The sequence below is a fragment of the Quercus suber genome, unplaced genomic scaffold, assembly GCF_002906115.3.
Source record: "Quercus suber isolate HL8 unplaced genomic scaffold, Cork oak 2.0 scaffold_270, whole genome shotgun sequence".
Lineage (NCBI taxonomy): Eukaryota > Viridiplantae > Streptophyta > Magnoliopsida > Fagales > Fagaceae > Quercus > Quercus suber.
Window position 1 is genome coordinate 500,576 of NW_027069726.1, and position 72,089 is coordinate 572,664.

Below are 72,089 nucleotides of genomic sequence, written 5' to 3' on the forward strand. Positions count from 1 at the left end.
TGTTTTATGAGTTTGAATTTGGTAAAAATGAGATGTAAAAAATAAAAAATAAAAATAAAAAAAAACATATGTTTTACAACATCCAATAAGTAATTACCACATCAGCATTTTGCTTTAAATCCAATACATCATACCACATCTAATAACATCTTAATAAACTCCTAATTTGGTTGGATTTATATATGAGTATTAAAATTGATTGGGTGTGGTTGTGCTTATTCTTAAATATGTGATAAGATGATGTGGCATATTGGAATTAGAGGGGTAAAACATAGGTTTTACACCACATCCTTATATAATTTAATCTCATATTTTTATTACATAAAATAGTCATTTCTTATGAATAGCTATTCTTTAAAATTAGGGAAAATTATTCATCTCTAGAAATGTTGTAATAGTTATTTCTTAGTAGGTGTATTAATTTATAAAATTAATATATATATCCAAATAGCCAAACTTTCTATATGCACATAACAATTATGAAAAAAATTATTTTATGCAATATAATTGTATGAGTAAAATATATCCTAAAATAAAGGGCATATTATAGTAAACCCACAAAAGTTAAGTTCGTTTTCACCTTGCCTAATTCAAAACTTGACACTATATGTCTTTGCCCACCTGAGATTAAATATGGAAGAGCTTTCGTAACCCACCTATGTTAAAAACAAGGGTAAATATGTATTTTCACCCCTTTTATATCACTCTCCTCCCAAAACAAATAAAAAGCATACTAGCCTCATCACATGCATTTCGCGTGTGCAATGAAGCTTTTTTTGTAGCAAAAAAAAAAAACTTGTGTTTTTATTTTATATATATAATTTTTATTTTGAGAATCTAATTTATAAGTAAATAAAGTAATTTGAAAATAAACAGGAGAGCGACCCTATTTTTTAGGCAATGTTTTAGTGGGATTTATAGTTGTATTTTTATCGGATTATCCTTTAGTTTTGTCTTACTTAAACATAGGGGTGTAGGAGCTTTTTTGAAAGGCAAAAAAAAAAAAAAAAATGAGGATCTGAAATAAGGGAAACCCTTAGAGGCTCTTCTTCTTTCTTTCTTTTCTTTTTCTTTTTTTTTTTTAAAAAAAGTTAATAATCTATTATAATTTTAGATTACTATATCTTCCAATCATAAAATACTTAGAGGTGTGATGACTACTAGGCTCCACGTTTCTTTAATTTTTGGTGTTGTTGTCATTTTTTATATTTTATTTATGGCAGTTATCAATTTTTGTTTAATCATAAAATTTAGTTCTTTTATCCTAAAATTTACAACTTACTACACATCTATGACAAAAGTTAATAACAAAACAAAATACAAAAGTTTAATAGTTTTTTTTTTTGGTTACGAGAAAAGGCTCACATTTTTTTTTTGTTTTAGATTTTTTTTTTTTTTTTTGGGTTAAAGGAAATGCTCCAAGCTCCATGTTTCTTTATTTTGTGGTGTTTTTTTTTTTTTTTTAATTTTATTTATGGCAGTTATCAAATTTTTTTAATCCTAAATTTTAGTTTTTTAATTTTAAAATTTAGCCGCTTAGAGCACTCACAATAAAGATGCTAAATAACTCAAAAGTTATTTTAGCATCCCAACCATACAAAAAACGCTCCAATAAAGTTGCTATAGCTAAAATATTTAGCTATATTTTACCTTCATGCTATAGTGAGCTGTTATCAGTAACAGGTCACTATAGCATGAGGGTAAACATAAAAATCCTTTTTTTTTTCTTCCTCTCTCTCCTCTTCTAGTTATCTGTTCTTTGTTCTCTCTTCTCTCTTCTCTCTCTCCTAGTAGTTTGTGGGTCTGATTGTGGACATTAGAGTGGCTAGATTTGTTCATGGGTCAGAGTGGTTCAAGGGTCGATTTGTTCATGGGTCGGAGTGGTTCTTGGGTTTGATTGGTTCGTATCGGTGTGGGTCCAATTTGTGGGTCGATTTGTTTGTGCTATGTTGGTGGTGGCTGTGGGTTTGTTTTGTTTTGTTTTTTTGTTTTTTGTTTTTTTTTCTTTTTTTGCTGTGGTTGGTGGTTGAGAAGTAGAAGAAGAAGGTGGGGCAATGGTGGAGGTAGTTTTGCTTTTTTTTTTTTGCTAGGCTGGATTGTGTCATTTTTTTGGCTATTGTGGTTTGTGGTTGTGGCCGATGGGGCGACGGTGGAGGTGGTTGTTGCTGTTGTGTTGGTTTAATAGTGGTAATGGGTTGCTGTGGGTGTTTGTGGGTTATGGTGGTTGATGGAGGTAGTGGTTTGCAGTGGTTGATGGTGGCAGTGGGTTGCGGTGGGTGTTTGTGGGTTGTAGTGGTTAATGGTGGCAGTGGTTTGCAGTGGGTGATGGTGGCAATGGGTTGCAATGGGTGTTTGTAGGTTGTGGTTGATGGTGGCAGTGGGTTGTTAAGGATGATGGTGGCTCTAAATTATGGTTTATTTTATTTATTTTATTAGTTTGTTTATATTATTTTAATGTGATATACTTTAAAATAGAAGTTTTAATATTGGGTGTATTGTAAAACATGTGTTAAAATAGATAAAGTAGGTTTTTAAATTGAAAGTTATTTTTTTCTCTCTCTTACTGTGAATGCTCTTACTACACATCCATAACAAAAGTTAAAAAGAGTTTAAATTTAAAATTTAGCAACTACCTTTAAAATCAAGAGAAGGTACCTAACAATTTTTTTTTTATGGAGTAGTAAATTAGTAATTAATCAAAAAACTATTTAAAGTACGTGCAAACTCTCATCGTTCCCTCTCTCTCTCTCTCTCTCTTCGCTAGTGGTGTTGAGAAGGCCGATCGGCCACCACAGCAAAAACCCAGCAATATCTAGATTAACCACTACTGTTTTTGTGAGGAATCCATGCCTTTTGTTGGAAGTTAGGTTCGAAATGTTGGTTAAGTTCAAAGGGTTTACTTCTAATATTTTGGGTTTGAATGGCTGGGTTTATAGTGTTTGAATGGTTTTCACTGTTTTTTTTTTTTTTTTATTTTTTTATTTTTTTTATTTTTTAATGTTTGTTGATATGAATGGCTAGGTTTGCTTTGAAGTGTTTGAATGGTAGGCTTTTTATGTTTCTTTTGCTTTTTTGCCATTTGAGTTCATGCAATTTTATAGGATTTTGGGGTGGCCGTATGGTGTGGGTCTTCCTTTTTCACATTTTAATCTTTCACCTCCAAATAAAAAGTGCTCAAATTATGGTCACAAACACTTTTGTAAATCTTTGAATTTCAAAGGTTACCTTCGGTACCAAAGGTGAATTTCACCAAGAAAAGAAATGTAGAGAATAATAAAAAGTAAAAGGAAGAGAGAGTGATGGGCTTTGGGTTCTCTATAATTTATATCTTAGTTTCTTCAACCCCTATTACAATTTGGAGAGTTTATGAGGAGGCCAAGTTTTGGGTTTAATTCCTTTTGTTCTTCTTTCACATTTTTTATAAATGCCACTTTTTGATCTCGTTTGTTTTTTTTTTTTTTTTTTTTTTTTTTTTTTTTTTTTTTTTTTTTTTTTTTTTTTAAATAGAAAAGTGAGTTACAAAAGCCTAATGAAGCTAATCCTAGGTGGACGAAGAGTCAAGTTTTGAATCACGAGTAGGCAAGATGAAAACGGATCTAACCTCAGGTGGGTTTACTACAGTTTGCCCAAAAATATATCTTAAGTTTTATTCCAATATCACAACTTAGACAATTTGATTTAAAATGCTTTCACTCCATTGTTTTCAAGGTTCTATTATTGAATTGTCACAAAAAAAATAAATAATAATAAGTATTAGGGGGTAATTGCAGCTAATCCACTTGTATTTGGCTGGTTTTAACTAAAACTATCCATGGTTTAAAAAGTGTAATTTAACCCACTTGAGGTGCCTTTCATTAGACATCCATAACCCACCTTACCATTTCCATTAGAAAAACAGGGGTAAAAATGTCTTTCAATAGTATTTATTGTCTCTCCTCCTTTGAATCCAGAACTTCAAAATAAAAACCATTTATGCCAAAAATCTCAGGATCAAAATTTTGCCAACTCATCTATTACTATGAATGATCCCCTAGCATCATTTGAAGTTTTGTTCTAGCATGTGCTAGTGGAAAAATTCCTATCTACCTCAATGGCAAGATGATTGACTTTTAAAGCAGGACTCACAACCCTTATTGCTCTTGTACTAATCCATCAAATTTACAATGTGCTACTGCTATGTCCTTCTTCCTATGGCAATATCCACAATATAAGATATCTATTTCAATTGAAGATCGAACCAAAAAATTTATGGGGACCCAAGATATGAACTGTCATGTGAAAAGTGAGAGCAATCAAAGGTGTTATACTTATTTGCTGGAAAATATTATGTAGAGGATGACAATAATTACCCAATCTAAGGTCATGGACTCAAGTATACTAAAGGACAATTACTTCTGCACCTCAATATAACCACACCACAACAAATCCCACATCAAAGCCCATTTTTTAAAAACCATATCCCGTTAACCACAAAACCCAAAAATCTAAATAACCATATCTACAAAACCCAGAAATCAAAAAATGGAAACATCACAGGTGCAACATCAAACACGTAAACTATTACAGAAAACCCAAAAATCTAATGACAATTTATACAAATAGATAGCCATATATATTTCAAATCAACCAAAACACAAAACCCATAAATCTAACAACAATTCCTACAAAACCCAACCAAACCTAGGGTGCCACTACTAATATCTCGTCAGATACACACCAAATTGTACAACTACGAGACTACTATGGTGCTGATCTATCAAAGTCTCCATCGTTTTTGTTCTCTCCTTCCTTACCGAAAACCCAAATTCCAAAACCTACTTTTTGACCTCTCAAATCGGTGATTTTTTTTTTTTTTTTTTTTTAACTTTTTGTAACCAAAGATCAATGATGTTAAGAATGATGGGGCACGAAGGTATGATTTGTGAAGAAGAATTTCCAAGTCTCACAGATAGGGTAAATTTTAGATCTCTAACATCCTTTCCCTCTCTTTCATTGCCCCAAAACTTAATTTTAGATCTTAATTTGTTTGTTTTTGTTATGTTTTTTCTATTTTAAACAGTGAAAACGATAAGGTGAGTTACGTATGTCTAACGAATGGCACTTCAAAAGGGTTAAGTGATACTTTTTAAATCACGGGTAAGTTTATGCTCTATTTGTTTCGATGAAAAACTTTATGTTAATATATTTTTCCAAAGTTTGGTAACATCATAAAAAAATGAGTCAAAGGAAAACTATCTTAAGTCAACCAAAAAAAAAAATATGACATTTTTTTTTTGCTCAAAAATATGACTTATTTTTAAAGATTGTTTTTCATTAATTTATTTTTTGAAAAACAACTCTATCTCATAGCAACCTAAATAAGGAAAATTAGGAGATTGATTTTCAACTCATTTAAGGTTACTACCAAACATAGGAAAACAAGATAGTTGTATAGAAAATATTTTTTGAAAAATATGACTCATTTTCTAGAAAATGTTATTAATAAAACAAACGAAGCGTTAGTTAAAATTGGCCAAACCACATATGTGTTAACTGCAATTACCCTTAAGTATTACATTACAAACTTTTGTATTTTTTGTAATACCTATTCTTATTCCTATGCAATCACCATTAAAGTCTACCAAATTTGTCCTTACTGTATTATACTCATACTATATTTTACTAACTATGCTCTATAATTATCATTTTTAAGGAAAAAAAAAAGCGTACACATGAACGTAAGTATAAACTTATGTTATACAATTTAACTTAGAGACAAATAAATAAATTTTTTTTTTGTTTATTCAATATAAGCATATTTTTAATTTTGTGTTATTTGATTAAAAACAATGATTTTATATAGTTTTGTATGCAAGGGTGCTCACACAAGTAATGTCATAACTTTCAAGTGTAGTTATGATTTCATATTGCAAGATAACCTGTGTGACTGACTTTGACTACATTTGCCAAAGCTATAGAGATCAACACAATGCACCAACTAATTTGTTAGAGATTGAAAAAATAAAAATAAATTTATAATAGAAAAATAAGTGAGACAAAAGACGTTTAATTGTAAGTAACTTCGCTAGACTAGTGTTATTCAATGAGCATACTATTAATGCTAAACCAGATATAATTCACAAAACTGAAGGTGGACATGGTTCCATAGAAGCGGCCGAAGGTCATATGTAAGTGTTTTCTTCATCACAGTGACCTTTCCCAACTTAATTGCATCTAAACCAACTATTATATAATTCTCGAGACTGAAATTCATCTTAACTTACATTTAACATTTAAAGATTTTCTAGTATAATGCTATGAAATCCTCATTTGGACTAGAATGATGTAGTAAATATTTTTGTCTTCATAGAATGATGATGGTCCTATTGTCTTTTCCTTATTTTAAGGAAAAGAAAGTTGTTTGGAAAGTAAGTTCATTGTTGAGATTACGCATACATTTGGTTTGCGCGTTGCGACTGGCGTTTGCATTTTCAGCTTTTTTTTTTTTTTTTTTTTTCCACGTGTTTTCAGCTTTTTAGAGACAATTTTTACTGTAGCAGTACAGTAGTGGCTACTGTTTATGTATTGTTCATGTATAGTATTCGTAAAGTTTGACTTTTCAGCACAAATTTTACTGTTTATGAACCCACAAATTTCACTTTTCAGCAACTTTTTCATTAAAAATGGGTCCCACGATACTATTCATACATTTAAAAATTATTTTGCTACAGTGTTTTTCAGTTTTCAGTTTCAAACTTTTAGAATATAAATGTATAATACTTGTATTATACTCGTATGATTTTTTCTCCATTTCTATATTTTTCTTCCAAAATTTGAACACATACTTTTCTTGAAATATGTCAAATCATATCCACCAAATACATGTACCATATTTTACTAACTATACTTTATTAATTATCTATTCAAAAATATAAAATATAAATATAACCTTAAACATAAACATAAACTTGTTCTGCGTTTTAAAAGAAATAAATAGTGAAACCTAGCTTAAGGAAGATGCCAATTTATGATAAAATCCTAAACAAATCACGATCTCAAAATCTATGTGGGGTTTATGTTGCTAAGGTCAGATTGCCGATGGTGAAGGGAACGTAGGGAAAATTTTGGGATTTATTGTTGTTATTATTATTTTGTTATAGATTTGGTGAACAAGTTGGATTTGATTGCAAGGTTTGGGACGAAAGAATTCATGGAGGTATAAGGAATTACAAGCCAGGGCAGATGTGAGAATGATTTGGTCAATTCGGTGCTGGGTTTTACTCAGTTTACCTTAACAACAAGGTGATTGTAACAACAAGGCACAATGACAATGAATAGTATATCTCCAAGCTAGTGGTTCATTCACTGTGACAAGGGTTGTTAATGGAGAGCAACTTGGTAGGGGTAATATAAAATTAGTTATGACTTATGAGTCAGGGCAAGTGCTTCAACGGTAGTCAATCAGTTTCTTTCTTTCTCAGTATTTTTTCCTTGTTTCATAGTGTGTCTCTGAGATATTACTTCCCAGCCATTTGATTCGAAGTACTGCGAAAGCAACGTTATTTCGAGTTCCAAGGCTTACTTATAACTAATTATGCTATTTTCTTTAATTGATCGATTTAGGATTTTGATCCCAATTAGGTGTCTTCATTAAGCTCGGTCTTATTTTTATTTCTTATGTTTAATCCAAATCGGCAGTACACGTGGCATCTGAGTTGACATAATATTTTTTTTTTTTTTTTTGCTATTAGTCAAATCAGCATTTTTTATTTATTACTTAACAATTAGTACTAGTTTGACACATTATCAAAAGATTAAAGACTAAATTGACACATTTGAAATATTAATGACTAAATTAAAAAAAAAAAACACAAGCGTCAATGACTAAATTCGTAGTTTAACTTATTTTGTTTCTAATACCATTTTATTATTTAAACTTTCAGGCTAACATAGCATTATAAATTTCGTTGACGGGCCTCCTCTTTAAAGGGAATAAAGTGCGTGTATATTAATTTTGGAAAAACTGCACTCATTTGTGAGTGTAAATGTGATTTATAAATATTTTTTTCCCTAAAAAAAAACATGATTTATAAGTAAAGTAATGTTACAAAATTTAACTAAAATGTAATTACATAGTAGGGTTTTTTAAAATATATATATATATATATATATATAATTCTATATTTACATTAATGGGGGGGGGGGGGGAGATTTGAACCCGGATTCCATGTTAGCTTTTCATCTTGTGTAAATTCCTATTCTCATTCCCTCATTAATTACTACTAGCCAATGTCTCGCACGAATTGATATTTTGTAATTTCATTTTGAAATAATTTTAACTATTTTAATTGCCCATAGACAATACCGATAATATAATATTTAGGGAGTTATCTATAGTTATAGTATGTCACTAAGAGGAGGAAAAAAATAACAAAATTAAGAATATGAGTATGAGTATGAGTCCAAATCTTCTATCCCACTATTCTTGGTCCACTATATACTCCACAAATAAAAACATGCCACATGCCCATCTAATTTATTAAATGCTAAATTTATGCCTTCTATTATTTCAATTGCCTAAAATAAATAAATAAATAACTCATCATATTTAAGTAATTGAAATAATAAAATGTATAAATTTAGCATTTAATAAATTAGATAAACATGTGGCATGTTTTTATTTGTGGAGTATATAATGGAGCAGAAAGAGTGGAACAGAGGATTTGAACTCAGTATGAGTATATCCCCCGAGTGAATTAACAATTATTTAACTCGGTAAGATAAATAATATCATCCATCACAATAGAAGGTACACATAAAAACAAACATATCTGGTTAGCCAAAAAAAAAACATAAAAACAAACATATCTAAACCTTAAGTAGTAAAAATACAAATATATATGAAAAATCAAAGAATCTTAATTATACAAGCAGCAAAAACTTACCTAGCAATCAAACAATAAAATTACAAACAAATATATGTCTGAAAAATCAAAGAATGTCAATTATATGAGCAACAAAATCGTACTTAGTGTGAACGATCTAGATGCTGGTTTTAATAGTTGGTGACCAATTGTAGGCAATTGAACTCGCTATTCCACTAAGCCATAGACAACCTTTTTTTCTCAAGTTACCATGAAAGCATATAAAGACAAAAATTGGGGCCTTTTTATTTTCTAAAGAAGTTTTCCTAAGATTAAACAGTTTGAAATTAATAATTTTTTTGCTGGTTTTTTATTAGACACCCAAAAAATTAGGAAGAAAACGAACTTTTAACACCAATAATATAATCTGTAAATCCTATAAAACCGAAGATATGCCACATAAGCTTTGGAGCCTCCACAATACTCTTTTACATCTCTCCCAACTCTCCCTCTTTCAATCTCAACTTCCTTTCTTTTGATTCTTCCTAAACAAAAGAAATTTAAGTTGCGTTTGTATAAACTGTTGAAAAACTGTATTTTGAGTTTAATATAAGTTTTTGTATATATAGAGAAAGAAAGAGAGAGAAAGATAGGTTCAAGTTACACTTGGTGTAACTCTACAAAAGTTATACATTTTTTAAACCGTAGATTTATAAAAAAATCTAATGGTTAGAAAATCACTATAATCAATGTCACCTTTAAAATTAATTACTTTCCATATTAGCTAACCTAATTAATTTGAGAGAATATTATATTATATTTTTTAACTTTCTTTCTCTCTCTTAATCAATTCATCCCTAACCTTACACAAAAGCATACTCTCAACATTCTTGGGCATGGAGGCAGTTGATCCTTAAAATATTTTTTTTTTTACATTTTTTTGTTGTGTTACTTTTTTTTTTTTCCCCCTTTTTGTGGGACATTGTTTCAATTGTTGCAAGAACAACTAAATTTGATCAAGAATACCATATTTCAAATTAAAATTTTCTCACATAAAAAAAAAAAAAAAAACAATTTAAGCATATACCTTATTATTTTTTTAGTAAAAGCTGTAACACGTCAAATGAGGTCCTAGAAAGTTCATCCAACCAAAAGTAAATTTTTGTTTATTCTCATTTTACCACGCTTGGAAGATGGTGATATTCAACTGCTTACATTGATTGGTCACAAGATTTTGATATTTCCCTAAGTGTTTGTATATTATAACAAATAATAATAAATAAATAAAAATTGTCTTTGAGGGAAACCAGGCCAAGACTCCTAGTGAGGGAAATAATGGTGGTAATGGGTCAGAAGACAACCAAAACTAGTTTCTTGTCCTATTTCTTATTATGAAAGAGTGTTGTTGCAGTGCTGCTAAGACATTGCAACACATACAAGACGTGTTTTTTTCACATCTCAGAATACAAGTACCATTCAGCAAAAATACATGTATGCGGGACAATTGCCTCCATGCCCAAGAACATTGAGAATATGGTTTTGTTTTGTCTAAGGTTAGGGATGAATGGATTAGGAGAGAGAAAGAAAATTAAAAAGAAAATAATATAATATTCTCTCAAATTAATTAGGTTAGCTAATATGGAAAGCAATTAATTTTAAAGATGACATTGATAGAGTGATTTTCTAACCATCGGTTTAAAAAATGCGTAACTTTTGTAAAGTTACACCATGTGTAACTTGAACCCATCTCATATATAGAGATATATATATATATATATCTCTATATATGAGATGGGTTCAAGTTACACATGGTGTAACTCTTGTAAAGTTACACATTTTTTATACCGTAGATTTGTAAGTGATCTAACGGCTAAAAAAATATCATTAAATGCTATTACTTTCCATCTCATTCATAATTAATACTAGTATTTTCTCTCTCTCCTTACTTATTGTTTTTTGCTTCATTAAAGGGCCCACTGCCATTTTTAACAACTTGCATTTCTATACTTAAAAAAAAAAAAAAAACTATACGAAACAAAAAACTGAAGTGGTGGCTTGAGTGAAGTTAATGACTCGCTGAAGTGGGTTCTTGCTTGAGCGAGCCACAATCAACCAAGGAGTGAAATCTCGAGTTGAAGGAAAAAACGTAACTTATAATGTAGCTTGGTTGAACAGAATTACTTTTTGCTTGAACGAGATTCTTCCAACGGAATACCATGGAGAAGCTTCAAGACAATTTTTGGACCAAGAATTCAAATTGCAATGTTACGGATATTTGCCAGTCCAAATTCTATCAGTTTCAAATTAAACCATATATAGATTCAAAAGTTTAAAATTAAACCCTGATGTTCATGATTGTTACAAATTAAAACTTATAGATTTTTTAGTTTCAAATTGAACCTGTACTCTTAAAATTTATTAATAGGTACTTAACTCCTATAAAATCAACTCTTTCAAGAACTACACTCAATTTTTACTCCCTTGGCATGTCAAATTGTCAACCTCTAGCACAGGTAACAAAAGAAATAAGGAGAGAGTTAGTTCTAGTCTAATTGAAAATGAACTTGTTCGTCTCAATCGATCATATAAAAAATGAACTACTATTTCCAAGGACTTAGTTGAAGTTACTTGACCATTCTATTTCTCAATGATTATCTATCTTAGATATTTTTCTTGTATATTTCTTTTTTTCAAGTATATAAATGTAAGTTGTTAAAAATGGCAGTGTGCCCTTTAATCAAGAAAAAAAAACAATAAATAAGGAGAGAGAGAGAGAGAAAATACTAGTATTAATTATAAATGAGATGAAAAGTAATAGCATTTAATGATATTTTTTTAGTCGCTAGATCACTTAAAAATCTAGGATGTAAAAAAGATGTAACTTTACAAGAATTACACTAAGTGTAACTTGAACTCATCTATATATGTGTGTGTGTGTGTGAGAATAAGTTCTTTTAATCTCCCAAAATGCCTAACCAAACAGACCTTAGTCCCACAAGCCCCAAACTAAAACCATCAAAACCCCAACACAGAAGACAATTTCCACTTGAACGATGCCTTAGTGCCACTGCCAAGCCAATCCTACTCCCACCCTCAGACCCTAGATAAAAACCCTATGCAAAAACCCAAAGACCCAAAAAAACATACGCCTTTTCAACAACTTCTTCTTCTTCAGCACTGGCTTTGCTGTCCTTCTCTCTCCTTCTGTAAGATGTGTTTATTTACTTTTAGCTTTAGTGTATGTTTGATTACTGAGAAAAATTTTGAAGGAGGAAGATCGGAATTTTGAGGGTCAAAAATCTTATTTAAACTATTGGCTTTATGGGTTTGAAATTTGGAGTTATTACGGTTGATTTATGGGTAGGTGAAGTCTTATTCGTTGGTTTTTAGACATTTTTTTATATTGAGATTTATTTGATCTTATTCTTAGGTACCCAATCAACTATAAAGATCAAGATGTAATCATCACTCTACAATATCTAAAACTGATTGACATTTATAATCACTTAGAATAGCATAATTATTCTTATATATAAAAAAGAAGATCGTGTGATTATTTTTCTTCTTTAATACCTTTTTATGTGGAGAAAATTGGCAAATGCCCCTTTCACACAAACTTTCTAGCATTTTGCCATATTTCCCAAACTAATTATGGAAATGTCCCTTTTTTTAAGTCGATTGGATCAAAATCGAGTTAAAAAAAAAAAAATTCAAGAGCCCTATAGTGGCGTTTTAAGAAGTTTATAGTGACGTTTTAAGGACCTGTATATAAAAAAGAGGATAATGTGATTATTTTTCTTCTTTAATACCTTTTATGCGGAGAAAATTGGCAAATGCCCCTTTCACACAAACTTTCTAGCATTTTGCCCAATTTCTCAAACTAATTAGAGAAATGTCATTCTTTTAAAACTCGATTGGATCAAAATCGAGTTAAAAAAAAAAAAAAAATTCTAGAGCCCTATAGTGTCATTTTAAAGAGTCTATAGTGACATTTTAAGAACCTATAGTGACGTTTTGTAACTCGACCTCCATGAACTCGAGTTATAGGCAATTTTTTTTTTTTTACCTATAACTCGAGTTCATGGAGGTCGAGTTACAAAATGCTACTATAGGTCCTTAAAACGTCACTATAGACTCCTTAAAAACGCTACTATATGGCTTAACTTAATTTATCTCAAATCGAGTTTCAAAAGAGTGGCATTTCCCTAATTAGTTTGAGAAATGGGGCAAAATACTACATAATTTGCACGAAAAGGGCATTTGCCCATTTTCTCCCCTTTTGTGCAATAAATTGTTTATATCAATCCAAATTTGACCAGATTGCTGTTCGCTTTAACCTTTACAACGGTTGCTTATACCTTTTAGTTTTACTTTTGATTAAAGACTATTAATTACTTATACACTAAAAAAAATGACTATTAATTATATAGGCAAAAACAACACCCCAGATGTATGTAAATTATTATTCGACAATGATTATGACATGAATATTGTGATATGCAACCAAAAACATACAGAAAATTGAAATATTAACATTTAAATCTTTCATTGTTTTACGCCTTTTGGCTAAATTTATGTTTGAGCATTTTAATTTTTTAAATTAACCTGTAAATGACATGTTTTTAAGATAATGTCATCCAAAATATCAATTTCCTCTCCAAAAAATAAAAGGAATAGTTCAAATATTGCATGGGTTAGCGATTAGTATTTATGTAATGTTAGAACTCCTATTTATGCCTTTCACGAATGGGCATGAGTGAAGCACTTACAGATTGGAACAGTACATATCTGGCAACTGGCAAGGTATGAGTGATCCACACCATTGTACTTGTACTTGTCAAGAGCCAAAATCGTTTTAGAATCACCCGCTAAGCCTGAACAATGGATTTCAAATTAATGGATGAGGATGATGCCAATTATGTTAATGCAAATAAAATATTAAAAAAAAAAAAATCAAAGTCACAGATCATGCATGGAATAGATGTAAATAAATATGAAGAGATAAAAATTAGATTAGACAAATGAAGAAGAACAAACATTGGAATGGGAAAAAGATAGAGGAACTTCACTTCTTGGAAATTGGAATTGTGAACACATAGAAAAATCGAGTGAGGTTTGAGAGTGAGAGAGAAGTTTTTGTGAATGTGGAGGCAATTTCAATGATGAAGTTGAGGGCCTTTGATCTTTGAAGTCATTACTATGTGTGCGTTTGAGATGAGCTGAATTTTTTGAATGTGGCTTCTGTTTAGTGTCCTATGACACTGGACTCTCTATGATCATGGCACGTCTCCGAAAATGGACACGTGTCATGATCGTAGCGGTCCAGTGCCTAGTGCACTAGATAGACGCTACGCCTGAATTTTTTAGCTTAACTCCACTTTCGACTTATTTTTGCTACTATTCATGGGTCCCACTGTACTTTTTGGTATTATTCATTGATCTCGCTGCACTATTCAGCTAATTTTTACCTTTATCCACGATACTTTTAATAAAAAAAATTCAATTTTAATTAAATAAGTTATTTCCAAATGAACACTATATAAGTAAATGTATGGGAAAGAGAGGAGACAAGAAATGGCAAAATTGTAAGAGTTGAACACACAAAAGAGCTAAAATCAAAATTATAGGCAAAGCAGAGAGTGAAGTCTTAAAAACTAGGTCTCGTAATATCTCCAAATAAGACAAATTGTTTTTACTTATTTACAGTCACTCTCTTTATCCGGAGGTTACTGTAGATGATCAAAGCAATTTGTCGTCTTAAAGTTTATAAAGACAAACTAAAATACTAATATTTTCTCTTTCCTCTCTTCAAGTCTTTGTATTTTTTAATTTTTTTTTATATAATGGTTGGGAATGAATAAAAAAAAAATAAAGAAATAATATTCAAATATGATTAAAAAAATGTATAGAAAGTTGCTCAAAAAATGAATTTAAAAAAAATGTCGGCAAATTTTAAAATAATTGTTTACTCTTCAATACGGAAGATAGAGGGACCATCCTCAAGGAAAATGCCACTTGCAAAATGAGGTACTTGGTTTTGTGTGTGTGTGTGTGTTTGTGTGTGTGTGTGTATGTTTTGATTGATTGATGGATCCGATTTTCCCATCCTGCTTGCATTTTTCCGTCTGTCATTTCATGGGTCTTCTTGGCCACTGTCAAGGTTAACACACTTGAGAATCCTCTCATTATGCCTGCCAGTGTTGTGTCAAAATACAAGTCATTAGTTCATCATAAGGATTTGGAATATTACCTTCAAATATCAACTAATTTCTGCTGTCCCATAAGGACCATAGTGTTGCATCCATGGTGCTTTTAAACAGCGGATTTATGCTCCTGTACTGCTCTATTCCTTGTAGCCACTTCCCAATCCAATGTTGGATAGAGCAAGGTTGCAAAAGAATTGAGGTTTGATCTTTGATCACAACCGCATGGCTTTTGCATGAGGAGTAAGGACAGGATTAAAAAAAAGGTGTTAACAATCTCTTCGCCAGACTGACACACATCACACATACTTTATCAGTCACTATGTTCCTTTGAGCTAAACAGGATTTCACAGAAAAAAAAAAAAAGCATTATTCAACAGTTTCCGCAGGAAGATTGTAAGTCTGTAAGGGATCTTAAATTTCCGTAACTGTTTCAAACCTCACCATCCATGCTCCTCCAATTTTTACCCTGCTGTGACGGCTGGATAATGGATTTGTATTCTTTTTTAACTTCATAGTTTCTACTGATGGATAGAGGCCAAATGAGGTTGTCCTCCCTCTTTGTTCTTGAAATGGGAATTTCGCTCATGGTTTTTTTAACTACTTCAAAATTATAAACTTCGGTTTGGTGATTCCTTGTTCCAAAGTTCTGATGTATGAGGTCAGCTAGTCTATTAATTTAACACCCAACCCTTCCAGCTGAGTGTTATCAATTTTAGGAGTGAACCAGGTTGCATGATTTATCTCAATGCTTTTGCCTATGCCTATCCTCCATTTGGCAAGAGTTAAGAGGGGAATTTGTGTTGAGCATAGACTTTTCCAGAACTAGAAATCCTAAGTTTTTAGTTTCCCATCAATGGGGGAACTATTAGGGAAGTATTTGGCCTTCACAGTTTTAGACAGAACAGAATTGGGTTGGCTGGATAGTCTCCAACCTGTTTGGCTAACATAACTTTTTTCAACCAAGATGCCTTCCTTATGCCTAGTCCTCCATCCCTTTTGGCTGACACAAAGCTTCTAACTCAGTAGGTGAAGTTTACTTTTGTCATTTTAATGCTCCTATCAAAAGTTACAAAAAGGGTTCTATCCAAAGCTCTTCAAACAAACTCAGGGACCTTAAAACATGAAAAGATGTACAGGGTAAGGGAATTTAGGACAGATTTTATTAAGGTTAATCTACTCGCTTGAGAAAGGAGCTTAGTTTTCCATCCTTGGAGCTTCAAGTTCACTTTATCTAAGAGAGTTTGAAATTGGAAAGATGTATTCCTGCTTTAGTTGAAATTAAATCCTCGGTATTTCCCTGGTTGATTGACACTCACTATATTTAGAGCTTTTTCCAACATGGAGATAAAATTGTTTTATGGTTATAGATATACATAAAGTAGAAATAAACATGATTAGTTTCTTATGTGTTGTATCTTGGATTTTCCAAATAAATTCAACCATGTATAGTTATATTGACCAATGAACCATATGATTGAATTTAATTATATGTAAAAAGATAACAATATTTATGTAAAATGATTAATATAACTATGTGGGTGAATTTTATTAAAAAACATAATATAAAACACCAAATAAACTATAATTTTGAGTTTGAAATATGTTGATACCCTTTATGCTAGGAAAAATACCCAATCCAGGACTTGGAAAGCAATAAAAAAAAAGAACTTATTTGTGACAAAGTTTCTAGATGGCTAAAATAGGTAACAACGGTGGTCTTTCCTTTTGGCATGATAAATGGCTAAAAGAAGGGTCATTCAGAAGCTTCATCCATGGCCCTTTAAATAGAGAGGGCCAGCTACAAATTTCCAATATCTGTTTTATTGGGGATTGGAATTTTAATTTCATTTCCATGACTTTGCCCCCTCCCATCTCTCTTATAATTAAAGCCACTCCCATTAGAAAAGTCTCTGCTTAGTGCTACCATTGACAAGTTGAGTTGGATCTCCTCTGCAGCTTTGACCCTCAAAAATTGGCTTTTGATGACATGGATGCCACCTCTGACTCCAATGGCAAATGGATTATGAAACTTTCCACTTGACAAAATTCAAATATTTCTATGGAAATGCTTACATGACAGCCTGCCTATTAAACAAATTTTAATGAGCAGGGGCTTCTTAAGCTCCAGTATTTGTGATCTATTCAATGAGGAAAAATTTAAGTATAGCGCTCATGTTCTCGGAGACTGCGCAATTGCCAAGGAGCTCTGGTTAATGCTGGAGTATCTCCTGCAAATAACTCCTTTAACTCAAATATTTTGGAATGGTTTTAGTCCAATGCCCTTAGCAAAAAGACTAGTGTTCCTAATCAGGTTCAGTGGTGCAATTACTTCTTATTTGGAATTTGGTGCCTTTGGCTTCAACAAAAGAAATTTACTTTCAACAATCAAACCGTCAATCCTTCCTTACCTGCTGAAGTTGATAAGCATATGCTGGAATTTACTTTCTGCATTCAAGATTCTGGTCTTGTTAGAGAAAGAAACACCAAGCTCGTCAGATGGGAAAAAAAAAAAACTGGGCCTAATTGTGTTAAACTCATCTATGATGACTCATTTGGAAACTTTGCAATGGCTGGTTGTGGGGGCATCATTAAAGATAGCTAAGGGAGTTGAGTAAAAGGCTATTCTAGAGAAGTGAACATTGCCTCTAACATTGAACTCTGGGGTCGCAGAGATGGGCTGCTATTAGGATCCTAACTCAACTTTAGTGCCATAGAATTAGAGGTAGAGGGTGTTAGACAGTCCCAAGATTTTGTTGTTTTTTACACCCCCTTCTTATGTTGCTCTTAGTTATATTTAGACCATTTGGGAATGCATTATGATAGACATGGTGTGTCTTGTATCCAAATTATTTAGTTTTTCATGCAATTCCTTTATTACCAAAAAAAAAAATGTAACTAAGTTATAGGTAGTGTTGTTGTTGTACATGTTGCCACATTTTAGATCTTTTTGGTTGTTTTTTGCTAAGTAAGATGTAAGAGAGGATGAATTTTAGATGCATAATCTTGGAAATGAGTATTTTAACTTTTGAGGTTGCAACATCCACCAAAAAATCTACATTTCTCTCTCACAATTTTTTAATGTGAGAAGCTTATGGGGTTGTTTGAAGGATTTTTTTTAATTATTAAAAAAGTAAGAGGAATGAGACTATGAGAGGATAACAAAAACAATTTAAATCACTTAAGATATAAGTTTGACCCAAAAAGAAAATTAGTGTTGGACCAACCAAAATATAGGAACTGTGTCAACCAAATACATTGGAACAACCTAATCAAGTTCATGGCAAAAGGTGAACTTATCATTAGCTATTGTTTAATGGTTCAATGAACTTCTGTCCATCCACAGATTGCCACCTATTATTCAAAGCCTTTCAAATCAAATAATATAGAAAGATTAGGTGGGAGGGTATTCAGCATTGACCAATCCAATAACCTTAACAGGAAGTCACCACTTCATTTCAGTGGGAGCACGTTTAAAAAAAGGAAAAGGAGTGTAGAATATGCTTATGTCTCTATAGTAATATCTCTTTTGCTTTTGATTAAAAAAAAAAAAATTTATTTTGACAATTTTTTATATTTTCTTAAAATAATTTATTAACAAATAATCTTAAAATACCCGTTAACTGAACTCTTTTATAAATACAATTTCTAATTTAAGACATCCACGACAAAATAATTATTTTTTATTCTTAAATTTTGACACTAATTAGTTCTTAGTTTAGATGGGTTCAAACCCACGATGATTGACGGTTCTTTATCATATTCTATTCAGGCGGAAAGAGACTTCACGAGTGAGTTAATTAAAGCAATCTTTTATCACCAAAGGCTATATGGGTCCATTCGTAATAGCGGCGGCGAGAGTGCTGCACTTGTACATCAAAAGTCTTTATTTGCAACAGTGTCATCAACAACCGACATGCATTCACAAGACAGACACGTGTCTCATTGGCACTATCATTGTGGACAAGAACAGTGCCCATTCATCAAGCACTCTAAGCTACGTGTCACTCCCACACATGATAATTCCAAAACACATACGTTGACATCTCAATCCGAAAACATCAAAAACAATCTCTGAAGCAGAGTCAGCAAAAAAACATAATAGTAACTAGGGTCCCATATCTCTCATGGCATACTTTAGTGGGTGCAACTTGCAATTAATGTTTGTGTGCAACAACAACCTCTCTCTCTCTCTCTCTCTCTCTCTCTCTCTCTCTCTCTCTGGCTTTGGCTTTGGCTTTGGCTTTCACTACTTATAAGTACCAAAGTGTGTTTTGGTTTACACCACTTACATAATCACATTTAGTCTTATGCTATGGCTCGGACCATAGAGCCACTGATAGTTGGAAAAGTGATTGGAGAAGTGCTTGACATGTTCACTCCAGCTACCAATTTTACAGTCCATTATGGGTCCAAACAGGTTGCTAATGGTTGTGATATCAAGCCCTCTATGGCTGTGGATAGGCCCAAAGTTCAAATTCTTGGTCCTCGTGTCTCTACCAATCTCTATACTCTTGTATGTAACTCTTTCTATTTTCTTCATTTTAAAGTACCTTGTGAAAATTTGCATGTTTTTGTATGTGAAACTATAATGATTTTGTCTAATAGATAATGGTCGATCCTGATGCTCCTAGCCCTAGTGAACCATCATTGAGAGAGTGGCTCCATTGGTGATAATTTTCTTTTACCCTTTCTTTAATAGAGAAAAAATGTGAATTATTGTTCATTGCAAGGATACAATTTTTAAATATGCTTCTACATGTTGCTTCATTATTCAGGATTGTTGTAGATATCCCAGAAGGGTCTGATGCCACCAAAGGTTTAATTTTGTTCACCATTTTATTTGAAGTATGAATTTTAGTTATCTTAAGGTATAATGTTGTAAGAAAATTTATCTATATGGTTTGGATTGTAGGAAAAGAATTGGTACCTTACATGGGACCAAAGCCACCAACAGGAATTCATCGATATATTTTTGTGCTGTTTAAGCAGAAAAGTGAAATGATGGTGGGCTGTCCACCTCCAGATGCCCGTGGAAATTTTAGAACTCGACAATTTGCTGCTCAATATGAACTTGGCCTTCCAGTTGCCGCGGTGTATTTTAATTCACAGAAGGAACCTGCAACTAAGAAACGTTGATCAATATGTTAGTAGTTTGATGGTGTGTATGCTATTCGATCTTGTATGAACAATTATCCCGTATGTCCGATATACTATACATCTATCTCTCATAAATATGGGTCTCATGCACGAATCTACGTGTGGAGTCCATTTTCTCGTGAGTTATATGGAGAAAGTGTAGTATACTGGCTACGATGAATAATTTCACATTTTGGTATAGCTTTGGCTAGCAAAAGGGTAGAATTTAGATTTGCATGGTTACTTGTATGCTGGTTTGGTTTGTGTAAGTTTCTTACTTGTCTTGGATTTTTAAAGTTGATGAAAAAGTACCCCCTTCCCTTCTTGTTGGAATTGCCAGGAAATTATAGGATAATGTTTTTTTTTTTTTTTTTTTTTAGTTCTTGGGTGATAATTGATTGCCATGATGACATAATTAAGAACTTCCAATTAGTTATCGGGGACTAAAATAGTAAAATGAGCACAACTTTTTGGAACATAGTCCCAAGACTCGTGAGCAACTTCGATTTTGCAGTGCACCATGGCAATTGACAATTGGTTGATGCTCCTTTTGATTATCGCATGATAGCAATGTGTGCTTTTTTGGTTCTTGAAAAATCAAAAGGTGCTATGTGCCGCAGAAAGAATGGCTACACTAAAATAGATTGGGCAGTTTCGTATCGCTTCAATTAACTCTAGTTGGCCGAAAATCTGTGAGGCCTAAAGTTCATTACTAAGCCCAACTGCGAAGTAAGGATTTACCATACATAGCGTGTACTTCAAATGCAACCCTGGTGACCATGCTTAGTTGGGTTACCTTTGCCCAAAACTCATTGAAGTGAAATGATTTCCAACCTAGATGTGGAGTAGTTTGGGCCAAATCAAGCATTGGATTGAGATTGTGGATGGGCGCCTAATGTACCAATACATGCATTTTAAATAAAGTGAAATGATGTCCAACCTTGGTTGTGGAGTAGTTTGGGCCAAATCAAGCTTTGGATTGAAATTGTGGATGGACTCCTAACGTACCAAGACATGTATTTATCTTCTTTCATTGTCCATCTATATATCTTCTCTTTTTTTCTTCTTCTAATAATTGCCATGGCACCTATGTACTCCATGACTATTTAAGTTTTTGTATTTTTTGCGTCTCTCTTTTGGTATAAAAGAGATGCCATTCTTTGTAAATAAACTAATGAATGTAAATATAATCTTTTTTCTTCCCTATGGTCTCTCTTTCAAGCAATCTCTCCTTTTGTATTTGTGTTATTGGAATCAGAGTCAAGGTTTCTTCATTGTTGGAATTTTCACATGTGAAAGGATAATTTGAAGTCCAACATTGGATACTGATAACAATAATGAGTGATTGATATAACATAATTGAATAGGTTTCAATCTTTCAATCAACTTAATAAGTAAAGTTTCTTGTCGTTAAATAAAAAATCTAAGATTTGAATGTTGCATACACCAAAAATCAATTGGTATTTTGCTCCTGTATGATATATTAGTTTCTCAATTGAAGTGTTGTATCATAAATTCAATTTTTTCCACTATATTGCATATCATGTAAGTTTGTATTATCTATAAAATTTATTTAAAAAATTATATATATTAAAACGTTACGTGGGACATATTCCATTAATAATTATGTGTGCCGTGATCTCTATTAAATCTAACTACATATATCAATCAAAAAAATAAATTCACAATATCTACAATGAAATTGATTGCACTTAAAAATTATATTTTGTTTGTATTATTGTGGTTCTATGAATTTCATAGAATAAAATTAATGAAAACAAAAGGGGGAAAGAGAATAGATAATCAAATGAAAGAGATTAATATATTTAAATAATAAAAAAAAGATAAGAACTATTTATAAATAAGGGAAAAAAAAGTATATATGTATCATAAGCCTATTTTACTAGAAATGCCAATTAAAAAGTTACATTTAATTGGGATCAACCAATCAATATTGTCACATATGCAAATCTATCTACTCATATCTAGGCCTGTTCAAGATCTGATTGGTGTCGATGAAACCGATTGGGGCCAAACTGTTTCGACCGCTTCAAAGACCCACTGTAGGTGTTTGGCACGATGATTTGCGTCAATCTAGGCAAATCGAAGACTGCCGGTGTAGCACGTGGTGTGGCTATTTTGCACTTTAACGAAAAACCACACTGCACCGGTATATATATATACACACACACACAAAATAATTTAACATATATCATATATTAGTGCATATAGTTTTATGTTTCAGTAGAGAGAAGAAAACTTAGACAAGGCATGAAAGTAAAAGACACAAAGTAGAAGAAGAAGAAAACGGTGTTGTGTGTTGGGTTAAGAAAAATATTAAGGTTTTTTTTTAATTTCTTTTTTAAATTATAAAATATGGTACTAAAACAACGTCATTTCAGTATTTGATATTAATTTTAATATCAATTCCAAAATGACATCATTTTACAATCAAATTTAGAAATTTAAAATTTAAACGACTTTGTTTTGGTTGGCTTAATTTTAAACCTTAGGTTTATTTACGTTGCCCACCTCTCTCTTTCTATCTCTCGTCAGTCTCCCCCAATCGCCTCTTCTCTTTATCTCTCTTCTCAACCTTTGCCGCTTGGTATCACCACAATCTATAGCTCGATGCCACGTTTCTTGTAGTTTCACCGTCTCCACTCTTCTTTTTGTCACAACATTCTCGGGAATTTTTAGTAATGCTTTTGACTTTAGATGCTCCTACTAGATTTGTTTATGTATTTTATTTTCAATAGTTTTGTTTGATCTTTTATGGGTTTGGTTTGGTTTTTTTATTTATTTATTTTTATTTGGATTTTTTGTGATTTTAAATGGGAGTAAGTTTGACAGAAAGATTGTGAATCTGTTTGTACTTAATTGTTTGTTTTCTTTTGTTCTTTTTTTTTGTTCTTTTTTTTTTTTTTGGTGTGGAATATTTGGATTTTTAAATGATCATGTTGTGGTCTGGGGTTGTTAATTGCATTGTGTTTGGTTCTGGAGAGAATGAGGAATTAATCGAACTAACTGCACTGAACTGATATCTTGCACCTCACCTTGTGTAGTCCGATTACCACTTACCAATCCTTCACAGATGAGGTGCAGTTAGGGATGAGGGGAAACCACCCCTGTAGGTGCAGTGCAAAAAAGCCCCCCAAAACTAATTGCACTGCACCGTGTACAACCCTACCCATATCCATGTTTATAGCGACATAAAGAAGCAAAAGGGAGTTACATGAATATAATGAGTAAGAATCAATATTAGTTTGGTAAGGTTTTACCCACACATTGACTCCCATCAAGAGAGTTTGAATGTTTAGACTCAATCTCACAATTATTTCACTTTCAATCACTTTGTTTATCATTCCATGAGATGTGGCAGGTCCTCCAAGTGGGAGTGCCAACTGTGTGTCTAAGTATCTGTTTGGATAGTGCTGAAAAGCACTATGTCTACATTTTTTTTTTTTTTTGAAAAATGCGTTTTAGCAAAATTTATGTTTTTCTAGTGGGTTCCGTGCACTGTTCATGAGACCTACAAATCTCTTTTTTTAGCAAAATTTTTATTAAAAATGGGTTCCACGACATTGTTGATACGTTTAAAAATTATTTTATTGCAGTGTTTTCTGTTTTCAATTTTCAATAATAAGTAGTATTCGAACACACTTTAAGTATACGTTCTACTTGATTGCAAATGCATGTCACATTTGTTGAAAGAATACAAAAAAAAATGATGAGATAGACAACCACAAGTGCAAACTAAGAGTATAAAATATAAATGCCTTCCTCCTCACTTGACATAGGTATGCAATTACTAATATTATCACTAGTGCCAACTAAATCGTTGGAGTGCTCACCCTTAGCTAGATTTCCTTCAATTGTATTCTATTTTTAGTTGGATTTGCAACACTCGTTTCTTAACTAAATTCCCTCCAATTGAATCCTATTTTTAGCTAGATCCACCACTATTTATTTATTTGATTTTTAAATATCACATATCTTACATCTAAATAAAAATTAAAGTCAATTAGCCTAAGGGATATATGTGTTCATCATGTACCGGAGTTTGCTGAAGATACCTACCTCATTTGTGAGAGGGTACACTGTATATCTTAAATTCCATCAAAGATCTTTCAACCCACCTAGAGGGCGATTGATGACCTCATACTAAAATTTTGGCAAAGATTATATGTGAATTTTATGAACCAAAACTTGCTAAAAAACCTTATGAATTTAAATAATAATAAAAATACCATTTGTATATTAATATCTCGGATTGGGGCAAAATCAAGCATAGTCTCTAAATCAAATTCGTCACTGCTGCTATCATTCATATTCATTGTTTCGTGTCTATTGAAGTTTTCCCAAAATAAGAGTCAATTGACTTTCCAATGAGCTTTTTTAATTGTTAGTTTTGGGTGCATGAAAATCATTCAAAATTGAAAAAGTATAATAAGATTAAGAGAAAAAAAAAAAAAAAAAAAAAAAGGAAAAAATCTTCCATCTCTCAACAACTTCGCTGGGGTCCTTCTCAATTCTCCCCTTCATTCCATAAATTATGTTAGGGCACAACTTTTGATACAATTTTGGGCTATAATTCGCCACATTGCAAGTTGTAATTGATAATAATATGTTAATGAGTTACATAAAGATACATTCTTACCAATCACAACTTACTATATAGAGAATTGTGATACAAATTGTACTAGAAGTTATACCCTTGCATAATTTTCATTACATAAAGTTCGCCACCAACTTTCTCCATTTACTTTATTTCCATGTATCCCAACCTTTTTGGTATTGTCTATTTATTAAATTTCTAATTCAAAATTATTAATATTATTTGGGGTCTAAGATGAAGCGCTTGGCGTGAGGTCCACGTGAAACCAAAGGTTTAAGCAAGGCCAGCACTACCAGCACGCACCGCCATAAACTACTGTGGGTCCCAACGGCGAATCCCTCGTCCCAAAAAAAAAAAAAAAAAGAGAGGAGAAAAGAGAAGACCCCAAAAACTAAAATCGCACCGTTTCTGCCATCAAATTCTCTCTCTCTTTCTCTTTCTCTCTCTCCTATGGTGGCTGAAAGCTAAACCCTAGACGATGAACAAGGCTGAGTCTCCGACGAAAAAATGCTTTCAACAACAATAGCAACAGCAACAGCTACAACCATTCACCACCTGCGCACGTTAGCACGGACCACTCCTTTTAAGATTCTCATTCTCGTTCTCTCTCTCACGCGGCCGCCATGTCTAGGTTCGGCTTTCTCTCTCTCTCTCTCTCTAGCTCGAGATTTTAGGGTTTATTCCTCAAATTTCGGATTTTTATTTTTCCGAGTTCGCGGTACTTTGCTGACTCGTTCCTCCTTTTTTCTTGGAATCTTGGGAAACTCGGTGCAAATATCAGTATTTGTATTTTGCAGTTCGTTGCATAGTTTTCTCATTCCACAATGTTGAGGGATTGACTAAATTTTGTATATGAATGTAATTTTTTTTTTTCTCTGGGTAGTGTTTGATTTATGGTTTATCTTTGCTATTTTAATGCAATTTTAGCTGATTTCCTTTGTGTTAATTGAAAATATTTTAGTGTTTTACTTTTCGATTATGGTAACCCCATTTTGTTGAATCTTAATGTATTTTAGTTTATTTGAAATAGTTCATAATGGGGTTGAACCAAGGCAACAAATTAAGTGTATAATTTTTGTTTTTTTCTTGGTGGATAAGTTAGACATGCACCCAGTAGGTCTTGAAACCAAAATCTCACTCTTCAATTCTATTATTATGGTAGGTGGAAGTGCGATTTGGGCTAGAGCTTATTGGCAAATTTTAAGATTTGAATTGAGGAGGTAGAGTGCATCAGTAGAAGTAGTCATTGGCGAATTGAGGGAACAAGAGAAGGTTGAGAAAGACCAGAAATAATATTATTAGTAGTTTAAAAGGACATGTTATGTTAATTAAGGTAGCAAGTAACAGAGATTATGACTTTAGATAGAATAGAATAGACGAAAGAAAACATGTGGTCGACCCAAACTAATGTTGTTGAGGACCTATAGCCGACCCCAAAATTTTGGGACTAAGGCTTTGTTGTTGTTGTTGTTGTAATCTAAGAAAGTCTTTTAAGCTTCATGGGTTACTAGATATTTCAAATTTTGAGGTTACTATTATTTTTTGTATTGGTAAATTACACATGCACCTGATTGGTCTCAAACTCTTGATCTCACCCTCTACCTAGCACTTAAAAGGGAGGAGGTGCTACTTGAGCTAGTGCTCATTGGCATTTTGGAGGTACTATTATTTTTTGTGACAGTTTTAGTATTTCGAATGAAAGGGCCCTTGCCATTAGCCAAGGGCTGAAGTTATGGCGAAAGAGAGATTAATATGCTGAAGCGTGCATTCTCATTTTGACCTATCCAAAAAAAAAGAAAAAAAAGAAACATGTATTCTCATTTTGGAATGGTTCTAATGTTGTACTTATTTTGAATCGTAAAAGGCAATAAGGTGTGTTATTAACTGAATAATGAAGATATGTTAATTTGTTTACTTATTTTAATGATTTTTTTATAAGTAAAATAATTGGGATTGTAGGGATATACAATTTATTTTATTGATTATAATTAGTTTAAAAAGATTTATGATTATGTTAGCTGTTTTGTAAAATTTTGCAAAATGTTTGTGGCGCTAAGTAACATAATTCTGAAAACTGCAGACTTTTGATGTTTCGAAATATAAAGAAAGTTGCGAATTCGGTTTTTAGAAACCTAGGGAGGAATTATCCTGAAGTAACTAAGCACACGGGTATTTCTACAGTTGGGCTGCATCTACCACAATACAATTTATACTCGTATAATAGGTTTTCAAGTAGGGGGAATGCTTCATTATCATTGTATAACACCAACAAGAGTTTTGGCCACAGTTGTTTACACAGGAATTACTCTGCCGTCTCTGGAAGTAGGATAGTAACAAATCACGCCCAGGTTGCTTGGAAAAGGCTTTACCAAATATATTCTTCCAATGGTCATTCTTTTACCCACTTAAATAGGATTGCTCAAGCAGTAAGCTTGGCCTTGACACGCTCTCACTTGCTAGTTCCTGGTATTTTTGCCTTCACATGTGGACAGCTAGCATGGGCCCAGAAAACATTGGCAGACACGGAATACTACCCATCACAGAACAGTTTGTATATGCTTGCACAAGATGGTCATGCGTATATGACCTCATTACTGTTCTCAGTAGTAGAAGGCGTAATATTGTTCCTGAGAGCTCTCTATTTATCAATTTTGTTTTCGCCCAGCATCATGATGGCACCATTTGCAGATTCTTTTGGACCTCAGTTTAGAAAAATGTGGCTTCAGGTTGTTCATCGGACGCTTGAACAAGCGGGTCCTGCATTCATAAAATGGGGACAATGGGCAGCTACTCGACCAGATCTTTTCCCTAGAGATTTATGCATCAAGCTTTCAGAGCTTCACACCCAAGCTCCTCGACATAGCTTTGCCTATACAAGGAAAACTATTGAAAGATCATTTGGTCGCAAGCTCTCTGAAATTTTTGAGAATTTTGAAGAGGAACCTGTGGCATCTGGAAGTATTGCCCAAGTGCATCGAGCTTCTTTGAGATTTAGATACCCTGGTCAACAGGCGAAACCCATGGTAGTTGCAGTAAAAGTTAGACATCCTGGTGTTGGTGAATCAATCAGGAGGGATTTTGTGATAATGAACTTGGTAGCAAAAATTTCACAGTTCATTCCTACTCTGAAGTGGTTGAGGTTGGATGAAAGTGTACAGCAGTTTGCAGTTTTCATGATGTCTCAAGTAGACCTTGCGAGGGAAGCTGCTCATTTGAGTCGATTTATTTATAATTTCCGTAGATGGAAGGATGTTTCATTCCCTAAACCAGTGTATCCACTTGTCCATCCTGCGGTCTTGGTTGAAACTTATGAACAAGGGGAAAGTGTTGCACACTATGTTGATGGGCTTGAAGGACATGAACGGATTAAATCTGCGCTTGCTCATATTGGGACTCATGCACTTCTCAAGATGCTTCTGGTAACATTTTCTATTTGGATTTGACATGGCTTGCATTGATTCTGTCGCTTTGGCATTTGGTGATTGCATTGCATTGACTTTTTAATTCTTGATTTTCATGTGAATCATGTGATGGTTTTATGACACATAAAGTCTAAAGATATCTCTATTACTTATCCCCCCAAACAAAATAAAAATAAAAATCTCTATCAATTAAAGCTAATGATTTTCTAATGATTGATGATATACCCTGAAAACATCCTGAATAACCTAGGCAATCAATAATTGTCACGGTATGATTGAGTCAAGGACCCCCAGTTTCATGCTATAGTAAATGTTTTTCCTAGGTTAAGATCCCCAAGAGAACCCCAGCTCCTTCATATCAAATTTCTATAGGATAATTACTAGATGCCCCTTTGGCTGTGCATGCCTTGCCTCCTCATTCATAGTGTCATCCTTTATTTATTTATTTATTTATTTTTTTGGGATAAGTAGTGTCATCATTGATTACTCTGTCTAAAACTCTAAATGTCTAGTTGTAATTGTGAACATCTCTCTCTCTCTCTCTCTCTCTCTCTCTCTCTCTCTCTCGATATTTATAAACTTACAAATAATAGAAGCATAGCATACCTAATATAGAAGCATATTTTCGAGGAAAATGAAAGAGAAAAACGAAGAAAAAGTGGAAACTCTTCCTTTCCCTCTTTTGCATTTAATGCACTGGTGATTTAATATGTTCTTGATTTTGCATTCTTGTTTCTTCTTTTATAATATCATTTTCCAGTTGTTAATTATTAGTTGAAGTTAGTTATTAAAAAAAAATATATTAGTTGAATTTCTGAGGTGGTTTTGTTTGGAATTTAAGTACGATATAGTTTTGGTTTCCAAGATATCAGAATTTTTTCTTTCAGGTGGACAACTTTATTCATGCAGACATGCATCCTGGAAATATCCTTGTACGGGTACCCCAGAGCAAGTCTCGTCGAAAAGGGCTCTTCAAGAGAAAGCCTCATGTCATTTTCCTTGATGTAGGCATGACTGCTGAACTTTCTCAAAGTGATCGAGTAAACTTGGTGGAGTTTTTTAAGGCTGTTGCCCGTCGAGATGGCCGCACTGCAGCAGAGTGCACACTGAGATTATCAAAACGACAAAACTGCCCAAATCCCAAGGCTTTTATCGAGGTAAGATGTTGGGGACAGCTTTATTCTTAGGAATGATTGTTCAAAGTCTGTGTAGGTATACTCTCTACATAGGACCATAGAAATTTAATTGTATATCTTTTATAGTTTTATGTATGATAGGAAATCATCCCTCCTGAATCATATGCGTCTTCTGTGTTTTTTTTTTTTTTTTTTTTTTTTTTTTTAATAGTGATGAGAAAAGAAAATGTGTTTGTAATTTTCTAAATAGTTATGAGGATAAATCATGGTTTCTTTGTTTCTCTAATAATTACTCGGTAAATGAATAAGAAATACTTAAATGTGGCACTTAAAGTATGTATTTATACTGAGTATTTTCGTTATTTATTCAACGACTTCATTTTCTCCATGACATTCTAACATTAGTAATTTCTTTTTATGCTAAGTTCATCCATAATATATACTTTTGTTATATGATCTTTGATTGATTTTGTCCATACAAGTTTTCTGAATATATATTTTTTAAAATTTGTTTTTAATTTCTATTGTATGATTTTTGAATATTTTTCTGCACACAAATTTCCTGAATATCTTGTTTTAACAGGAAGTGACGGATTCATTCACTTTTTGGGGTACTCCAGAAGGTGATTTTGTCCATCCTGCCGAGTGCATGGAGCAATTGCTTGAGAAAGTTAGGCGTCATAAAGTCAACGTCGATGGCAATGTCTGTACTGTGTTGGTTACAACATTGGTTCTTGAGGTAATTTCTTACTTCTTTTTGCCATATCAGCTCTTGTATGACATGCCTGTTATGACTACCCTTAATAAGTGAAATAATATAATTTGATTTGCTGACTAAGTGCCTGTTTTTGCTGAAAGTAGTCCTCAGTACTAGTTGATGTAATGCATTTTGCTGATTTTGGTACTTGGTTTTATATTGTAGGGTTGGCAGCGTAAACTTGATCCTGCATACAATGTGATGCACACACTGCAAACACTTCTACTCAGAGCTGACTGGGCAAAGTCTCTTTCCTACACAATTGAGGGGCTGATGGCCCCATAAAAAGGTTCTTATATGTTGATGCTCTTGAAAACAATTTTGACAATGCTGAAACCTAATGGTATACCAGTCCTAAGAATATACATGTTTGTCTTAGGTTTGTTTTGTATTTTTTTCCTGCTGCCTTTTTGAAAAATTTTGTTTTTCTCCCATTCATTTTGTGAAGGTCTTATCCTTCTGTATTTAACTTGTTATTTCCCCCGGCAACTGCTGTTAACTCATGCCTCACAATTGTCAAGCAGATACAGTAAAAATGAGTAATATACAGAAAATAAAATGGTTATTTGAAATTCTTTCATTCTTAGCCCACCTTTTGCACAATTACCATATTTTTATGTGAGATTGTAAGAAGAATAATTAGCTCAGTTTTATTTGAACTTCTGGTTAATGTATCTGGTTCAACCATTATTTAACTTGTATAAGTAGGGTATTGATAATCCTGTAGTTAACTAGCTTAGTTGGCTTTGAGAAATCTTTGGATCGATCATACAGTCGAATGATGGCAAATTTCGATGAAATATAGCACCAACTAAAGAAGACTAGTATTTCTTGTTTAAGCAGATATCAAGTTGATTGTTATCTAATTATTGATGCGACTTCCTCCCTCAACACTTGGCTTGATTCTGTTTGCCATGTCGATGCACGGCTGGAACTGATCATTCAGATTTCAGACACAGCGGTGGCCTACCCAGTTACCTTCATATATATATATGCTTTTTCTATCCATCTTGCTATTTGACACGTTTGTTTAAAAATATGTAGTTGAGTAAAGATAGGACTTTTAGCTAGCTAGCATTATATTGGGTCATTTCTGAGGTTTTGGCTGATTTTTGTAGCAGCCTTTTGCAGGCAAAGTTTGCTGGATTTAAAAATTCCATTGCCATAGTGTTTTATTTTGAGGTGTTCATGTTTGTGATTTTTCAACAATAATCAATGACTGCATTTTCTTTGTACTTCTCAGAGTTCGTAGATGCAGACTGGGGTCTAAGCTCCCATAAGTGTCACCCGTAGCTGTAGAGTTCCTCCTGACAAACCTCTTCTGCTGTCTCCTAAATTTACTATAACCCGTTTTTGTCATTTTCAGACCCAAAAATAAAAATCCATTTACTTAAAATTGGTCTGCTACTTCAGACTGGGTTTGGATGAGGGTTAATTGCACATGATTTGAATGATAATTACTAGAACATGTAGGCCCACTGGGTTGAAATATAAACCGAAGCCCGTCCAAATGGAAATGGGTTGTATCAGGCTGGGGAGGCCTCCAGGCCCATGCTCTGTTCTACGTATTAGCCAGCTGGCCAGGTACAACATCTCGAATTGAATTGAATGTCACAAATCAGCTGAGCTGGGTGGTTGCTCCTATCTGGATCAGATGATTTCATTTTCATGAGGTCCCTAAATCAACCACCCTTAATTAATAGTAATACACCACTACTGGCTGTGTGTTCTATGGAAAGCTTGTAGTTACTAGTTAGGGTTTGTTTAGATACTGTTTATTATTGAAAACACTTTAACTAAATAATTTTTTAGCGAAATAATTTTTAAATATGTGAGTAGCGTCATGGAACTTAGCTTTAAAAGGTTTTTTTTTTTTTGTTGAATTTCGTACTTACAGATCTCGTAAACAGTATATGAGACCCATTAATTTTCAGCAAAACCCAAAAACGGAACGCACCCTTAATTAGCCAAATCAATCAAAATAATAATAAATAAAGGTTCCTCTCTGGCAACTTTCAATTTTACCTGCCTCAATGGACGTTAGTTAATGTTCCTTCCACTACCTGTCCTACCTACCGTTCGCTTAACTCACATGCCTATTGCTAGTTTGCACGTCTCACCTTAGAAAAAGAAGGAACATGGAACATTTAACATGATTTTCTTTTTAATAATTGAAAATAGGTGAAAAATACATTTTAGTCCTTATATTTTTAAGCTATTCTCATTTTAGTCCATATATTTTATTTTTACCCTTTTTAGTCCCTATCTTAAAAAATGCTTCCCATTTTAGTTACTGCCGTTACATACTTACATCAGAAACGAAAAAAGTTGATGTGACAAACGGCAGGAATAAATAATATTAAATTAATATCCACTTGGCCTAAATTAATAATAAAAAATGTTTTTTGGCATTAAAAAATGTCACGTCAGCATCTAAATTAAAAAAAACTAATTTATTAATTTTAACTAATTAAAAAAAATTAGAAACAGAATTAAAAACTAAAAATCAAATGAATTGAGATTTAAGTGTGTCTTGAATAAGAACAACAAGAACACAAACCCAGATCCAAGAACACAAACCCAAAAATTTTTAAAAAAAAAGGAAAAAAGAAAAAAAAAAGAAAAAAAAAAAAAAGAGAACAAATTAGACATCAATAGATTGAACTAAGAAGATGAAAGATCTGGGTTTTAATCATAGAGCGAGATCTTCTTCTTCATCGAGCCCTTGGTCGTTGTTGTTGTCGTTTTCGTCGCTATCGGAGTCATTGACTCAAGGCTTAGCCGAAGGACCTTTCTCCATGGCATCCATGCGCTATCGAGGTTGGGCTTAGGGCTGGGCTTGGATCAAAGTCTGGGTCAGGGTCTAGGGCTGGGCCTGGATCTGGATCTGGGCCGTGGGTGGAGCAAGCAGAGGGAGCGGTAGAGGGAGAGGCACAGTAATGGGTGGGCTGGAGGGGATCGACAGTGGGGTGGTGGCGGTGGTCTCGACGGGAGAAGAGGAAGAAGCAGCAGCAGCCATTACATTTATTTAGTGATTGTGGGTGAAGGATAAGAGAGGAGGTGTAAGGTAGCAAGAGAGAGAATGAGAAGTTGTGGTGGTAGGAGTGGACATAGTGGGGTTGAGGGAGGGGTGTAAAACTTTGTTCAAATCCAAGATCTCGCTCTGTGATTATAGCCCAGATTTTTCATCTTCTTAGTTCAATCTCTTGATGTCTAGTTCGTTCTCTCTCTTCTTCTTCTTTTTTAATTTTTTTTTAAAATTTTTGGGTTTGTGTTCTTGGATCTAGATTTGTGTTCTTGTTCAAGACATACTTAGATTTCAATTCATATGATTTTTAGTTTTAATTCTGTTTTTAATTAGTTAAAATTAATATATATATATATATATTTAATTTAGATGCTAATGTGGCATTTTTTAATGCCAAAAAGCATTTTTTATTATTAATTTAGGCCATGTGAACATTAATTTAGTATTATTTATTTTTGCCATTAGTTCAATCTCTTGATGTCTAGTTTGTTCTCTTTTTTTTTTTTCTTTTTTTTTTTTTTTAATTTTAAATTTCTGGGTTTGTGTTCTTGGATTTAGGTTTGTGTTCTTATTCAAGGCACACTTAGATCTCAATTCATATAATTGTTAGTTTTTAATTAGTTAAAATTAACAAATTAATTTTTCTAATTTAGATGCTGACGTGGCATTTTTTAATGCCAAAAAACATTTTTTATTATTAATTTAAGCCACGTGGACATTAATTTATTATTATTTATTCCTGCCGTTTGCCACGTTAGTTTTCTCCGTTTTTGATGTAACGGCAGAGACCAAAACGGGAAGCGTTTTTCGGGATAGGGACTAAAAGCGGTAAAAATAAAATGTAGGGACTAAAATGAGAATCGCCTGAAAATGTAGGGACTAAAAGTGACTTTTCGCCTTTTTTTTTCTCTCTCCCTGCCACGGTCTTAGCATCATTTGGGCCTTTGACTTGATGTATGGCTTACCAATGCCGGATTTTCCACAGATGCTGATATGAAAGGTTTGTTGGTGCAGTTAGTACATTGGAATTGCACTTCAAATCCATGCCTTCATCATCTATTAGGCACTCACCTGTGCCATGATTGTGACGGAGAAAGCATCATTCCCATTTAAATCTTCTCATTTTCTCTAATTTTAGTCTAGATCTAAGAATTGTAGCGTTTGAATGAAAAATCCAATAATCTTATGTAAACCACTAGGAACTCTTTTTATTCCTCTTTTTCAGCACTGGAAGTCTACGAGAGCACTTACTAGAGTGGGTTAGGGAGTTGGGCACTAAGAGTGGTGTGGCTGGTGGTACATTAATCATAAATAAATAAAAAGATGGCGACGTAGTGGTGGTATTGGAATGAATGAATGATTGGATTTGATCACTCCCACCATTTTATTTAATTGATGTGCACAGCTGCACGCTACTTTGCAATCTCAACAAATGCCATTGGATGAAATGAAGAAGAAAGGAACTAAGCAAGGCTTGCTCTTCCACGAGTCTATTTAAGCATTTGAAATGGAACAAGACTGGTATTTGTTCGAGGATTCTGTTAACAGGTGCCATTAGAGCAGTTATTAATAAACTATTTTAAAAGTATTTAAATCTGTGCCACGTTTCAATTGGATCAATTAGTACACTTCATAAGCTTATGCAACACTTAACAGGCATGTCAACAAAAATTTAACGAAGGAGATAATGATGCAAACATGATGAACTTTAAGCTTAAGGAGTAAAATCTATATTCTAAAACTTCAGGATAATTTCTCAAAAAAAAAAAAAAATTTAGGATGAAAAATTCAACTACCACCAAATTTTAGGTGTAATTTACATTTTATTCTAAAGTAAAATATATTTTATACTCAATATTTATTTTTATTTTTTTTAAAGAAACCCTCTCAACCAGTAACTTGGAAATCACAAAAACATTCTCTCCAAAAATATCTATTCACAACTAGTCATTACTCATTACAAATTTACAATAGCATCTCCTGTCAACGAAGTACTATCAAACTACGTCTTTTTTCTCTCTTACCCATATACTTATTTATGTGGGTCAGATTTATGATAAATAATCATATTTTATATTATTCTTTTTCTTTATTCGTAGTTATGTGAAAAAATTCTATTAATAATTTGGTATTAAGTGAATCCAGATTTTCTTGTAAAGGTTGAGACTTATGGATAACTATATTATTAAGTGAAGATCTAAAAGTGCCCTTGATAAATAAATTTCTATTGATGTGCACTTTAAATTTATTTTACTATTATTTTATTATTATTTTATATTGTAGATAGAGTTTTTATTTTATTTTATTTGAAACATGTTTTAAATATAATTAATGTCTACTAGAAATTATGAATTGGATATAAAGACTTTTTTTTTTCTTACAAAAAGAATACAGAAATTAAATGAATCTTAAAAATATTATTTGACAAATTTTTTTTATTAGAAAAAAAAAAGGGTATATATATTGGGAAAATATCACAACTAAACAAAAAAAATTCAATAAAAATTGAATTAGGAGATAACCAAAAAAAAAAAAAAAATCATAATGATACTTGAACAAGTAATATAAGAATTGTTGATGAACAAAAGGAATCAGAAGAGACGAAAATATTAATGACATAGATGATTATTGTGGGGACACGGTTTGAGTCCTAAGCCCAAAAGGTAAAAAGATCTAGGCCCAAAGAGCCCAATACAATGAATTTGTAGAGAGTGAGTTGGAAAACTAGGCTCTAATGAGTTGAGTAGAAATTATAGTGGATCTAAATGACAACAAATAAAAATAGATTAGTTTTATCTAAAGAAAATTTTCCTCGGCATAGTCCGAGGAGATCAGTTCTTGTATATAATTCTTGAAGTTAATTAAAAGTACAGTTCTTATTGCTACAATATTTCTCTCTCAAATCTCTGATACCTTTCCCTCAAGGCCCTCTTTCTATTTTATACTATCTTCCTTCCCTCATCTCTACCCTCTACGTGTAGATTAGACTGCTGATGTTGATCCTTGTCACATCAGCACCTTCTTGAAATCTTTAGGAGTAGCTGTAAGGCTGAAAATTACTGTTCATGTATCACTTCCTCATTAATACAGCCAAAGAGTTAGCTACAGAGTATTCAATGCGATAATAGCAGTTTTCTCTTAGATATTTCATGACTTTCCTTTATCTTGTGCTTTTATAATGTATATCATTATCAGTAGAATCTCCTGGAACGTTGCTTCTCGCATCTCTGGCCTCTAACTCTCCCTTCACCTAGCCTACAATCAATCTTGAATTTAAGAATATTTCCACTGCCTTTCCCCCCATTTTCTGAACCATGGTCATCCCTACCAATAGAGCCTCATACTCAGCCTCATTGTTTGTGATCAAGAAGCCTAGTCTTAAGGATTTCTCAATAGTGATCTTCTCAGAAGATATTAAAACTAATCCCACTCCAGATCCCCTTTGATTCGCTGCACCATCAACATTGATAGGCCAAAAAAACGAATTGACCCCTTGTGATAAATTAATTGATTAATTAGCCAAGTTTATTAATTAATCAAATTAACATGCAAACACGTGGTAGCACAAACAAATCACCAATTAAATTAAGTGTAGCAAAAATTAAATTGACATGGTGTTTTGTTTTAAATAGGGAAAACCAACACTGTAAAAACCCCATTGGGTGATTTTAAGGTCACCATTCTCGAGAATCCACTATTATCAAAATAAGCGGTTACATGTAAAAGAATCCTAGTACCTTATACCAACTTATAGTTGAACCCTTACCCCAATACCCAATTGGATTTGTTTTGTAGTGACAATCTCTCCTTTTGATGCACGGCTCCCAGTATGTGACTAACCAATTGCACAGATCCCAGTACGCGTCTTCAATCACTAACTAGAGAAGGTTATTGGCTGCAAAGTTCTTCAATTCATCTATACGATGAAGATTAAGAAGATGCTTGGTCACAAAACCCTACTGTGTACAAACACAGCAACTTCTACACAAGAACGATGAACTAGGGAAAATTCTATCTCCAGTCACAATTTGCTTAAACAAACTTTTCTCAACACTTGTGCAACATGTGTCACCTTGATGGCCCTTAAAATAATCCTTTTATATGTCTAGGGTTGTAAGAAAAGAAAGCTCAAACACATAATCACGGATTGGAAGAAAATAGAACAGAAAATTTGTTTTTCTTAAACCTTAACAGATAGCCATCTATCGAGCAGCTATAGAGCCACGAGACTAGAACAGCTCTTCAAGCTCGATAGATGCTAGCTGTCGAACTTTAATGAACTTGCACTTTTCAGCTTGAATCTTGGACAGACTTGCATGGCTTTAACACTTGATATTGAAACAAAATTTCTTGAAGTATTAAACACATCTTAGATCTACCCAAATACAAGTAAAGTGTGTTTTGTCAAAGGATTAGTTAATTACATAAAATAGTGACATATGTTCCTAACAAGTGAATCACATATGTCCTAACAAACATATACACTCTAGGATAAAGGCTTTTGCAAGGAGACCATGTCAACTAATTTTTCATCCATGTCTTGCTTCTCTACCTCTTCTTCTAATGGGGATTCAGCGAACTTGACCACCAAATCTACGAGGACTTGGCCCTTGATAGAAGTGCGAGGCATATACTTGATATTCAAAGCTCCTAGGATCGTACCCCATTTGGCAATCCTCCCTGTAAAATTAGAACTTTGAAGTAGTGATCGAAGCGAAAGTTGGGTTAAGACAACAACTATGTGGGATTGGAAATAGTGAGGAAGTTTACGTGTGTACTATTGCCAAAATGGCCTTCTCCAGTGACAAATAGCGAACTTCTGCTTCATGCAATGACTTGCGTACATAGTAAATTGGCCTCTGCACACCATTGTTAACTTATATTAGCACCAAGCTTACGGTATGAGAAGCCACAGCATATAAGCGAACAAGACCTCATCCACCTCGGGTCTGGACATAACAAGTGGCAGAGAAAGGTACTTCTTAAACTGCTGGAAGGCCAAGGCACACACCTCGGTCCACTCAAATCCCTTCCACTTATTCAACAACTGGAAGAAGGGTTTGCACCTGTCCGCTGACCGAGAGATAAATCGATTTAAGGTAGCGGTCATTTTGTTAACTTCTAGAATTCTTTAGGATTTCGAGGTGGTTGTAAGCTGTTAATTGCCTTAACCTGATCAGGGTTGACCTCAATTCCACGATGAGTGACCATATAGCTCATAAATTTGCCTGATCTCATGCCAAAGGAGCACTTGGAAGCATTAAGGTGCAGTTTGTGTTTCTTTAGTATTTCAAAAATATTCCCGAGGTCTTCCACGTGCTTGGACACCACCTTACTTTTCAACACCATATCATCTACATAAACCACGATATTTTTGCCCAATTGTGGCTCGAACATCCTGGTCATCATCCTCTGATAGGTAGACCCTGCATTCTTCAATCCAAAAGGCATTACCTTGTAGGGGTAATTTTCAGTAAAAGTGATAAAAGCTATCTTCTCTTGTTCACCCAGAGCCAGTGGTATTTGGTGGTATCCCTAGAAGGCATCCAAAAAGCTCATTCGAGGATGGCCTACAATTGCATCCACTAATTGGTCTATCCAAGGCATAGGAAAAAGGTCCTTTGGACAGGCCTTGTTCAAATCCATGAAGTTCACACACACTCGCCACTTCCAATTTTTTTTTTTTACCACTACAGTATTGGCCAACCACTCAAGGTAAAACACCTCTTTAATAGCCCCAGCCTGCTTAAGTTTTATCATCTCGTCTTTGATAACATCAAAATGGTCTTTAGATAATTGCTGAGGTGGTTGCTTTTTGGGGATGACGGATAGATTAACATTCAAATGATGACAAATGAAGTTCGGATCCACCCCAAGAGCTTCGTAAGCACTCCATGTGAACACGTCAATATTCTTTCTAAGAAACTCTATCAACCTTTCCTTCTCTTAAGGAGGCAGTTGAACTCTGACTTGAAAAAACTTTTCTGAATCATCATCTACAACAATCTTCTCTAAATCCTCACACTTCGCCCCTTTAGCTGTCTCATCCAAGGGTAACACCAAAGTCCTTGATTACTATAAACCCCTATCAGTAGAGGCCAAGGACCCAGTTTCAGGCTTATGCATAATTGCGACTACCAAGCACTGCCTCTCCACGAATTGGCTCCCAACGAGCTCCTCAATTTGATCTTCGGACGAATATTTAACTTTCAAATGGAGGGTGGAAGAAACAGCCCCTAGGGCATGAAGCCAAGGTCATGCTACAATGGCTGTGTAGGGAGAATAAGCATCCACCACAATAAGATCCACCTCCACCACCTCTAAGCCTGCCTGCATAGGTAGTCTAATCTGACCCCTTGGAATAACAACCTTCCTATTGAAACCCAACAAAAGTGAATCATAACCTGTCAAATCCTCAGGTTTCAAGTTTAGCTCCTTGTATAAATTAGGGTACATAATCTCTGCCCTGCTACCCTGATCCACTAACACCCTCTTCACATCATACCCCCTATCCTGAGGGTGACCACTAAAGCGTCATCATGCGGTTGTATGGTTCCAACCTTATCCTAATCCAAGAAGTTCAACGCTAGTTGGATCTCCATCCTAGCCTTCTTCGGCTCATGGTTAGAGTCTTGGCAGGTGGCTGAGCCACAAAAATCACCCTGGATGGATGAGAACTGATCTTGGAGTGGAGATCCACGGGAATAATGGATCATAGGTTTAGAAAATAATAAATGAGCCTCAAAGGAAACAAGCAGGCCTAAAGGAGCTCAAAGAAAGAAGTAGTAAACCCATGAGCATTATGTGAAATGGAAAGCAAGAATGGGCCAAAGAAGGTCCGAAGTAATGAAGTAAGTAAGTTAGGGGTTGAAGGAAAGCCCATGAACCCCAAAAGTAAAGGATATGGTAACTGGGCCGGGGAAGCTCAAAAGAGTTAGCAAAAACCCATGGAAATGCAAAATTAGAATGGGCCGAGGATGCCCAAGGAAAGGAAATGGGCCAAGGATGCCGAAGGAGGAAGAAATAGGCCAAGGAAGCCTGTAAGCAATGCAATGGGTCAAGAAAGCCCGAAGTGGCATGAATGCAAGCCCAATGATAATATTGGGCCATTGTAATTAAGTAAAAGGAAAGCATACAACCAGCTCGAAAGAGGCCTAGCAAGCACTGATCAAATAATACCACAATAGGAATAGCAGAATGGCATGGCAAAAGCGTTAGTAAGCCTACAAAAGGAGTAAAGAATGGGTTAAAAAGAGAAAGCCCACAATCAAGCAAGGCCCAGCCCTTGAAGGAATCAAGCCATAAAGAATAAAGGCTCAAGAACCTATTCATGTCACAATAGGTCAAGAATGAGCACCAGAACGCACAGACGGGCATCCAGGGCATGGCAAACGCATGAGCAGTAGATAAACTTTGGACACACACAGAAATGGAGCATGTATAAGGCTCAGGCACCACGAACCTGTACACAGTCAATACAGGAATGGTGGGCCATAGGTCAAAGGTAAAAGAAGGTATGGTCTGGCGATAGGGAGAAGGGAGGAGCCTATTTTAGGGTTCCCGCTCAAACTCTTTTGTAGGGAAATGTCCTGCTGGGATGACATACCACCCAAAAGAGGGAAAGATGAGTTGGAACCACTAGGTGCATGACATGAGGAATAGTGAGAGAGAATGCCCAACCTTATTCGAATGGGAATTCCATGGTGAACAAGCAAACAAAATAAAATTTTTTGTCTGGTAATAGGATGTGGCACGGCCAGCACAAGTAAGTGGTGGTGGCTGGGCAGCTAACAAACCAGTAGGTGGTCTGGACGGACACCCACACCCAGACAAAAGTGGTTAAAGGGTGAAATAGTAAAAAAACAGTCACGACATGCAGTATATAAGAAGCCTCTGCTGTGCACAGTAACATCATCATCATAACAACAATAACAACAGTCAAAATATCACAACATGTTACAACAATCACATCACCACAACATTAGAAAAACAATATCACACGAGCAAAAACTAAAAAAGAAAAGAGTGGAAAAGCAAAGTAATAAAATGGAGAAAAAGAAAGAGAGTAAGAAAGAAAGAAAAACAAAGAGAGTGTAGGATGGCGAGCATGCACCAATCGGCTAATCCCTTCTCTCTCTTTAAAGGCCTACCCTCTGTTAAGGATTAAGGATTTTTGGGCATAAGCCATTTAGGCCCATTCTCCCAAAATGGATAATTTCTATAGCACGACTGACTAACCATTTCTTATTTGATTTTATTGATTAAGTATCAGTGTTATTTCTCTTTTATATTTCCCATTTTATTTATAATGCGTTTATATTGTTGTGCTGTTCTTTTTTCTTTATCATATTTGGAATTCTTTACTTGTTTTGGCTAACAACAAGTGCATTTCCTTTATTGTTGTTATATTATATTTGTCTGCCGTAACTCTTTTGTAACAGTTCCTCTACCATAGGCATGTGACCAAAAGTTTCAATAAAGGGATTTTAGTTTGTACACAAGCTAGTTTGAGGTGAGTTGCAATCGGATTGGTCCTGACTCTCCTACCCAGAACCTTTGGGCCGTAGTGTGTCAGGAGGCAGCCTAGCCCATAATCTCAAAAAGGCCCACCACAATAGCTCCCATTTTTTTAAAAATATTTTTCTTTATGAAATTAAACTTAGCAAATAGCAAGTCAATCCCATTTGTTTCGAGGCACTTATATAGTGGATGAAGAGAGGATAATGGATTGAGGATGACAGACGCGGCCAATTTTGATTGGTTGAATACGATCACTCCAATATTCAATTAAATCACACTCCGCATTCCAAACATTGGTGAACTCTTTTTCTTATAAGTTTTTAGGGGGTCAATGTTACATAAATAGTTTTTAAAAACTTACAATCAAGTAATAATATATTTTAAAAATTCATTCTTGGCTTATAATATAATAAATGTCACAAGTTTTTATTTTTATTTTTTATTATATAAGAATATTGTAACTTTGTTATGAAGAAGATAAATTCAACACATCTTAAACTAAAACAGACTTAATCATACTGGAATTTTCCTCTGTCCATGTTGCATAATCATCAATATTCTTGGCATATTGTGCCAAGATGTGTTCCCTTTTAACGTGGGAAATAATTGTACATCTGAACTCTAGTAGCTTAAGTCATGTCCCCTCAATGATATTTGCAATACACACTAGTGCTATACCATCACCTTTTAAAGCATCAATAACAGCCTGTGAATCACTCTCCACCATCGAATCTCTAATGCCAACGTCCCAAGCAAAATTAACTCCTTCCTCTAAAGCCTTTGCCACAATCTCCATAGGACCTAAGAGTGCATATGACTTCTTGCTCAAAGTGGCCTCCACCCTTCCTGCATGATCATGTATAATAGCTCCTATACCAGCGAACTTGTGAATAGAGAAAGTCACCTTATCTACGTTAAGCTTGAAATAAGGCTCAGCCGAAGATAACCACCACTCTCAGCCTTATCCTCATAAGCTTCACCCATGGGATTATCAATAACCTCCCTTCAGCATAAATTTTCTTTTGTTGGCAATTAGTTTTGGCAAGCCCTCCAAGCAATTGATTTAATCTTGTTTGGCACGTTCAGTCGCCATATGGTCCTCCAGAAACTTGTTCGATTTTGACCGTTGGATGATTCACTTATACTGCCATTGTTGCATGAAAACAAGGCCACCTTATACGCACTTCAACTGCCATTGTCACAAGTTGATACATATATATATATATATATATATATGTGTGTGTGTGTGTGTGTGTGTATTTATTATTGCACTAATGTGAATTAATACATACTATATTAAATCAGGAAAAAAAAATTAGCTTAAAATATTTTTGGAATTATTTTGCTTCAACTTATTATATGACAATTTTTTTTGAGTAAATAGTAATACTTATTAGAACACACACGAAAATAGTAATACTAGTGTTTAAAACCGACTCTATAATACATTATATAACTAGAGTACAACTAAAGTGACTATCTACGTATACTTTTAGTCACATGACTTTTTTAATAAGTCATGTACTTGTTTTAATAATACATATAAATAGTCTTATAAATTGACACATAAAAGCATTAGCATTGATGGTGCTAAAAAGCTATATTGCTAAATTTAGCTACCAAAATCACAAAAAAAGAGATAGATTGATGTAGCTAGCTAAATTATTTAGCAATTAAGCTATAGTGAACTACCATCTATGGCACTCCACTGTAGCTCAAAGGTAAATCATATATTAATATTTTATTCCTCCTTCCTATATTTAATTAATGTTAGGACATATGTAATTCAATGTTAGAAACATATGTCAATATTTTATGTAATTGGCTAATCCTTTGATAAAACGCACTTTATTTGTAATTAGGTAGATCTAGGATGTGTTTAATACTTTAAGGAACAAGGTTTCAAGTTCAAGTGTTAAAACCATGCAAGTCTGTCCAAGAAACAATTGAAGAAGTGCCGGATTTTAAAGCTCAACAGCTAGTATCTATCAAGGTTTAAAAGCTACTGAAGCCTGATGCTCAATCCGTGGGGATATGTTTGGGCATTCTTTTCTTACAACCCTAAACATATATGAGGATTATTTTAAGGACCGTCAAAGGTTGCGTGAGTGTGAAGCAAAGTTTTGTTTATGCAAATTGTGATCGGAGACAGAATTTGCCCTAGTTTATCTTTCTCTTGAAGAAGTTGTTGTGTTTGTACACTGTAGGTTTTGTGACTAAGAAGCTTCTTGCTCTTCATCGTGTGATGAACTGAAGAACTTTGCAGCCAACATCTTTCTCAAGTTGGTGAGTAAGCCGCGTACTGGGATCTGTGCATCGATTAGTTAGTCACGTACTAGGAGCTGTGCATTAAAAGGAGAGATTGTCACTACAGAACAAGTCCAATTGGGTATTGGGGTAAGAGTTCAATTGTAGGTTGGTATAAGATGTAAGAAAAACAACATTGTAATGGTGTGGAAGTGAGTGTATGTCACTCTCTAATCATTCATTTGTAATCAATTGAGAGACCACACTTCTTGGGCGTTAGTGGAATTGGAGTGAAGATTAAAAGTATTCCTAAGTACTTCAATCTTCAGGTTTTGAAATTCACCGCTTCAAGGTATGCTTTCTTGTTCTCAAATTCTGAAATTTACTTAACACATGTTATCAATTTCGAATGATGTAGATTCGTTATTTTTCTGTTGCGTTCACAATTATTTCCATCAAATTTTTCTTCTGTACGTTTTTCCCTTTGTATCTAACCAATTATCTAATTGGGCTGGCCTTTTGGGCCTTTCCAATTGGGCTTAAGTGTGTGGCTTGGAGTGGGACTAAAAGGGACCAATAAGACACTAGCTCCAATGGGCTTTGGGTTTTTCTGTCAACTCTTGACAAGTCCAAAGTTACTATTAACTATATTTAATACCACTATATAAATATAGTTGCACTCTAGGCCTTATCTATAAATTATATCCCAAGACTTTATTATACATACAACCCCTTCATAAAATATTTGTAGTAATACAAAGTCATTAATGTAGACTGCCACTTTGTAAATTACTACATCTTAATCCTTGAGTACCCGGTTTAATCCTTTAATATTATTCATTATATATTTATGAAATCTAATTCCATAAATATTTACTTTAGTCTTACTAAAGTGGTTAGGCCTAACTCTCTGAATAACAAACTCATTAAACTTATCTCAAGGGAATACTTTATATCTCCGTTAAGAGACTATGAATTCCATCTTGAGAATACATGTTCCATCAACACTAAATGTGGCTGCCCAACATACTGAGGTTTTGACCATTACTATAGATCTCACTCCTGATATATCAAAGCAACCTACATCTCATGATCAAGTCCATTATTCTCTCAGGATTAAGAGTTCATGCAAATACAAGTCGTGAGATTTATTATTCATATGACAATTATTAGAAAAATAATAAATCTCATAGCGATCCAGTTCAATATGTCTTAACTCTTAAAACATATTAACACATCAACCAGAAGTCTCCACTTCCATGATCAAGACAAATCATCGTGGTTGATATGTTATAATCTTCGCAGATGAAATGCCCAATTTCATCACCGACTACAAACTATAATTCTGAGTTTACAAAGAACTTGTGATTTATATCTTCTGTGACTTTTCACATAAATCAAATACTATGCATCTCATGGACCAAATGATAATGTCCTAATATTCATGTCCTAATATTCATGTTACCATTATTTCAGATAATAATAAAACAAATTCATTAAACACAATATTAAGTCATACATCATGTCATACACAATGTCAAACTTAATATCATACATAGCATCATACAATAGGATTTAAGGGCACTAATCCTAACAATCTCCCACTTGCCCTAAAGACTATTGTGCACTAATCTAACTCCCGTTCTCTCCAAATGTGACTCGAAAGTCCTTTGAGGCAAAGTTTTAGTAAATGGATGTGCTAGATTATTTGCACTTTCAATCTTTGCTACCACCATATCTCCACGAGCAACAATATCTCGAATGATATGGTACTTCCTCTCAATATGCTTTCCTTTCTTATGATTCCTTGGATCTTTAGATTGTGCAACTGCTCCACTGTTGCCACAAAACAATGTAATTGGAACTTGCTCCATTGTCATTACACCAAGGTCAGAAAGGAATTTCCTGAGCCATACAGCTTCCTTTGCTGCCTCACAAGTAGCAACATATTCTGCTTCCATGGTAGAGTCTGCAATACAAGATTGCTTAATACTCCGCCAACTTATGGCTCCACCTCCCAAGGTGAAAACACATCCTGATGTGGATCTTCTGAAAGCTAGATCAGATTGAAAATCTGAATCTGTATAGCCAATAGGTATCAAATCCTCACTTCGGTAAACAAACATATAATCTCTTGTTCTCCGTAGATACTTGAGAATATGCTTTACAGCTTGCCAGTGTTTTGGCCCTGGATTTGATTGATATCGACTGACCATGCCAACTAAATAACAGATATCTGATCTAGTGCAAAGCATGGCATACAAAAGACTTCCTACTGCCGAAGCATAAGGAACTTGTCTCATCATATTTTCTTCCTCTTGAGTCTTAGGCCTTTGGTTATCGGATAGAGGAACTCCATATCTGAAAGGAAGTAATCCTTTCTTAGAGTTTTGCATGCTAAACCGTTCTAGAACCTTATCTATATATCCAGCTTGTGATAAGCCTAATATCTTATTCTTGTGATCTTGCTAAAGCTTGATCCCTAGAATAACGTTAGCCTCACCCAAGTCCTTCATATCAAATCGGCTTGACAACCAAACCTTTACTGATGACATTACCCCTACATCATTTCCAAAGAGTATAATATCATCAACATAAAGCACTAGGAACATTACTACTTTATCACAATGTCTTTTGTACGCACATGGTTCATTAAGATTTTGCTTAAAACCAAATGACTTGATTGCTTGATCAAATCTGATGTTCCATGACTTAGATGGTTGCTTAAGTCCATAAATAGACCTTTTCAACTTGCATACCATATGCTCTTGGTTCTTTGCTATGAAACCTTTCGGTTGCATCATATAGATTTCCTCTTCAAGATTGCCATTGAGAAAAGCAGTCTTGACATCCATTTGCCAAATCTCATAATCATAATGAGTAGCAATGAAGAAGAGAATTCTGATAGATTTAAGCATTGCTACTAGAGAAAAGGTTTCATCATAATCAAGACCTTCTTTTTGTGTATACCCTTTCGCCACTAGCCTTGCTTTAAAGGTTTCAACATTTCCATCTATCTCTCTCTTCCTCTTGTAAACCCATTTGCAACCAACAGGTTTAATGCCGTTAGGCGCCTCTACAAGATCCCAAACTTGATTGGAATACATAGAATCTAATTCAGATTTCATAGCTTGGACCCAATGATGTGCATTTATATCATTCATTGCCTCTTCATAGGTGTAGGGATCAGATTTAGCCTTTTCTGAGATAACTTCATAAGTTTCTCCTAAACCTATGAATCTTATAGGAGGCCGAACAATTCTTCCACTACGACGAGGCACCTGTGTACTAGACATGTCATGAGTAGTATCTTGTGGTGTATCTAATACAGCCACATCATCCCTAGTTTCATCCATTGGTTGTTCATTTACAGGTTCATTCATTTCAACCAACACAACTCTACTTCTAGGAGTAAAATTATTCATATAGTCATATTCCAAGAATTTAGCATTTGTACTAACAAAAACTTTGTTATCTTTACGACTATAGAATAAATAACTCCTAGTTTCTTTTGGATAACCTACAAGCAAACACACTTCTGATTTTGGTTCCAATTTATCAGGCTTCCCTTTTAACACATGTGCAGGACAACCCCAAATGTGGAGATATTTCATACTAGGCTTACGCCCACTCCACAATTCCATGGGTGTTGTGGGAACAGATTTTGATGGGACTAAGTTCAAAAGATGTATTGCTGTATTTAAGGCATAACCCGAAAAAGAAATCGGTAAAGTTGAGTAACTCGTCATGGACCTAACCATTTCTAAAAGAGTCCTATTCCTTCTTTCTGCTACACCATTCTGTTGGGGAGTTCCAGTGTAGCCAATTGGGATACAATCCCATTTTGAGTTAAGTAATCCTTGAAAACCCCAAGAAGGTATTCACCACCACGATCAGATCGAATGGCTTTTATGCGTTTACCCAATTGATTCTCTACTTCAGCCCTAAACTCTTTGAACTTTTCAAAGGCTTCAGACTTCCGTCTCATCAGGTACACATAACCATATCTTGAGTAATCATCAGTAAAAGTGATGAAATACTCATAACCTCCTTTTGCTTGGATTGACATAGGACCATATACATCAGAATGTACTAGCTCTAGCAAATCTTAAGCTCTTCTACCTTTTGCTTTAAAAGATCGTTTGGTCATTTTACCTTCCAAACAAGATTCACAAACTGGAAATTCATCAAAGTCCATGGGCTCTAAAAGTCCATCTTTGATCAGTCTTTGAATCCTATTTGAATTAATATGACCCAAACGCAAATGCCAAAGATATGCATCACTAGTAGAAGGAAACTTTCTCTTTAATGATTTTACATGAGAGTTATTATCTAATTCAGAATTATATAATTCATGCTTATCAGGACTTAAAATATAAAGACCATCCACAATATTGCCAGAACAGATAAATACTTTATCCTTCTTTATTACAACATTGTCTTTCAGGATAACACAATAACCATGTTTACCTAAGTAAGTAGCAGAAATTAAATTCCTACGAACATTAGGTACATACAAACAGTCTTCTAATATTAGAACTCTAGATTTAAAACATAAATTAAACATTCCAACAACTACAACCGGAATCTTGCTCCCATCAGCCAAAGTAAGAAACAACTCCCCTTCTTTAAGCTTTCTGGTCTCCTGGAACCCCTGCAAAGAATTGCAGATATGATTAGTACAACCTGAATCCACACACCAGGAATCCGTGACATTCTGTACCAAACATATTTCAAGAAGGAATGTATTAATCATACCTTTATTCTTGGCAGCCTTGAATATTGGATAATTTCTCTTCCAATGCCCTTTCTCACCACAATGGAAACACTTTCCTTTGATCTTCTTTCCTTTATCAGCAACCCCTAAGGCAATTTATTTACCCTCTTGCTTGGTGAAGTCCTTCTTCTTCTTCTTCTTCTTACCCTTGCCTTTCAACTTAGGTTGAGAAGTAGAAGCTTCACCAACATTGGCTTCAACATTGGAAGTACCAAGAATACCTTCTGCCGCTACCAATTCATTCATTAATTCAGACAAGGTATAAATCTTTTTGTTCATATTATAGTTAAGTTTGAATTTCTTGAATGATTCTGGTAGCGACTGGATTATCATATCCACTTGGGATTCTCCATCAATATCAGCACCTAATTGAAGTACCTTCAGCCATTTTAGTATTATAAATTTGCCTCATGGTCTCTTGCCTTGCAGAACGGCCTTACTCACCAAACATCTCCTTTAAACTTAGCATGATGTTTGAAGCTAGTTCTACATCCTCCATTTGATGCTGTAGAACATTTGAGATAGATGCTAGGATGTAGCACTTGGCCATCTCATTAGATTTCTACCAATGATCATATCGTTTTTTTTCCTTAGGAGGAGCATCTAATGAAGGAAAGTTGGGACATGGTTTAGTAAGAACATACTTATGCTCTTCAGCAGTAAGAACTATGTCCAAATTTCTTTTCCAGTCAACATAGTTGGATCCAATCAGTTTGTTTTGATTAAGAATAGTAACAAGTGGGCTAAATGATGCCATGTTCTAAATCTGAAAACAATAAACATGAATATAATCAATAAACCGGACATTATCTATTTAGCATATAAACATATAGTATGAAACCTTAATAAAACCATAATATAATATATGCAACGACAACCCAATCCCGCAATTAATATTCCTCGGAAGCGAGGTCATACCAATCACTATGATTAGGCGAGAAACATTCTCATTATTAATGCTATCATAGTAACTCTTACCAAACAAAAATAATTTGTCGTTTTCCCTTTAGTCTCTAAGTAATAATGACATAGCTCCGAAGGGAGGTTAACATTACACTTAGTCTGTACACTATTGCCTAGAATCAATGTGAATCACCAAGTAACTCCACGGAAGCGTGGTCGTTCTCAATGTTAAAACACATTTCATCTATCTTTAAGAAGTTTAACCTATAGTACCATGAATCAAACACCCTCCGAAAGGAGCAAGGCATATACGCCAAGGCGAGGTGCTTAATCACACTACTTTAAATCGACAATGGAGGCCGTGAGATGCAACCCTTGTATCTCTCTCCCACCAGATGTTTTAAAGAAAAGGTTTTTAATTATAAAACATGCATAATCTAATTACACATAGTCTTAGTACTTTTACATCTGAAAACACTTAGAAAAATTTCTGATTTTATTTCTTTTGATCGATCGAATGTGCCCCTCGATTGATTGAAAAAATTAAAAAATTTGAACTTGACGTTCTAACTTGTTTGGTTGATACTCGATTGACTTTCGATCGATCGAAAAACAGATTCGATCAATCGACTAGCAATCGAAAATCAATCTATTTGAAAAGTTTGATCACTGTTTCACTCGAGCGATCGAATGTGATTTTCGATCGATCAAAAATCGCGAAACTCAAATTTCCAAAAATTTTCTATGGCAGTTTTCTTCATGTTTTCTTGAACAAACAACGTTCATATGAACATGATGATCAGAGAATGATATCAAAACTGAAATTCATTGATGCTAAAGTCTTAAAGATCAATTTAACATACTTAAATTCAAATTTAAACAACATCATAACATCAATATTAGTTTTTATCAAATCATAGTTTCATCAACCATGCAGAAAATTAAATGCATAATCTTCAAACAACATGAAACTATAAATTCTAATTCCAAAATTCACAAAACATGTTCTACAATTTGAAATTGATGACCGCTCTGATACCATTTGATGGAAATAAATGTGAACGCAGCGGAAAAATAACAGATCTACATCATTCGGAATTGATAACATGTGTTAAGTAAATTTCAGAATTTGAGAACAAGAAAGCATACCTTGAAGTGGTGAATTTCAAAACCCGAAGATTGAAGCACTTAGGAATACTTTTAATCTTCACTCCAATTTCACTAATGCCCAAGAAGTGTGGTCTCTCAATTAGTTACAAAGGGATGATTAGAGAGTGACATACACTCACTTCCACATCATTACAATGTTGTTTTTCTTACACAGAAAATTTTGTACGTTTTTCCCGTTGTATCTAACCAATTATCTAATTGGGCTAGCCTTTTGGGCCTTTCCAATGGGCTTTGGGCTTTTCTGTCAACTCTTGACAAGTCCAAAGTTACCATTAACTATATTTAATACCACTATATAAATATAGTTGCACTCTAGGCTTTATCTATAAATTATATCCAAAGACTTTATTATACATACAACCTCTTCATAAGGTACTAGGATTCCTTTACTTGTAACCGCTTGTTATGATAATAGTGGATTCTCGGGAGTGGTGACCTTAAAATCACCCGGTAGGATTTTTACCGTGTAGGTTTTCCCCATTCGAAAACAAATCACCGTATCAATTTAATTTTCGCTGCATATTTACTTAGTTGGTGATTTGTTTGTGCTACCACGCGTTTTGCATGTTAATTGAATTAATTAATTAACTTGGCTAAATCAATTGATTAATTTATTACAAGGGGTCAAAACATTCTTGACCTATCAATTAAAAGCTATGTTTTCTCTCTCACTTTTTTCTCTTTTTTCTCTTTCTTCACCTCACAGTATCCTTCTCCCTCTTCTTTGGTTGACCTGGCAAAACTCATAAAACTCTATACCACTAAAGAGAGAGAGAGAGAGAGAGAGAGAACCTCATTTTGAGTTTTAACCCAAAAGAAAAGGATATAGAAGATTAATTGGATTTGGTTGTGGTGGTGGGTTGGTGTCTATGTGGGTGGGTTTGTGGAGGTGGTTAGGATCGGGTGGGTGTGGGTAGATTGAGCTGGGATTGGGTGCGTTTGTCGGTGTTTTGTTAATTTGGGTATCAAAAAGTCAATTTGAACTACAAAATTCTCATTCCATGTTTTTTAGTTTTAGGAAGAGGAGCTTTAGGCTTAAGAAAAACTTCCATGACAATGGCTGTGTTGGTTTTTTGTTTATTTGTTTGTTTGTTTGTTTTTTATTATTATTTTTATCTTGTTGCTGTGGGTTGTGGTTTCCATAGTGGTGGTGGTTGTGGTTGTGGGTGTGGGTTTCTCTGGTGGTGGAGGTGGTTGTGGTTGGTTCCTGAAGTTTGTCGTGAATGTTTTTATTATTATTCTAATGAGTTATTTATAATATTTTAATCAAAGTGGTAAAATAAAATAGAACCATTGATGTTGGGTGTGTTATAAAGTGGTGTGTTAAAATAGATAAAGTGAGTTTTTGAGATGCTAAAAGCTAAAAAATATAGCTCCACAAATGTGGATGCTCTAATAGATTGGAAGAAATTACTCCAAACATGTTGTGAGAGAGTGGGTCTCAAAAAAAGAGTGTATTGGCACCTCTTTTTTGAGGTTTTTAGGAGTCGCCACTTATTTTTAAGTATAAAAATAAAAAACTATCAAATTCAGAAAAATATGAATAATACTAAATTTCATTGATTTGAATTCTTACATTTGATAAAAAATGAATATTACATGGCTTTATTTCCTAGTTACAATCTATCAAGAAAAGAACGATAAAACACTATCTACGAACCTAGGATTTAGACTCGGGGGTTAGGTTACAAAATGGGAAGGTGTTCGGCACCCATACCCATCCTGCCTGAACAAAATTTGGTCTTCTAGACCCTAAATAATCAACTAAGTACCCATATGCAAGATATTAGTGAGATGCAACAAAATGTCATGTTGATTTCTAAGTTTAAGGTTAAAACATTATTCTAAAATCCTAGATCTGCAACTTTATTTATTATAAACTAAAAAAAAGTTTAAGGAAGTTAATGATTAAAAATATTGAAATGATATTTCATGATGTAAAGAATGAATTTTAGAACAAAAATATAGATATGTCTTTTTAGAGATGTGAAAGAATGAATTTTTCACTAAAAATACAAATCTGGTATTTTTTTTTTTTATTTTTTTTTTTTTTATTGATATGAAAGAATAGATTTTTAAATGAAAATATAGATATATTTTTTTATATAAATAAAAGAAACACTTAAGCACTAAAGATTTTAGATCTATTTTTTTGTATGGAAAAATGAAAAAGTATTTTTATGACGAAATTTCTTGCAGATCAAAGATTTCAAACGATGATTTAACTCTAGATCTATGCATGTTAATTAATCAACAAGTAAAACCCTAGACTAATCAAATGAAATTAGATCTAAAAAAAAAAGCATGCAAGGCATAAATTATAGACATGATCATTTAAGAAATAGAAGAAAGAAGTATACGTTTATGCAAAACAATATAAAAGAATACCTTCATGAATGAATTCTACAAGGGGGAATTGCTTTAGAAATCAGAGAGAATGAGTGTCTCTGAGATCTAAAGCATAGTCACTTAATAGAAAAGAAAATTCTAAAGTAAAACTTCCAGAGTTTCTTTTACGTTAAGGGGAGAGGGGTGCTGAATTTTGGGTTTTCTCCTCTATTTATAGAGGTGTATCTCCTTAAAAAATAAGCTAAGGTTGCTTTGAAAGTCAACAGACATGAGTTGGGTTAGATTTTATCCCAAAAAAATTGAACCTAATCAGTTTTGACCAGAACAAAACGCATCTGGGCCCATTCTGCAATTTGTGTCAACCAGCACTATTGAAGTGTCAATTTTCAATTTGCACTTCTAGCAGTTTCATCCAATTTCATCTTCTTCCACATTTTGGACTCTTTTTGGACGTTTTTCTGAGTTGAGGCATTGTACTTGGATGTTTTCTGGACTTGTATTCTTGATAAAATTCATCTTAACTTGATAATTAAAATTTTAAGATAATTATTTTAGAGATAATTACCCTAAAAACTTAATTTTTGGTCCAATTTTAACATTATCATCTCATTTCTTTTATTCCCATGCAACCAATCTTATTTTAATAAAAATAAACTACCAATCACAAAAATTGATTTAATTAACTTTAATTGTTAACCAATCAAAGTTAATTTCAATTAATCACGTGTGATCAGTTTTAGCCAAATGAATGCATGCAACGATGATTTTTGGGTACCTTTAATGGTTATTTGGTCATCTTCCAAGAATAAATAATGGGCGCAAAATTGAGTGTCTACACATATTTGGTTCCATTCAACAATATCCTATAAATCCTACTCTAGTATAATTTAAATGTATATGTGTTTGAAATTACCTCCTAGAGACTTGAATATCGGCCCTTACTCCCCTACTCCAACAAGAACTTATACCTGTGGAGTATCCATCATGACAAGAGTGTGCGGTGATACCATTATCATATCTAGTATATAATGTTGACTTCTTTGATCCAATATTAATTAAAAACTATCATTTTTGGGCCTCAATTGATTCATTTAAATTGGTTTATGATAGGATCTCATCCATGTTTTGCACACCATTGTTATTGTGTCAAATTTGAATATGGATCAAGAGATACAATTTCATAATGGAGACCGTTTTGGTTTGGCCAGGTGAACGAAATATTTCGATACCAGTTGATACTGGTGTACCGTTTTAGGAGTACCACTATAATATTATATATATATATATATATATGTTTGCATTTATTAATGTAAGTATATATTTTTATGTTTATCAACATAAAATTTAAAATCCACACATTTTATAAGCCTAAATACTGGTCTAAATAAATTAGCCAATATAATAGCTTAAATAACATGTTTTTTAACAATTTCTTTATATATATATATATATATATATATATGTATATGTTTGCATTTATTAATGTAAGTATATATTTTTATGTTTATCAATATAAAGTTTAAAATCCTCACATTTTATAAGCCTAAATACTATTCTAAATACATTAGCCAATATATTAGCTTAAATGACATGTTTTTTAACAATTTCTTTTTAAAATTTTAACATTTTTTTTATTTTTATTTTTGTATATGCCGAAACATCTAAAATATCCTTGATACAACTGGTAGAACTCAGTATTTTTTTCGTTACATTTTAGAGGAGTACCAGCATTGAAAAAAATATTGGCTACAGTAGTGTTTTTTTTGTGGTGTTAATAAAAAAAATGCCACTCAGGTATTCTATAGTTACGTTTCGAAAGGTCTATAGAGGCATTTTAAACACTGGACCTATAATGGCGTTTAGAACACCAATTCCCTCATATAGATGCATGATCCAAGATATCCGTCCAAACATACTCCATGATGGTACATGGTGGAGATCATAGGGTAACAACAAGAGTCCTATTTAAACACTAAAAGGTCTATTTGGTAAGGTAGTTCAAACAACAGTTTTTAGTGTTTAAATGCTGAAAACTATGGGTCTAAAAAAAACCCCCATTTGGTATGGGATTTCATTTAGGAGTGTTTGAGTTATGTTTCACATTTTAGGGTGTTTGAACACTAAATTTAGAAAGCTTCTTCTACTAGTTTTCAGTTTTCAAATAACATTACTCAATGACACTTATGTAAATATGTTAAAAACTTTAAGTCCCACTTGATTAGACCACACTTAACAGAACTTCTTTCCCTCTCTTCTTTATCTCTCGATCCAAGCATGTGTTATGCATCATCCTCCACATCTTGCTCATACCCTCTCTTGTCTACTTTATTGATTCTTGAACTTTCAATATAAGAAATCTTATCCAATCCAAGCAATGCTTTTACTATAATTCCAAATTTAGAAACGCAATAAGATTGTTAGTTAGTTTGTTACCAAGAAGCTTCATAGAAGAAGAAATAGCACCAACTCTAAGCCTTAAATATCAAACCCAAAAAACAAAAAGCTACTTTTTATGGCAATTTCTGGATCTAGGTTTTGTATGAAAGATCTATTGGTTGAGTCCACCAAGAGAGAAGATTGAGAAGTAGGTTTTGAGGACACAAAGAAAAAGAAAAGGCAGAAGGAGCAGGGGAGAAAAGAAAAGAAAGAATGAGGAAAGGAGGTCTATGCAACGGTAAAATGAGGAACTTTCTCTCTCTCTTCAAATAAAATAAAAATAAATTTACTGTGTGTGGTGGGCCTTTTTTGGGACTGTGGGTTGGGCTACCTCTTGCTGCACTATGGCCTAAAGATTCTGGGTAAGAGAGTCAAGACCAATCTAATTGCAACTCACTTCAAACCAGCTTGCAAATAAACCAGAGCCTCTATATTGAAACCTTGGTCACATGCCCATGGAAGATGAGGCTATTACAAGAGAGTAATGACAGCCAAGTATAATCTAATAACAATAAGAGGAAATGAACTTATTGTCTTCTGTCCTTGTCTGTTTCCCAACTCCCCACCGGAGTCACCAATTTAAATGTGGTGGGCCTTTTTTGGGATTGCAGGCTGGGCTACCTCCTGCCGCGTTATGGCCCAAAGGTTTTGGGTAAGAGAGTCAGGACCAGTCTGATTTCAACATACCTCAAATCGGCTTGTGCATAAACCAGAGCCTCTATATTAAAGCCTTTGTCACATGCCCATGGCAAATGAGACTGTTACAAGAGAAAATGCACCTACTGTAGGCCAGGACAAGCAAAGAATTCCAAATAAACTAAAGAAAAGGAGTAGTACAACAATAGAGACGCAATATAAATAAAATGGCAGTAATGAAAAAGACATAACACTGATACTTAATCAATAAAATAAAAGAATTTAAGGAACCACTTCTTCAATGTAGGTAACCTCACAGGAGAATCTTATCATGGGAATTACCCCCTTTGAAAGAATGGGCCTAAATGACTTATGCTCAAATTCCTTAACCCTTACTAGAGGGTAGGCTCTTAGAGGGAGAGAAGAGATTAGCCTATTGGTGCATGTCTGTTATCTCACTCCTGCCTCTCTCTGTTTTTCTTTCTAACTCTCTTTCTTTTTTAAGTTTTGCTACTATATTTTTCACTCTCTGCTATTGTAGTTCTCTTATGTTATTATACTATCTCTTTTGGTTCTATATCCTTGCTCCCACTTTCCTGTGCATAGCGGAAGACCCTTTTATACTGTCTACTGTGATGGGTTTTTACCATTTCACCCCTTAACTACTTTTTTCTGGGTGTGGGTATCCTTCCAGACCACCCACTGGTTTCTCAGCTGTCCAGCCACCACCACTTACCTGTGCTGGCCATGCCACATCCTATTACCAGACAAAGAGTCTTTTTTTTTTTTTTTTTGCTTGTTCATTGTGGCATTCCCATCCAGATAAGGGTAGGCATTCTCTCTCACTATCTCTCTTGGCATGCACCTAGTGATTCCAAATCATCTTTCTCTCTTTTGGGTGATATGTCATCCCAACAGGACATCTCCCCCAAAAGAGTTTGAGCGAGAACCCTAGAATAGGTTTCTCCCTTCTCCCCACTGCTAGACCATACCCTTTCTTACCTCTGACCCATGGCCCACCACTCTTGTATTGGCTAGGTATAGGTTAGTGGTGCCTGAGCCTTGTGCGTGCTCCACTTCCATGTGTGTCCATTGCTTGTCTACTGCTCATGCATTTGCCATGACTTGAAAGCTCGTCTGTGTATTCTACTACTCATTCTTGGCCTCTTGTGGCGTGAATGGGTCTCTGAGCTTTTGTTCTTTGTGGCTTGCTTTCTTCCTTGGCTCGGCCTTGCCTGATTGTGGGCTTTTCTTTCTTTAACCCGTTCTTTGTTCCTTTCGTAGGTCTACTAGCACTTCTACCATGCCATTTTGTCATTCTTGCTATGCTATTGTATGACCCGTGCTTATTGGGCTTTCTTTTGGGCCTGCTGTATACTTTCCCTTTGCTTAATTCCAGTGGCCTAGTGTTATCATTGGGCTAGTATACATACTAGTTTGGGCTTTCTTGACCCATTCTATTACTTATGGGCTTCCTTGGCCAATTTCATCATTTTTGGGCATCCTCGGCCCATTTCCTTTCCTTGGGCATCCTCGGCCCATTCTAATTCTACATTCCCATGGGCCTTTGCTAAGTCTTTTGGGATTCCTTGGCCCAATTACCATATTCATTACTTTTTGGGGTTCATGGGCTTTCCATTAACCCCTTACTCACTTAATTCATTGTTTCGGGCCTCTTTGGCCCATTCTTGCTTGCTTTCTATTTCATATAATGCTCATAGGTTTACTACTTCTTTATTAGGGCTCCTTTAGGCCCACTTGATTTTTGTGAGGCCCACTTGCTATTTTCTAGGCCCATGATCCGTTATTCCTACCATTTGGGCGTAATGGTTTTCTTCTCAATTTACAAACACTTTTCCTCCTATATTGTTAGGCTTCTTCCTGCTATTGGGCCTCCTTGCCAAAGTGAGCATCAACATTCAGCCTCCTGAAGAAGAAGAAGACTCTTCTTCTTCTTCTTCTTTGTCTTTTCTTCTTCTTTTCTTTTTCTTTGCTGGCTTTTTCGAACAGTGGGCCCCCCCTTTTTTTTTTTTTCTTGCCGCAAACAGTGTTGTCTCTTCGAACTTCCCAGTTTAGCAGTTATTCTAAAACATAGCTTTTGCTTCATTAATTCCATGCCTTATCCAATGGGTGATCCATTGCATCCTTTCGTGTCAATGTTAATGACATTAATACTTAAAGAGATTCTCTTCATGTCACTGACAAAACACTCTTTCCCTTGCCCTTTCTTCATCACGTTTTCTCCCTCAAACACTTTCACCCATCTACTCCAATCAACCATTCCATCATGATGTCAGCGAAAGGCCAAGGTTCTTCCCACCGTTACGGAAAAGAGATCACCTTCGATGATCCTGCCACAAGAGACGTAGGTGAAGAGGCTCCTTACTCTGAATTGGAGCACTTCGATGAGGAGGAAGAGCGCCGCAACCCGAATAGCGAGTGCGCTCCTTTCATCAACCCTTGGTACGACACCTATGCCCATTTCCCAAAAGTTCCTGGCGAGTACTTGCCTCTACCGCGAGGCCATGTATGGCTTTCCTTTTGCCATCGCAACATGGAGATATCTTGGGCTTCGTTGGCTTCTTCGATTCCTAATCTTGTTATTTGCCAAGGTATTTCATTCCCCGTGCCTATTCTCTTCGAATTTGGGTCGAGCATCGCTTTGGGTTGGAAAGAAAGGGTAGACACCAAGTTGTTCGACAAGGGTTTTATGGTGGCGCTATAGCGGGCCAGTGTGTTGAAGGCCATTGTTTCATCGCATTACTTGTCCAACTATAGGGACTTGTTCAACCTCCATCATTTTGTCCGCCGGTGGTGCATTGCTACCTACACCTTCTTTCTTTCTTGTAGTGAGATCATTGTGACCTTAGAGGACATGGCAAACTAACTACTTTTGCCCATTCTTGGTGATGTTGACCCCGGTGCTTTGGAGCTCTCTCCGGAAGAGGAGGCTATGAAGGTCGAGTTGAGAGAGGGGATGAGTGGCAACGTGAAGCTTTCACATTGGATCGGAGCTTTTTTCAAGACTTTCGTTGCTGCTCGCCATGCAACCTTCGTCACATTTTGGCTTTGTAAGTTCATCTTTGGCTCTCACCCTCATTATGCTGTAAAGCCTTTGTATTTTCGATTAGCCATTAAGATATCTGCTAGGGTAAGTCTGCCGTTGGCACCTATGTTTTTGGGTTATCTATATGTATAGTTAGATATCTTGTGGAGTGATGAGGAGTAGGCAGGTTCCTACCATATAGTTACTACCTTTGCCCATAGGACTATTTTGCAGCATTTGTTGTGGGAGCGCTATGCTAGGCATTTGGCAAAGTGTAGGCCTGTTCGCTTTGCCAAAGAGAGATATCATTTGTTTCTAAAGGTTATTACTGATTTCTATGGTTAGTTTGCATCTGATTTCCCATTGGCTTTTCGTTGGGTTGGGTTGAAGTCGTTTGGGCATCTTGCTGTTAAGTTCTTTGATAAGGGTGTTGGGTTTTGTTGGAGAGCATACAAGAGTTTGGGTACAGGTTATACATGTGCTGATTTTGTCATGGGTCCTTTTATTAATGCTGCTGGGACCACTACCTTATTAATTGGTTTTGATGAGAGGGGTATTACTTACTTGGCAGCCATCAATGCTGGGTGGTTACCTTATTTGGTTGATGAGGGGGTTCAGTTCATACATTATTTTGCTGATAGAGTGAAGAGGTAGTTCGGGCTGGATCAAGATATACCTAATGACTTTTCTACCATTATGGAGTCTCCCACCTCTGTTGGGTGATTCCTGCAACACAATGTCTTTTAGTTTTGGAAAAGGCATTTTACTGCAGTTATCATCCCAGGTTCACAGAGGGAGGGTATTTGTATTACTGCTATGCATGGGAACTAACAAGTCGTGATGATTTCTTTTGAGCAGGAGTTGTTTGGTAGTCATGGGTTCTCTCTCATTCCTCTTAATGGCCTTCATGCAATCATTTCTGTAACCCTTAGTTACTTTTTCCCACCAAGTCCGTGGTGGCATATGCTAGTAAGTAGAGTCAATCTGCTATATTTTAGTGGGATGCAGAGGAGAGGGGGTGGTTCTAGTATGCTGGTGACTTTCCCATAGGTTGGGAGAAAAGAGTGAAGGTGATGAACCTCCTGTGCCCACGAAGAAGGGTTCTGCACCTCAATCCGCCAAGCCTAAATCTGCCAAAAAGGGTGATGACTCCTCCGAGACTTGTTCAAATATAGTCACTTTTGAGGGCAACCTTCCTTTTATAGGTAACATAGTCTTGGAGTGCTCTCATCCTCCCTTTGCTCATACCCGTTCTAGCAAGTGCCCTACTACAGGCAAGTCCAACCCCACTGCTTCACGGCCATCTGCTGACGTTCCTCCTTCTAGCAGGACTCGAGGCAGCAAAAGGAAGACATCTCCCCCTCCTACATCTGCCACTACTGAGAGGAGAGTATGTTATCTCTAATTTTACTTCTTCTTTATTTCTTATTTATAGGCTTTTCTACGGCTAACCCCATATACATGTTGAATTTTTTTCTCTCTTTTGTTCCCTCTTTTTTGCAGTCTAAGCATAAGGGGGATACTTCTGCCACCCGCCTTATATTGTTGGATGAGCCCGAGTTAGAGGTATGTCTTTCTCTCTTCCTCTTTTTTTTTTTTTTTTTTTTTTTTTGCATGTGTTCCCGTTGCCATGAGTCATTATGTGCCCCATCTCTCTCTCTCTCTCTCTCTCTCTCTCTCTCTCTCTCCTTTTCTTTTCATATATATATATATATATATATATATGCATCACCACTTATTACGTCCTCTCCCTTTTATTTTTTCCTTTGTTTCACGTTCTCCAGGCTAAACCTGAGCCCATCTCCATCTATCACCCCATGACTGAGGAGATCTCTGCTACCATGGGTACACCCATGAAGGGTTTCTTCGATGGGGCCGATGTGGTGGCTGAGGCCATGGCTTCTGTTGCTGCACAGGGGGTTCCTTCCAAGACCCCTATCCCTTCCATTGAGCCTGTGCCTGTAGATGAAGATGCCTAGACTGAGAGGGTCGGTAACCCTACTCCAATTCCTACCGAGACTTCTACTCCTTAGAAGGGAGTTACTCCTCTGACTGCTTCCCAGCCTGAGATTGACTCCCTTGCTACACCTCTTGTTATCTCAACAAGCGATCCTTTTGCGGCTTTGTCTCAGGTCGTGAAGGATGGCCTCTCTTTAGTGGTTACTTATTCGCCCATCCCTAGCTCTGCCACCCGTGGGCCTGATGCAGACTTCTCTTCCGATAAGGATCTGAGGAGGTTCTTAAGGATTCTAATGATGAACCTACCATGAAGAAGAAGATCTCTAATTTTGACAAGGAGAAGGGTGATGAGCACGAGACCGAGGCTATGGGTACATATTCCCTTTCACTTGTTAAGTTTTCTCTTCACCCTTTATCATTGTCATCTTCTTCCTTTTTCTTTTTATATGTATCTGCATGACTTCCTGATGCAATCTTCATTTATTCTACATGTTCATTCTTCAAATCATAGAGATTCCTGAGGAGCCTGAGATTACAGCAGACATAGCGATGCCTACAACCTTTTCTCCTACCACACCTATAGCACCAGTTTCTACCATACCTATAGCATGTATTTTTGCCGCAACTACAGTACCTATTTCTGCCACACCCACAGCCCCCATTCCTTCGGGTCCTAGTATGTCTTCTTTCTTCCATCCTCTTCCTTATCTTCATTATAAATTCGTTTCCTTCACTTCATGGATTCCTTATACTACATTTCATATCTTCTTTCAGGTTCGATTCTTACAACCCTTTCTCAGTTTGAGGTAGGCAGCAGCTTTACCACAATTCCAGAACCTATGAGCGAGGTTGCAGCCTTCTTCACTCGCTTTGACCAACCCAAGGTTAATGATCTTGATCTTGCAGACTTCTAGGGTGCTAGGTCTCCTTATGTTGACTTCTATGGCTTTAGAATTCTTGGAGAGTGTGCTTCTCACTTTAAGGCAGTTTATAGGAGCCATGGGAACTTCATGCAGGAATTTTGTTGTGGCCATTCTGCGAGAGAGCATTTCTTTAAGTTGTTTGGGAGTGTGATGAATGACATTGAGCACAACTTCATCGATATTGTTTCCACCGAAAGGATCTTGCAGTGGAGAGTTGCGGTACAAGAGTTGATCAGAATGGGCTTTGCTGTAGAGTACATGTTAGAACACTTGCATGAGATTGCCCGAGCCTTCTTCATGAATAAGGTTTAGCTTGCTGTGGATGCCATTGACACACGCATTGAGGCTTTGACGAAAGAGGTGGCAGACTTAGAGGGACGCTATGAGAGCCTTCTTTCTGGTGTTACTAGATCCAATTGTTTTGGAGATTTGACTCTTATTTCTGGACTTCGTTGAGATTATGTAGTTTCCTTTTTGTTTCCTTTCCCTTATTTCCCTATCTAGTACACTTTATATTTTCTACAGTACTTATTTGGCAAGTCTGACATGACTACTATAGTTTGGGTTTGTAAACTATGATACTACACTTGCTACCACTTTTGCTACTACTATGACTATGATACTTCATAGTTTTTCATTACATTCTAAATAAAAACATGTTACAATATTGCCTTGTGACATAGTCACTTGGAGGAAAGGAAAGAAAACACGGGACTAATTAAACAAAAAGGGATAACTACATAATTAAGCATAGTATCGTTTTAACCACTTGCCGTTGATGGGGTCCATTAGATCCTTGCCATGCATCTAAGCCAAACGATAATACCCACTTGCATGTGCCTCTCTTATTACAAAGAGTCCTTCCTATTTTGATGAGAACTTAGATGGTCCTTCCATACCTCGCCTGACGTGGTCCACTGCCTTTAGCACGAGTTGTCCTTCTACAAACATTCTTTCTCTAGTCATCCTGCCATAGGCTTCGATCATCTTCTGTCTATACCTATGGCTGCGTTCTTGAGCCTCTTCCCTTTTTTCATCAAACCCTTCTAGGTCTTCATACCTTTCTACTGTAAAGACTTCTCCTTTTCCTTCTTCCACATTTGCATGGCTCTTAAGGAGTGAGTCATTACTTCTACTGGGCTCATCGCCTTTATTCCGTAGACTAAAGAGAAGGGTGATACCCCTATAGCTGACTTTGGTGAATTTCTATAAGCCTAAAGGGCATCTGACAGGTGCGTTGCCTATCCTCTAGTATATTCCTGACTCATTTTGCTGATGATTTTTATGAAGGTCTTGTTTGTTGCCTCCGCCTGCCCATTCCCTTTAGGGTAATAGGGTGATGACCGATGTTGTTTGACCTAATGGAACTAGCATCTTTCTTACATCGCTGTTGACAAAGGGCGTGCCATTGTCACTGATGATCCTGTAGGGCACTTCGAACCTAACGATTATGTTTTCCTTGATAAAGTTTGCCACTGCTCCTCCCATGGCTTTATGAAGTGCTATTGCTTCGGCCCACTTGGTAAAATACTATGTAGTCACTAGGATCCATATGAACCCACATGATGGCGGATTAACTGATCCCACTAAATCAAGCCCCCAAGTATGGAAAGGCCATGGGGTGACCATGTTGTGTAAATCCTGTGGGTGAGTGTGAATCAGGTTGGCTTGTACTTGGCAACTGTGGCATTTCTTCAAAAATTATGTTGTGTCCCTCTTCATGGTGGACAAATAATAACCCATTTGTAGCAGGCATCTGTTTAAATTTTTCTTCCCTTGATGCTCCCCACATTCTCCTACGTGTACTTCTTTTATCAACTCGCTCGCTTCCTTAGGAACCATACATCACAATGGGTCTCCATCATATCCTTTTTTGAAAAGAACTCCATCACGCAAAAAGTAACGTGTTGCCAATCTCTTAAGCTTGTATCTTTCGCTGTGCTTCTGTGGCAGGATACCTTCTATCAAGTACTGCACAAATGCGTTCCTCTAGTCTTCACTGATAAAGACAGCATAGCTTTCCTCTCTGACTGCTGCAAGTTGACAAGCCTCGCATTGGGTCTGGACTTGGTCTGCGTCTTTACCTAGGCTTGGCCAATAGAAACCTACCCTTGGAGTTTGCAGTAAAGGTTGACTTCTCCGCAGAACCCGCAGGTTCAATCATGTACTTCCTTCAACTTTCTTTGGACTTCTTCTTGCCCTACACATCTCGACAAGACTCCACCTGGCATCTTGTGGTACAATTCTCTTTTTACCAAGGCGTAGTCTTTCAACGCCTTCATTTCTATCATGTCTCCCACTCTCATCAAAGCTTCTTTTATGGGAATCCTCCAATCTTCTTCACATTTCTCTTCTTTGAACCTCTCCTTCAATATTTCAATAATGGACTCTTCTGTTCACTGACTTCTATCCTGGTGCTGCTCCCTTCAAATGCTATATATCGATTTTCGCTCCTCAGAAAGTGTTCTATCTCAAATGTTGAGAACTTTCCTCAATCTTCTGGGCCATCGTTCTGTACGGGGCTAAGCTGTGTTCCTTCAAAGAGAAGCTCCCCTTGGTCTGGCAGACCACTAGGTTCAAATCACCCATCACTTTTAAATACTTGACTCCTATTTTAAGGGCCGTAGCTAGCCTAGTGAGATAAGCCTCATATTCTGCGGTATTATTCGAGTAGGGGAATTCCAATTTGAATGAGAGCACTGCAGCCTCATCCTCCTTATGATACAGAACTATTCCTACGCTTATTGAGTGGGCAAGTCGAGGATCCATCAAACTTCATTACCCACTGCTCTTTGACTTCTTCTGTCATGGCTACTTCCCCTAGGACCTCCTTGTCCAGCGGGAATTACTCTTCTCCTGGGAATTGTGCCAACAAGTCTGCTATAGCCTGGCTCTTCACTACTTTGGGCATTCCGGTCTTCAAATCATATTGTGACAACTGTAGTAACCACCGGGATATCCTTCCAGAGAGAATTGGATGCTGCAACAAAGCTTTGATTGCGTGAGACTTAGTAATCAATCATACCTCGTAGGCTAGAAGATAATGGCGTAGCCTCTATGAAGCATACACTATTGCCAAGCATGCTTTTTCTGCTCTTGGATAGTGAGTCTCCACGTCTTTCAAGGCACGACTGATGTAGTAAACCAGTTACTCAATGCCACTTCCATCCTCTTGGGCAATCAATGTGCCTATGGCATACGAGTTGGTGGCTAAGTAGAGTAGTAGTGGCCTTTTGCGAATTGGGGCTTGTACTGTAGGAAGGTTCATCATAATCTGCGGCAACCTTTTAAAGGCTGTCTGTTGTGTTTCTCCCCACTCAAAACTTTTCCTTCTCTTGAGTAATCTGGTGAAGGCTGAAGTGATTGATGTTGAGCCAAGGATAAATCTCCGAATGTACAAGACTTTCCCTAAGAAACTCTTCAATTCTTTCACCGTGGCGGGTGGTTTCATGGTTGCTATGGTCGTGGCCTTGGCTAGGTCTATATCTATTCCTCTACTGTGAATTAAGAGACCCAGAAATTCCCAGAAGATACTCCAAATGCACACTTGAGGGGATTCATTCTCAACTTAAAAGCCCTACATCTTTCAAACACTTTCCTTAATATTTGGATATGATCTTCTCGCCTTTTTTACTTCACAACTATGTCATCTATATAGTCTTCCAACTCATGGTGCATCATGTCGTGGAATATGGCTGTCATGGTACGTTGGTAAGTTGTGCCTACGTTTTTTTAACTCAAAAGGCATCATAATATAGTAAAAGTTGCCTATGGGAGTTTTGAAAGCAGTTTTCTCCACGTCCTCTGGCGCCATTCTAATCTAATTGTATCTGCTGAACCTGTCCATGAATGGAAACATGGCGTTCCCCGCTACAAATTTTATCAACAAGTCCATGTTTGGCAGTGGGAATTCATCTTTTTGGCAAGCTCTGTTGAGATTTCTAAAATCTACACAACACCTTATCTGCCCATTCTTCTTCTTTACTAGCACGATGTTGGATAACCAACATGGATGTTGGATGGGCTTAATGAAACCCACTGCCAGCAATTTCTGCATCTCCTTTATTATTTGCTCCTCTATTTCAGTGTGGAATACTTTGGCAAGCTGAGCCATTGGCTTAGCCTCAACGTCCACATTCAACGTATGCACCACTAGCCCGAGATCCAACCAGGTAATTTCGCTATAATCCAATGCGAAAACATCCTTAAACTCTTTCAGCAACAATATCAATTCTAACTATTCTTCCTCTGATAGTTTTGAAATAATTGAGATGGGTTTTGGTTCTTGTGGACTAGATCCCAGGTCAATTTCTTCCAGTCTTTCTTTTGCTGTAACTTCCTCTTCTGTCCCCGTATTACTTTCTTCCTCCGAACCTTCTTCTACTATTTGTATCATTCTGCCATTCAACCTTCCTTTCACACACTGATGATAAGTGGATGGGACTAACTAGTGTTTATGCAGCCACGGTTTCCACAACAGCATGTGGTACGAGACTTTCATTTTCACCACGTGGAAGCGGGCCAAAGAGGCTATTGGTCAAACCTTCAACCACAACTGAATGTGGCCTGCGGTGTATTCGCCTCTTCCCTTAAATCCTGTTACTTCCATTAGGCATCCTTGAATCTTTCTTTCTGAAATTCCTGCTACTTGTAAGGTGCTTAGTAGGATAAGATTTATGGAAGTTCCTATATCCACCAAGGCTCTCTTAATGGAGATTTGATTTATAGATGCTGCCAAGTAAAGGGTCCTTCTGTGGTCTGAGTACCCCATTTTCATATCCTCATCACTAAAAGTGATCTCACTTACCTCCTGCAAGAGAGCTCTGTCATCTGTGACTTCTGCTATTAAACATTCTATTTCTGCCTTAAAGGCAATACTTACCAAGGCCTCTGTAGCTATTCTTCACTCATTTTTCGTGAGCCCCAATTAATCATACAAGTTCTAGAACTTGGAACTTCTCTATAGGGTGGGAATTGCTGCAGTAGGCAAGGTTGGACTTTCCTCTTCATCCTCTCCTAGATCTGCGCAAATGACAACTGTTGCCACACCTTTCCCTTTGTAGTTTGGGAGTTGGTTTCTTTGAACTTCCGGCTAGGATAGCTCTAGAGTCCCTTCCTTGATTCTTCGGTGTACCAGTTTATGGAGTACCCAACATTTTGCGGTAGGATGTCGCACGTAATTGTGCAAGCGGTAGAAGAGTAGGTCTCTCCATTCTTCTTCTATGGGCTCTCTGGAAACTTGATTATACTTAAAGACTCCATCTACTATCCATTTATCAAGAAGCACATCAAGCTCCTTCGGGGAACATGGTAGTGGTAGAGGGGTATTGTACTCCCTTTTGTCAGCCTTCCTCTTTCTTTCACCAGTGGATACTACCATAGCTTGTGGAATGTTTCTTTTGTTGGAACTTGGCCTCGCTGACTAAGCAGTCTTTCTAGTTTTCTGCAACAACTGTGCGAACTGAGAGATTTCTAGATTTTCCAGGACAGATCTGTACTCTCTAATCATGTTTGTCATATACATTTCCACCAATGTCTTTTCTTCACAATGATCATAGCAATCAAGTGTTATGTCTCTAAACCTTTTGAGTATTCCATAAAATCTTTGCCACTTCTTTGCTTAGTTGCTTGCAAAATCGCAAGCGTTAATGTTTCTTCTCCATGGAAGTACTTAGTACAAAATACGTCCACCATGTCATCCCATGTTGGGATTGACCTTGGTTTCAGACCGATGTACCAGGTGTATGCATGGTCACACAGTGATTTAGAAAATTTCCGAAGACATAGGTCCTCGCCTGTTGTATAAGGGCCAAGAGTATCAATGAACTTACTTACGTGCTCAACAGCGCTTCCCTTTCTGCCATCGTACTGCATAAAAACTCGTGGTTCATACCTTTCGGGGCATGGCTTGCTAAGTATTCTTAGTGGGTAAGGAGGTCTTCGCACATAAAATCTTTCCTTGGGCGCTCTAGCCCTCTCCTGCTCCAAAAGAGCTGCAACTTTGTCCATAGTGATGAAATGTTGTTTTGCATTTTGCGAAGCACCTCCAACTGGTGTCTCTTCCTTGTCTGCCGCATACTTTGGGTCATGCTGGGTTCCTTTTTCCTTCATCATGTCTGCCTTCATTTGATGAATTTCTTCCATCATTTGCTGCTTCAAGTGTTGAAAAGACTGCAACACCTCGATAAAAATGTTGGCATTGTTAGTAGGGATTCTTTGCTGTTGCTGGGGTTCAGCCCCTACTCAATTGACACCTTCCGCTTAGTTAGGCTACTGTTGGTGGGGCGTTGTTGGCCTGAACTATGCTTGTAAGGGCACGATGCTTATGTTTTACGTTGTTTTGGATCTCTAGGGCATGGTTTATGAGGGCTTCTATCTTCTATCCTTGTCTGTTTCCCAATTCCCCAATGGAGTCGCCAATTTAAATGTGATGGGCCTTTTTTAGGACTGTGGGCTGGGCTACCTCCTGTGGCGCTACGGCCTAAAGGTTCTAGGTAAGAGAGTCAGGACCGGTCTAATTGCAACTTACCTCAAATTAGCTTATGCGTAAACCAGAGCCTCTATATTGTAACCTTTGTCACATGCCCATGGTAGATGAGACTGTTACAATAGAAAATGCACTTACTATTAACCAGGACAAGCAAAGAATTCCAAATAAAGTAAAGAAAAGGAGCAGTACAACAATAGAGACGAAATATAAATAAAATGGCAGTAATGAAAAAGAGATAACATCGATACTTAATCAATAAAATAAAAGAAGATAAGGAACCACTTCTTCAATGTAGGTAACCTCACAGGGGAATCTTGCCACAGAAGTTACCCACTTTGAAAGAATGGGCCTAAATGGCTTATGCTCAAATTCCTTAAGCCTTACTAAAGGGTAGGCTTTTAGAGGGAGAGAAGAGATTAGCCTATTGGTGCATGCCTACTATCTCACTCCTACCTACTCTCTATTTTTCTTTCTAACTCTCTTTCTTTTCTAAGTTTTACTACTCTGTTTTTCACTTTCTACTATTGTAATTCTCTTATGTTATTATACTATCTCTTTTGGTTCTGTATCATTGCTCCTCTCCTTCCTGTGCACGACGGAAGACCCTTCTATATTGCTTGTCATGATGGGTTTTTACCATTCACCCCTTAACTACTTTTGTCTAGGTGTGGGTGTCCTTCCAGACCACCTACTGGTTTGTTAGCTGCCCAGCCAACACCACTTACATGTGCTGGCCGTGCCACATTCCATTACCAAACAAAGAGTCTTATTTTGTTTGCTTGTTCACCATGGCATTCCCATCCGAATAAGGGTAGCACCTAGTGATTCCAACTCATCTTTCCCTCTTTTGGGTGATATGCCATCCCAGCAAGACATCTCCCCCAAAAGAGTTTGAGTAGGAACCCCAGAATAGACTCTCCCCTTCTCCCCATCACTAGACCATACCCTCTCTTACCTCTGACCCATGGCCCACCACTCCTGTATTGGCTAGGTACAGGTTAGTGGTGCCTGAGCCTTGTGTGTGCTCCACTTTCATGTGTGTCCATTGCTTGTCTGCTGCTTATGCATTTGCCATTACTTAAAGGCCCGTTTGTGTATTCTGTTGCTTATTCTTGGTCTTTTGTGGCATGAATGGGTCTCTAAACCTTTGTCCTTTGTGGCTTGCTTTCTTCCTTGGCTAGGTCTTGCCTGATTGTGGGCTTTTCTTTCTTTAACTCGTTCTTTGTTCCTTTCATAGGTCTACTAGCACTTCTCCGATGCCATTTTGTCATTCTTGCTATGCTATTGTATGACCTGCGCTTACTAGGCTTTCTTTTGGGTTTGCTATATACTTTCCATTTGCTTAATTCCAGTGGCCCAATGTCATCATTGGGCTAGTATCCGTACTAGTTTGGGCTTTCTTGACCCATTTTATTGCTTACGGGCTTCCTTGGCCCATTCCATCCTTTTTGGGCATCCTTGGCCCATTTCCTTTTCTCAGGCATCCTCGACCCATTCTAATTCTACATTCCCATGGGCCTTTACTAAGTCTTTTGAGTTTCCCCGGTCCAATTACCGTATTCATTACTTTTGGGGTTCGTGGGTTTTCCATTAACCCTTTACTCACTTAATTCATTGCTTCAGCTCTCTTTGGCCCATTCTTGCTTACTTTCTATTTCATATAATGCCCATGGGTTTACTACTTCTTTCTCTGGACTCCTTTAGGCCCGCTTGCTTTTTGTGAGGCCCACTAGCTATTTTTTAGGCCCATGATCCATTATTCCTGTCATTCGGCCTTAATGATTTTCTTCTCAATTTACTAACTCTTTTCCTCCCATATTGTTGGGCTTCTTCCTGCTATTGGGCCTCCTTGCCAAAGTGAGCATCAACATTATGCTTGTCAGCTTTTTAAAAAGAAAAATACATGCACATACCAAACTATTAGGTTCTAAATGTTTTGAACAATTGGCAAATCGTGAACACAAACTTGTCTAGATATAGATCTTAGAATCTATAGGTTTTATTAGACAATGCTCAAGGTGATTCAAGTCAAGATTCAAGAACATACAAGCTGCAGGAAGAAGACTTCATATTCTGCCTAGTTCGATCGATCGAAGAACAGGCTCGATCAATCGAAAATCGTATCTGCAGAATTTTAAGTCGGCCCAAACAGCAGCTTAAGCCCATTAAGGATTAGGGTTTCAGATCTAATTCTCCCACTATATAAAGGAAACCCTAAGCCACGTTTTTTAGGGCTTTTAGAGAGAGATTAGAGTGCCTCTTGTGCCTCCTTTTATTTTTAGGGTTTTGTACCCAAACCTCTCTAAGTCTTTGTTGCTCATATTGCTGTTTTGTGTAAATCTCTTGTGAGATCTTTGAGGAGCTTTCCTTTACACAAAACTTAGGGTTTTTCAAGTTGGAGATATTATCTACATCTTGATGATCAACTTGGTTGCTACCATTGAAGCTTAAAGATAATCAAGCGAGGGTGCTTGTAGCTGATTGAAAAATCCAAGAAAGAAGGAGTCCGTGGATTCGGAGCTTGCACGTGGTCGTGTTAGTAAGTTCTACTGGTGGGTAGCATTAGGAAGTCAAGCGGGGAGCTTGTAGTCCTTCTGTATGAACTTCGATTCTTTCATAGTGGATTCAGGTTTGCCTTGAGGATCGGTGGGTCAAATCCTCCCCAGGTTTTTACTGTGTGGTTTCCTGGGTGATCATATCTTGTGTTATTTATTATTCCGCTGCATTATATTCTTGATATGATTGTTTGATTGTTTTAACCTAGAATTGTTTAATTTGACTAAGTAACAACTTGGCTAATTAACTAGGCTACGCAATCTGGTTGGTTTAAGGGGTCTAAAACCTTACACAAACACACAATTATGCTTTTTCACCTTTTAAAATATATTATTTGAAAATGGTACTAAACACATTTTTTGCATTATGAATACTTTAACATGTATTTTGAAAACACAATTTAAATCACAATTTTCACTTCATTTTCAACAAAAATACAAAAATACATGCGCTAAACCTTTAATATGCCAAGGTAAGAGAAAAGTTTGTTTTATATTGCTCACTTAGAATATCTTACTGATGTCGCAGAAGCCTGAAGAAAGCACACACAATACTCTATTTGATGGACAGAAACTATACTATTAGTTTCTGGGTAGTAAACCTTGAATCCACGAGGGGTTCCCTTAATCTACAAGGAAATAATCTAGAATCCACCAGAGAAAAGTTTGATATAAACTTTGTAATTTTATTAATAATAATCTCTAAAAAAACGTTTACAGACATAGAGGCCTATTTAAGAGCTTCATAAAACATGACAGATAAGAAAATATATTCTAAAATAAGTCCTAATTAATACCTGGCCATTACAGGAACTAAATTTAACCTAAAAAGCAATAAAATTACCTAAAAACAATGAAATAAATGTCCTAAATCTAAAATAACGAAAATTACATTAAAAAAATACCAAAAATAACAAATTACCTTAATTAAT

The 72,089-nt window shown here is 35.6% G+C and overlaps 2 protein-coding genes across 3 annotated transcripts; both read left to right on the top strand.

Annotated features, from left to right (window-relative positions):
• The first annotated feature begins 19,175 nt into the window (after positions 1–19,175).
• Positions 19,176–20,518, top strand: LOC111989487 (protein MOTHER of FT and TFL1). The gene is made up of 4 exons (XM_024021270.2): positions 19,176–19,562; positions 19,655–19,716; positions 19,825–19,865; positions 19,962–20,518. The coding sequence occupies exons 1-4, from the start codon at positions 19,362–19,364 to the stop codon at positions 20,183–20,185; spliced, it is 528 nt and encodes a 175-aa protein (XP_023877038.1). The 5' UTR covers positions 19,176–19,361; the 3' UTR covers positions 20,186–20,518.
• A 4,531-nt stretch (positions 20,519–25,049) lies between these two features.
• On the top strand, positions 25,050–31,946 carry LOC111989493 (uncharacterized). Of its 2 annotated transcripts, XM_024021281.2 has the most exons (6): positions 25,050–25,434; positions 26,884–28,222; positions 29,113–29,382; positions 29,945–30,100; positions 30,284–30,407; positions 31,362–31,946. In XM_024021281.2, the coding sequence occupies exons 1-5, from the start codon at positions 25,427–25,429 to the stop codon at positions 30,401–30,403; spliced, it is 1,893 nt and encodes a 630-aa protein (XP_023877049.2). In that variant the 5' UTR covers positions 25,050–25,426; the 3' UTR covers positions 30,404–30,407; positions 31,362–31,946. The 2 variants fall into 2 exon arrangements, with proteins under 2 accessions (XP_023877049.2, XP_023877048.2); XM_024021280.2 differs by lacking the exon at positions 31,362–31,946 and having other exon boundaries at positions 25,051–25,434; positions 30,284–30,698.
• The last annotated feature ends 40,143 nt before the right edge of the window (positions 31,947–72,089 follow it).

Excerpts from the sequence above, each read along its gene's own strand:
- LOC111989487 (XM_024021270.2), top strand. The coding sequence starts at position 19,362 with ATGGCTCGGACCATAGAGCCACTGATAGTTGGAAAAGTGATTGGAGAA. Across the intron at positions 19,563-19,654 it reads CTACCAATCTCTATACTCTT|ATAATGGTCGATCCTGATGC; the intron begins GTATGTAACTCT and ends TTTGTCTAATAG. Across the intron at positions 19,866-19,961 it reads AGGGTCTGATGCCACCAAAG|GAAAAGAATTGGTACCTTAC; the intron begins GTTTAATTTTGT and ends TTTGGATTGTAG.
- LOC111989493 (XM_024021281.2), top strand. Across the intron at positions 28,223-29,112 it reads CACTTCTCAAGATGCTTCTG|GTGGACAACTTTATTCATGC; the intron begins GTAACATTTTCT and ends TTTTTCTTTCAG. Across the intron at positions 29,383-29,944 it reads ATCCCAAGGCTTTTATCGAG|GAAGTGACGGATTCATTCAC; the intron begins GTAAGATGTTGG and ends TTGTTTTAACAG.